This window comes from Cinclus cinclus, chromosome 6 (assembly GCF_963662255.1).
Source record: "Cinclus cinclus chromosome 6, bCinCin1.1, whole genome shotgun sequence".
NCBI classification, from domain to species: domain Eukaryota; kingdom Metazoa; phylum Chordata; class Aves; order Passeriformes; family Cinclidae; genus Cinclus; species Cinclus cinclus.
In genome coordinates this window covers 17,959,320-18,022,298 of record NC_085051.1, presented here as the reverse complement: position 1 = coordinate 18,022,298, position 62,979 = coordinate 17,959,320, and the positions used below count along the sequence as shown (strand labels likewise).

At 45.7% G+C, this 62,979-nt stretch overlaps 2 protein-coding genes across 2 annotated transcripts; one reads left to right on the top strand and one right to left on the bottom strand.

Moving 5' to 3' along the window:
* The first annotated feature begins 9,065 nt into the window (after window positions 1-9,065).
* CD151 (CD151 molecule (Raph blood group)) lies at window positions 9,066-27,411 on the top strand. Its single transcript, XM_062494456.1, has 8 exons — window positions 9,066-9,130; window positions 14,411-14,514; window positions 15,478-15,669; window positions 20,151-20,225; window positions 22,708-22,812; window positions 23,673-23,828; window positions 24,714-24,800; window positions 25,466-27,411. Exons 2-8 carry the CDS (start codon window positions 14,431-14,433, stop codon window positions 25,523-25,525), a joined length of 759 nt encoding a protein of 252 aa, XP_062350440.1. The 5' UTR covers window positions 9,066-9,130; window positions 14,411-14,430; the 3' UTR covers window positions 25,526-27,411.
* Window positions 27,412-42,241: 14,830 nt separating this feature from the next.
* Window positions 42,242-45,700, bottom strand: POLR2L (RNA polymerase II, I and III subunit L). The gene is made up of 3 exons (XM_062495101.1): window positions 45,635-45,700; window positions 45,335-45,442; window positions 42,242-42,706 (listed from the first exon to the last, which is right to left on the bottom strand). Exons 2-3 carry the CDS (start codon window positions 45,427-45,429, stop codon window positions 42,598-42,600), a joined length of 204 nt encoding a protein of 67 aa, XP_062351085.1. The 5' UTR covers window positions 45,430-45,442; window positions 45,635-45,700; the 3' UTR covers window positions 42,242-42,597.
* Between the last annotated feature and the right edge of the window lie 17,279 nt (window positions 45,701-62,979).

The window sequence follows — 62,979 nt, the reverse complement described above, 5'->3', positions numbered from 1 at the left end:
AAATTTGCAGCATGTTTCCCAGATGTCTTTGCCACTGTAGGAGAGGGACGGATATAAAGGAAGAAACACCTTTTGGAAATGCTGTGGGAGAAAGATCTGCTGTGCTGTACAAATGGATGAGGTGAAAACGTGTCTGATACCTTACCCTGGAACACTTCTGCTCCTATGGGGAAGAAGTGGACAGGAGAAACATCAAGCAGATGATTACTGTTTTGCACTATTGGCATTGCATGGCGGAATAACAGGTGTGTTTTGGAGTCTGGGCTGCATTTGGAGTTTGCTAATCTTGCTGGACTCTCGAGTCCCAGCCAGAAAAGTTCTGTACAGCTCAGTCGGTGCATCTCAGACAGGAGTGCAGTCAGCTCAACACAGACTGAAAGTAGTCCTTGGCAGCTCTTTCAGTACAAGCATATGACTTACCAGCATAGCTGGAGCATGAACAATGAATTCACTGGCTCCTTCACTAATGAAATCCAGTTAAAACTGGGACCAAGAGTGGTTTGAGGTAGGAATTACTGTGGGAGGTAGGAATTACTGTGGGAGAGGTTTCTGTTTTGTCTGGAGAGTGTTGCTGACCTGCTATCTGCTAGAGCAGCAGCCACAATGCCTCTGTGGTTTTTAGGGAGTACTCTGACCCTCACTGTCCACAGTGCTTCAACAATAAAGAAAATAAGGAGGAAGGATGGTTTTGGTCAAATTTATCTGCTGTCAGAGCCAAGTGGCAGATAGCAGCCATTTCTGGCATGCCAGCCAATGACCAGGACTTTTCTAGTGCCTGACAAGGCAGGCGAGAGTCATGTCAGTATTTCTTCTTAGCTTTGGTGGAATGCAGAAGGGAGGAATTAATATCCCACATCTCACCCCCACACTGTCCTGGGAACAGAGATGGCTGGCTTTTTTTCTCCATGGTCACTGTAAGCTCCATGCAGAGCTCCCAGGGAGATGATGTGAGCTGTGTGTGCCATCACAGGAGTGTACAGTGAGTGTAGAAGCCAGGCACGTGGACATGCGGGAGCAGGAAAGAGGCTCATGGTCAAGTGCTGTGTGCAAGGAATGTGTGGATGGGAAAGTGTTAGGCTTCATCCTTGTGGTTTTGGGTGTTGAAGCATAGAAAGGGTGAGTCCGGTCCTGTGTGAAAGTACCACTTGCTGAGGAATTGACCTGTGGTTGGTTTCAGGTTGCCCCTTGTTATGTGGAGTAGCCCTCTTCCATCTTTGCTTGGCTAGAGAGACTTGGCTAAAGGCAAGAGGTCTGCCAGAGGTGAGGAAACATTTGGTGTGGTCTCCAATGTACCTTGTCCACTTGGGGGGGGTTTAAAATAATATATTTCTTGTTATTGGGGCGACCTCTTCCTATATTTGGGGAGGAAGAACTGTCAGGCTGGTTCCTGCACCTTTGAGTCCCAGTTGTCTGGGTTTTTTCCTTCCCCTGAGCAGGGAAAGAGTGCAGGTGTCTGTCTGAGCTCATGTTTGAGGAATAAGGCTGTGCTCAGCCTCAGAAATGGTCTCTGGAGAGCGAAACAAAAGCCTGTTCTGTCCATTGTGCACTCCCCAGGGCTTACCTCTGGTGTATGCAGTGTGTGTGAGACAGGAATTAAAAGCCACTTAAAAACCACTGTGCTTAGACCGGGACAAAATACTGGTTGCTGACTTCATTGGGCTGTTTGCCCTCAGGCACTGTGGAAGTGTGGATCCTGACTCAACAGATGTGCTGCTAGAAGCCTGGGAGGAGGGAAAAGCAGACAGTTGCAGAGGGAAGCCTCTGTTTTCACTGGTATCAAGAGCTTTACTTGGGCCGCAGTTGTCTCCATGGGGAAGAGACCCCTGTTGTAGAAAAACAGATACTTCATTGGGAATTGTAACAATCTTTTAAGAAAAAAAAAAAAGGAGGGGAAAGCCAACTTAGATGAGAGCAGTGAGAGCATCCAAAATAAATTATTGTAGTTACATCAATGTGATTCTTATCAACAACAGATTTACAAGGGGATAAATGGGAAGCTGATTTCCCTTGATGCTGATAACCATGTGTGGCCAGCTCTGGTCCCCTCTCCCTTGATTATCCTGCTCTGGGCAGTCAGAGCTAGAACACTCTTTTGGCTGAGGTGAGTAATAGGAGGTGTATTTTCTGTGCTAGAATTGACCTGGTTATTTCCAGCATGGATTTTAGAGTTTTTTTTTTCTAAATTCTTCAAATGCAAGAGATAAGTTCTATTTTTTTGTCATCCTCTATCCTTGTCTATCCTAGAGGGGATCTAATTTTCACAGTGGGCGTTTGGTATTGAAGATAGTGACTCAGTTTCTTCAGAAACTTTTTACTGTATTGTTCCTGGATTTTCTCTTGGGTATGTTTTGCTTTTAATGCATAAGGACTTACTGGGAGTCTTAATCTACAAGTGAGCCATGCTGTGGACTGCTTTTCCCCTCCTGCTCACTAATGACATTGGGTGAATTGAAAGATGGATAATGAGTCTGCCTAGCGATGGAGAGCAAAGTGCTCTGCTGCTTTCTGCTGAGCTCAAAGAAGTCTGAATGCTGGGGATGTGCCAGATATGTTTTTAGAGGCTCCTGAGGGATCAAAGTGTGGTTTCTCCCATCTCCTGAAGTGTTCTTGAGACTTCCTGGTATTTGAGGGTTATCCCGGGGTAGAATGTGCTACTGTAGAATATAGAGTGAGCTACTTTTAGTCTTTAAATGTTAACCTTTAAAATAACAGGAGATCAGATGAGATGATAATGGTTCCTCCTGACTTGAAAATTGACTTCGAAGGTGGATGGGGTGGTTGTGGGGCGGATTAAGTTTCAAAGTAATTTTAGGCTTTCCTTTATTGAAGCTTCATCATAGAATGCTAAGTTAACAGGAGGGTGGTTTGGTGGAGAAATCCCCCGCAGCATTTTCCTGCTTCCTTTGAAGTCCAGCTGTTTTGTGCTGGTATCTGTTAGAACCATTTCCCACTTTCTTTTCCTTGCCAGTTCTAAATGAAGTGTATGATTACACTGTCATGGTTTAACCCCAGCCAGCAATTATGTACCGTGCAGCCACCCCTCCCTCATGCCCCTACCCTGGTGGGATCGGGCGGAGAGTCAGTAATATATTATAATTAAAAGTTATGGATTGAGATAAGGACAATTTATCAATTGAAGCAATGTAAAATATGATGATAATAGTAATCATTTTAACAGTAACAATAGTAATAATGAAAAGGAGAGCAAGAGAGGAATAAACCCCAAGAAACACAAATTATGCGCAGCACAACTCCATAACCTGTCCCCAGTGGTGATGGGCAGCTCCAGGCCAACTCCCCCCAGTGTATATCCTGAGCCTGACATTCTGTGGTATGGAACATCTCTCTGGCTAGTTTGGATCGGCTCTCCTTGCCATGCTCCTTCCCTTCTCATGCACCTGCTTAATGGCAGAGCGTGGGAAATGGACAAATCCTTGATCTAGAGTAAGCTCTACATAGCAACAACCAAAACTTGTCTGTTATCAACAATTCCTCATAGTAAATCCAAACCACAGCACTGTACCGGCTACTAAGGAGAACGCTAGCTCTGTGCCAGCCAGAACCAGGACGTGCACTGAGACAGACTTGCCAAAGTTGCTGCATTGATGATGGTTCTGTACCCTTCATGGAGAGCTGCCCTTTGCCTTTGCTTGACCAGAGCAAGCCCAGCTCCCCGTGCAGCCTGCGGAACAAGGTGTTCCAGGTAGGCCTTCTTGGCATGGGGCTGGGGGATTTCGTTGGAGCTTCCTGGTGTGTGTGCTTTGGAACCAGGGACTTCTTTGTATCTTGTGTCCTGGTGCCAGCCTGGTGAAGGGCCAGCAAGTAATTGCCTGGAGGCAGCCCTTGCCTCTGGATTGTTTATCCACATGCTGGTGCCTCCCGGTCAAGTTCGCAGGCTACTCCAGAAACAGCTGCGTAAATGGTTTTGGTGGAGTCATTAAAACGTGCTACACAAGGGCAGGGTGGAAGGGGGAGGAATGTTTTGTTTTTGGATGGGAGTTGTTCAGTTTTACTGTAAGAACGATCCTTTTCAAGGCAGCCTTATGCAGCGTGGACTGAGCATTGTTTCCAGCACTGCCCCTGTAGCAACAGGAGAGAGACAGCTCCTATGAACTTCGACTTACAGCTCTGGGAAATGAAATGCCATTTAATTGCCCTTGACTGTGCTTGATATTTGATCTGAGTCTAATAAAGTGCTTTTAGCTGTGGAGGGGAATATAATTCCTCAGATTGTTCAGTGACCGCTTCAGAGCACCTCCAGAGACAATGTTACTGGGAATATATAGGGACTGATGGTCAGAAGAGATTTCTTGGCCATTGCTGGTGCTGCTGTTAGCACAGTGGGTATTTCCAGGTGGAAGTGTTCCCACATGAGGATATTCTGGGTAGACAGTGAAGGTCCTGAAGTTGTCACTGACACCTGTGGCTGCCATGATGAGGTGAGAGCTGCTGTTGCCTCTTTCTGTGTCTGCATGATGTTCCCTTTTCTGTCTGTGTGTGCCAGGGCACTGCAAAGTGCATCACCCCCTTCCTGGTACTGTAGGTACCTGCTCCACTGCTGATACGTTCAGAGATTTTCTCTGGCATGGCTGGCAGCAGTCCTGAGCTAATCAGCAACAGGTCTGAAGCAGTAAGAATGTTAACCTTGGTTTCCACTGCCAAATCCCTTGTCAACTGCTTTTAAAATACGATTTTAGTGGTGTTCGCTTTGAGGCAGGCTGCCTGGGAAAGATGTGTGGGATAACTCCAGAGACTTACTTTGCTTGTTTACACCACAGAAAGTGAGAACAGGAACAACTCACTCAAAACAAAACAAGTTTTGTACAAAAGCTATAACTGGTGTGGGTTTTCGTGCACTTCTTGCTTTGTGCTGTTTTTAGTCAGGTGTCTTGGGCACAGGCAAGGCAGTGCTAACAAATAACTTGCAAACTTTGTGGTTTATAGCTTTGTGTTCTGCGTTGGTCTTCCAGCAGACAGGACAGCTTGGCTGTTGGAGGATGGATGTTGAGGAGGGCGAATTCACCCCTTCTCTCTGCTGGGAGAGACACCTAATCTCTCTGTGCTCCTATAACCTGCTCTCTTTTTTCTTTATTGGGATGCTTTGAGGAGGCAGAGGATCTTTGAGGCAGTGAGATTGTAGAACACTGGGTGACTGAGAAGCTAGAAATGTACCTTGTGGTGACACACTGATTGCCTGCCCTCTCTTCCAAAAACTGCTGCATATATTTTTGACAGCGGAATTTTAAGCCCCATGATTTGTTTGTGAGTTTGGGGCAGTGAAGATGACAGTCTGCCATGGGATATGCACCTGATACCGTGGGAAGGTAGAAAATTTACTGGCTTTTAGCTGAGCACCTTTTCAATGTACAGATTTGTAGGGAACAAAACTGCATTGAGAACTGCAGCCAAATTTTGAGTGTCTGTATAGTAGCGACAATGCAGCATGTGTTCTTTGGTTAGTCTTTGCCCTCAGCTCAAACCACTGTGTAAAAACTCAGCTCTTTGTAGAGAGTGAAAAAATGGTTATCATGGCTACATTATTTGGAGAGTGCTTTAAATTAGTGTACGGAGTTGCCTGAATAGGCTTTGTGGAGGCTGGGAGGATTTCTGTCTTCCCAGGACTTTTAGTGCTTGTTGACTTGGTTCTAGTACTGGCATGGCTACAGGGCAGGGAGGTTTTGTGAGCCCTCTCTGAAAACACTGAGAACCCAGGACTTCAATTCTGAGCACTGGGCTCAAAATGAATGGGATGAATAGGAAGATCATGAATAGGAAGGGATCAGGCAGAAAGCAGATTCGGCACAAAATGTTTTGTGTAGAAATGTGGTTTAATGCTACTGGTAAATTCTCCAGCACAGACAAAACCCTGCTTAAAAAAAAGAAAGAAAGAAAAAAAAAACCAACCAAACAAAAAGAACCCCATAATGCCTATGAAAAGAGTTGGGAAAATAGAATTTAAAATACCAATAGTAGGCTGCAGTGAAGAGTTTGCCTTGTCTGTTGGCTGACCCTGACCTATCTGAACTATTGCTCCTTGTTGTGTCAAACCCTCATTGCCATGAGCTCTCTGCAAACACAGCCAGGCACTGATTTCTGCTGCTTCCAGTGAGAGAAAAGAGAGGGTTATTGTTCCTCTCCTCAGTTCAATGACTAGTGAAGTGGTTCCTGTGTATAAATAGCGTAAAGTGCTTTGGGATCCTTCAGGATAAAGGAGGCCTTGTGGGATACAAGAGGATGTTGTTTGACGCAGAAGGAGTTTCCCTTGGTCACATAGTGTGTGCTGGTCACTGCCGCCTTCCCGCTCCTGATGGGGACTTGGTGCTTGGAGGGGCTGCTTGTTTCCCTGCTTACCCACTTCTAGGAGCAGGAGACGTGGGCTTTTTGCTCTCAGCTTGTGGCTGACTGTGAGTGTTTTGTCAGGGAAGGGTTTTTTGTTTGCTTTGTAGTGAAACAGTGCTAGGGTACAGACACACAGTCCCAGGCACGCTCAATCGCTCTTATCTTTCTCTCACATGCTTTCTTAGTGGTTATAAAATTGGTTTTATGCCAAGGTCCTTGTTACCCTCGAAGATCCCTCACCCAGTTTGGCTAACCCCCTCCTAAAACACTTAATTTGCAGGTATGTGGGTGGTGCTGAACATGTCAATCCTTGCTGAGTTTGAAATTTATGCTTATTGTTATTTATGCTTCAGTAAGTCCCTCCCCTGGGGAGTAAACAGTCTTGAAAATATGAGTGAGAGGGCTGAGCGCTCTTCTCTGGAGAGACAGCTCTTGTCTCAAAGAGCAGGTGACTGCTCAGGTGTATTAGGCATGCAGCTCCTCTCTCGATACCTGGCTTTCATCAAAATTAGCAGGAGTTTGGGAGCTATATCTCTCTTGAGGCAAAACACAGCCGCTTGAGCCAGGGCAGAAGAAAGGAGGGATTTGGCAAGCATCCTGAGGGGTTACAGCAGGGCTGTCATAAGTCCATGGAGATGTTGCCTAGACACAGAGTGTTGATATGGGATCCTCCCAGACTCCCAGGATGGGAAATTACTTACCCCCTCTCAGCTCTTTGGAAAAGTGCTCTCCCAGTCAAGAGGTAGGGTCAAGCAGGTAGGGTCTGCCAAAGATGTCAAGGAGGAAGGGTTTTGACCAAAATCGGTTCTGTGTGCCTGCCCCGCCCCCCCCCCCCCCCCCCCCAAAATTTAAATGACAGTTCCTTAGAAGAAGCTTTTCCTCTTGGTGGATGTCTGACTTGGGCTTTGCATTCTCCCCAGGCACAAGTACTTTGACTTGGCAGCATGTTCCAACATGCTGAGAAGGAAAGCAAAGCACTGAGCTTTGTGTCCTGGGTCAGCTTTCCCTTCTGAAAAGCCAGGAGCGTGGGAGCTGCGTGAAGCAGGTGATTAAAGGGCAGGGCTCTACAATTGGTGTTGGAGAATTTGGGCCCAGCCTCAGGAGGATGTTTAAGAACTATTGCTGTGCCTTTTCTCCTCTCCCTATTTCCTCACAAAGTTCCTTTATCTGACCTTGTTAATTGACGAACCCAGGAACTTTGGCCTGCTTTCCAGTGGCACAAGAAATGGAATTTTCACTTGTTTCTCTGAAGAGATGTCTTTGTGGTCTAGAGGCTGTGTAGTAATGTGAATCAACAAGTTTCTCTCTCTTAGTGGCATCATTTTTCATAGGGAATGGAAGAAAGGGTTAATCCAAGCCAGTTACAAATGAAGGTGTGTCATCCATACTGGGCTAGGTAAAGGCCTGCAGGAACCCCCTACTTGAACATAAAAGAAAGTTAAAATGGATAGGGATTGTTAAATTTGATCTGCTAATAAAAAGTACCTTTTTTTCCTTTTCCTAGGTGGTTTTCAAATGTTCCATTATCCCACCCAGACAAGTCAGGAAGTATTACTACTTCCATATCTCTCTTTGGGCAGTAGATAGGAGCTTAAGCCTCAGGCTTACTTTGTGAAGTAAGCGTGGTGTCCTGGTGTAGATCAAAGGATCAGTAATTCAGTATCCAAACAGGCTAAGTGGAAGACTTGTTATTCTCTTCCCCTTCCATCTTGCTGCCTGCAGTGCCAGTGAAAACATTGCAGGGACATTGAGACCTTCCTGCTGTAGGATGAGGGTGAGATGGATGAGGTTGTGGCAGTACAAGCGATTGCAAAACGTTTGGGACCCTCTGCCTTAGAAAAACAGGGAAAAGAGGGGATACTAGAGGCCAATTTTCAGTACAGCAGCTTTATGCAGCCTAGGTGCCTCCACAGAAATGACAAGCCTTGGGATGACACACCAAGGTTAGAGGGATAGAGCAAGGGCCCTGTTGCTCTGCCATGTGCTGGGTACACTGGAGGGTCTCTCTAAAAAGGTGTTGTGACTGACAGCCCAGGTGGAGTGTCTCTGCAGTGGTACACTCAGTGTGGGTAACAAATGGGAGGAGTTGGAAGCCACTGTGCTGCTAGAAAGCCACAACCTGCTTGCCCTGACTGAATCTGATGGGATGAATCCCATGACTGGAGTGTGGCTATCAGTGGCTACATGGCTTCATCAGAAGGGAGAGATGAGGAAGGAGAAAGGGTGGGGTTGCCCATGACCAGGTTGAAGACTTGATCACTTCAAGGCACTAACACCAAGAAGGGCTTTGCACTGCACAGAAAGATCATCCTGAGCTTTCTCATGGAGTTCCTTTCAGGCCTTTTGCACTAGAATGATCTGTCATTTTGTGTACACAGCCTTAACAGAATTGATAGCAGCATTAACAGGATGCAGCAGTTAATACAAACCTGTTCTGACAGCTTTCTACCAGCAGAAGATGTTCATGCTCCCCACTGCTGCAGTTTAGCTCTTCCCTGTTACCCAGTGCACGTTTTGCAGTTTAATCACATGCATTCACAAGGTGTATTCTGAAATTGTGTGCTCTCTACTTAAAGGACTTGCTGGCAAAGCATATGATCATCTATTGATTTCAGAATAGTCTTTGGCACAGTTCATGATTCTCTGCATCTCTCTTCTGTTTTCCTTCAGCTTTCTGCTTTGTTAAATCCAGCAGCAGACTAGAGGCAGCAAGAAGAGAGGGAGTGGAAAAAAGCCTTTGAAGAGGACTGAACATTTGCACTGGTGCTGTCACCTGCTTTGGTGGTGAAAGGTCAGTGTCAAGACTGCTGATCCATGTTGGCTATCAATTTGGGGTGGGTAACAGGCACATGGTGTGAATTTGAGCTCTTTTACCTGAAAGCTTTAGAATTCCTCTCCTGGGAAGGGTTTGCTTAAATTACTTTCAGCTGCTTCCTGGCAGGCGATAAGCAGCTGGAGGCCCTTTCTGAGGATGTTCACTGGGGTAGGTAAAGCATCAGTGGTAATGTTTTCATCTTACAGAGAAGGAACTCGAGAGAGGTCACGTTTCAAAGGCTAGAGTTTAGCCTTGACAAAGAATGTCTGTGAGTTTGCTGAAGATTAAAGTTATTGGCCCACACCTGCACTGCACATACCAAAAGAGGGACGTCTGCTTTGTTTGCTGATGGCTGCCAGGGTTATCTGGCCCAGCTCAGATAGTCTCCAGTGGAACATTTCCCTCCAGGCCAGCAGTATGCCCTGTGGTTGCACTTTTTGTTAGAGGTAGGTGCAGCGGGATTTCCTGGAGCAAGTCTTCTTTTTCTGCTTTGGCAAATATGTTAGAAGTTATGAAAGTTGTAGTGTATGAGTTATTTGTGGAAGAGTTGTCACTGATATGTTGGATCCCAGTTTGCTTGCTATCACTCAAAAACTGATACTTTCAAATAATGATACTTTTAATGGCCTGGGAGCTATTCATTTGCTTTGGCATTATTTCTTCCCCATCTGTCAGATGCTGCTTTAGGGCAGGTTGTGCAGAAAAAGCCTGCGGGCCTGGCTTTCTTTGCTGTTTAATTAAGTGCTGTTACTGTGCAAGTTGAGGCAAATGTACCAAGCAGTGTCTGGGATGACTAAATGAATGTCTATCCAGCAGGAGTGTGTGTGTGTGCATGGCACATGCTGTCTCAGCTGGGCTGTTTGTGCATGCCTATGTGTGCCTTTGGAAAAAAATACAGTGGTGTGGTGTAGAACACACAGAGCAAGTCCTGCCATTGAAATTGTAGGTTTCACAGTTGTCTGTGTAGTGCTTGTATTCCCAGATACTCAGCACCCAGAACTGCAGCCACACTGCTCAACTTCTGGTGAGTTCTTGTGGTCAGGTTTGTCCTAAGGGTTCAGTCACAGCAGGATGAGAGCCCAAGAAAATCTGACTGTGGAATGGTTTCATGTTTAACGTGATCCCAGCCTTGCCTGGCAGTCATTCACTGTACATTCTTACCCTCCTAGGAGGTTGTGGCTTGCAGTCACATAGGGCCGGATGAGCTCACTCTTCACCTTTTTTATCTTTTTGAGATGTTTGCATAAGTTCCTCCTTGCTTCACTGTTATTCCACTGTTATTCACTGTTAACTTGTATACTTCATTATTAGCATCTCTCGATCTCTGATGTATTTGAACCAGCAAGCCTCAAAAAATATTGCCAAAATTGTTTTACCAGGAATTCCTCTCATTATAAGTATATATTTTACTAATTATGAAAGAGGTTGTTCCAGTTCACTGGCTGAAAAAATCTTTGCTGGCAAAAGCACTTTAGAGTCTGTGGAATCATGTTGCTGTCGGCCTTTTGCCAATTTGTCAATCACCTGGAGCCTGTTATGCCTCTCAGCTGGCATTCCTCCATCAGCAGAGTTTCTCAGTGCAGATCCTCATAAAGTCACTGGGTTTAGAGAAAGATGAAGGTCTTGCACTGGGGAGGAAGAGAGAGGCAAGGGTCAGACTGAGGGACTTGCCCAAGTCTATGCACAAAGTCTGTATCAGAGTGGAAAGCTGGATTCAAGCTATTCAACTCCCAGTTTCTTGAATTAATCTTCAGACTGTTACTCCTCCCTTTCATCTTCACTTTCTGTCACTTGTTTTTTCCTCTCAGCTTAATGCATTTTGTTTTCTCTAGAGTATTATTTCTCTCTGTCATTTCTGTTGCAGTGTATGTGGGCATAGTAGGAACCTCTTGTTGATTCTTGTGACTTCCATAAAAATACTTCTTTCTATTGTTTGACTAAATTTCACAGCCTCTATTCCTTGATTGCTTGCTGAAATTTAACTTGCAGATGAAGCTTGTGTCTGGACTGGACAAGTAAACTTCATTATGGGAGTACTTTTAGTCTTCTAACCACTTTTTCAGTTATCAAAGTACTTCCCATTATGAAGCTCATGTTTAATTAATATGTTTTTATGTATTTGTAAATATAGCCCTGTGTAGAGTAGAGCTTGCCATTTCCTGTTCATCAGAGAGCTCATTTGTAATTACTGATAATGATTCAGAACAGGTTTTTGCCTCAGTGTCTAAAATAGAAGAGAATTATGTGTGTTAATCACTGTTGCTGCTTCTTGTCCGGATTCAAGAGTGATTCATAGCAGTTCTGAGGGTTTGTTATAAGGATGACTGAAGGCAAGGGACCTCGGTTATTTCATTGAATTCAGGATGAGGGCCCCATATTCATCCTGGAGCTGTGACACTGATCAAAACCTCTGTGCTTTTTGGGACCATGATGTTCAGAGCCTGAAGTGACCCTAAGCCTGGGAAGCAGATTGTAGTTCCCCCCCTCCCACTGCCGGGGCTCCTTGGGCAAAGCATTTCACTGTAGTCTCCTGACCTCACTTGCTTTCACAGAAGACCAGGAGAGCTCCCTGAATCCTGACCCTGTCTTTGCAGGTGATGGGAAGCAGCAGATCACCCTGTGTGAGGCAAGGAGCACAAACACGACTTCCAAAAAGAGGGTCTAGAGAGCTGCCTTTCCCTGAATAGTTGGCTAGGTGAGTCATTAAGCATGCAGAGGCAGCCAGTGCCATCAGCTCTGCTCCCGGCTGGGAAGGATAGATCAAACAGGAGACAGCCCTGATTACTTTCTGATTCATGGTCTGCCATCCCTGGTGATTCACTCTGCTTTATAAACCTGCAGCTGTTCCCTGCCAGCTTTCTGGAAACAGGCATATCCTCTCCTGCCAGCAGGAAAGCCAGGCTGCCTGAAAGGCCTGTACCCAGTGCTGGGTGGAACAGGACCTGCAGCCTTGGAGGATTTCAGACTGTCATCTGATGCAAGTGCAGTCTGCCCAGTCCCCACCCTGGACAAGATGGACCTGTGACTGGGATTTCTGAGCTCTTGGATCAGAAGGAGGGACAAGTTAGTATCCCTTGCTAGGGCCCAGCTCCTGTTCTATGGCAATATGTAGGGGAAGAAAGGAAGTTTCCTAAAATCATTGGGAGCAAGAGGGAAATCTAAGGAGAAGCCTAAGGACAGAAAGCATGGTTATCATCCCCTGGTCAGTCTCTGCAAGTCTGCAGTGCACATTCCTCTATGTACAGCCCTGATAGAAGAAGGGGTGGGCAGAAGACCTGTTACTGGAAGGCATCTCTCAGATCTGAGCTGAGGTGCCTGTTCTGAGTTGTACAGGCGTGTGTGGCTGCCTTGCTGCTGCCATTCTTGTTCTGTGGCTTAATGAAACCTCTGGAACTGTAAATCTGTCACCTTCCATGAATGTTGTGTTCTTGGGCGTCTTCTCATGGAGAATCTGCAAGCCTGGTCAGTGCATACAGCAGCGGCAGCACTCATTCCTTCCCAAAGCCCGGGGCCCTTTTGTGCTGCAATGTGGTAATTAGAGCATTGCTGGAGGTTCTGATCTCTTCTGGAGATAACCGTGAAGAGTTGTTCTTGATCTGTGCCACCATCTCAGAGCTGCTCCTTTTGCCAGTGAAGCAGCTTTCTGCTGCCAACTGCTGTTGCCAGATGTTATTCTGGAGAAAAATGTTTTCTTGTGAAATGGGGATGGGCATGGGTGGGACTGTTGGCATGTTCACGCTCTTGTTTTCCTCGTTAGCTTCATTTGTTAGTTTCTCAAGCACAGGCCTGGCTGGGGCTTTTGAGTGGGCTGGCATGAAGCACAAGGAAATAGTTTCCTGCAAATAAAATACAATTATGCTGCAGAATGGGCAGCTGCTGTTCCCAGCCTTGGTTCATCTGGCTCTAAAGGCAGGCATTAGAAGTGTAGTGACAAAGATAATGCTGATAGTTACCTGATGTGCAGCCTGGCTATGTGTACCTGTTTCTCACTTTCTTTGCTGTCAGGTGCTTTGCCAAGGTAGATGAGTCTGTACTGCATGGCTGAGTGCAGCTACAGTGGGTCCTTGGAGGGAGCTTGCATCACATGAACGAAGAAGTTCTGTAATTTAACTAAGCGTGAACTCCATGCCTTGGAAAAATGTAGAGGCTGTTTGCCTGCCTGCTTCCAGGGAAATTGCTGCTGTAGGAAAACATTGTACTCTGATGTTGGTGCACCATGTTTGCATCATTCCTTGCTGGCTGGTGTGGGAGGAAAGGGATGATTTTTTAATTGAATGCAAATGGTGAGGATGTGGTTGCACTTGCATCCTACTTCACACAGGTGATGCTGGCAGCAATACTCTGGGCAGTGCTTTTGTACTGTCTGCCTGGTCAGGCAGTGATGAGAATATTTTTCTGCGAAGTTCAGACTTTGAGGTCTGAACAACAGGCAATGAAGTAACATGGAGCTGTGCTTGCTGCAGACCCACTTCTGAGAAATGTGCTCCAGGTTGTAGCAGATCTGTAGCACTGCACTGGGACTGACTCACAACAAAACCCCATTCCTTACATATCTGTAGGGGCATTTTATGCTGTCAGATCATCTAAAGCCTAAAGGGTTGTATTTCTTCCTCTTAGTAGCTGGGACAATCTCTTAGTGCCCTGGGGGACAGCTAGCCAGTGAGAAGGGCCATGGATAGTAAGCAGTGAAGAAGAGAATTAATAACACCAGTGGACTGATGGGGTTCAAAAAGGATAGGACATCTGAACACACATAACAAGTGTGTTCCCAGTTAAAGTTGTAAAGATCAAAAATAACTCAAACTTAGCGAAGGATCTATTTAAGGCAGTTGTAACTAATGCCAGAGAGAAAATATTACTCTTTGGAGACAGATTATTCCATAAATGTCAGAGACCAAGGTTTCTGTTGCTGCCTTCAGAACAGCAGCTATAGGCTGTAATCAGGAGCCACACTGCGATTTTCTGGAGAACAGGCCTGGGATTATGCAAGATCTTGTGTGTAGGTCACCCAAATGGATATGAGAGGTCTTTATCTGAGCAAACACCGTCTTGTGTCCCTGAAGTCAGCTGACTAGCTTGTTCACCAGCTTACTTCAGCAAAAGATTGCAAGTGTTAGATGTTGCAGGAGGACAGTAGTAATGCTGGCCTTGTGGGAGAAGTGGTGTGATGACTTGATTCATTCAAGTTTTTCTGGTTTTTTTTTTTGGTTTGTTTGGTTTTTTTAATGTGGTTTTTTGTGTTTTTTTTTTTTTTAGGACCTTGGTGAACCAGAAAGATGCGTGAGTATACAGAAAAGAAGGAAACATGTGGGACCATCTGTCTGAAGTACCTTCTCTTCATCTTCAACTTCTTCTTCTGGGTAAGAAAACTCAGTCTGTGTCAGAAGCAATGAGATGACACTGCAATTTTAGTGTCAGGGGTGCAGAAATCTTGGTTGTGATGAAGTCTTTGGGAAGAAGTGGGACGAAATGCTGACGTCAGTAAGCCACAGCCTTCGTCCTGTTGGGTGAAGTGTCACCCCTTGGGCTTGGCTGGCCAGGCTGCAGAAGTTATGGTTTGACACTGTAGCATGTGGCTGTTTCTCGGTCATATTACCAAATATAGGACATTACAGGAAGCCTGAAAATAAGCCTTGATTTTTCACCTGGTTTACTTTTCTCAGGAGCCTGAGGGCTCCACTGTTTTGCCATTTGTCCTCTCAAAATGGCAGAGGGAGTGCTGGCAGATGATGCACACCTTCTTACAGCTGATCCACTTCACAGCTTCTCAGTCATATTTTCCACCAGGAAAGTTACTGATGCCAAAGGACTGTGTTTTACTTTGGTGCTTGGGACAGAGCAATGGAGTGTCCAGGTCAGATCTTTAAGGAAAACTGTCTGAGTTTACCAGAAACCACCTAAAACCCTCTGGAAGTTGAAGGCTTAGGAGAGAGGGAACTGCTAAAGATGTGGTTGGGTTCTCTGGGTTCACTTGCTACAGGGGTTAGAGGTTAGCCAGCCGGGTTGGTGATACAGATTTGACATGTTTTATTTGCCTAAAACCCAGTGTGGCTACATTTGGGAAGACTCTAGTCTGAATATGAACTGCTGTGCACAGGTAGATGGTTTAGATAGCTTCCATCTCAGGCTGCCTGGAGTGCTGAACTGAGTGCCTTGAAGCTCAGGACCTGCTCAGTCCCAGTGAGTACATCCTTTAATGTAGATCATCTTTGGCTAGCAGATGGAGCTGTGGTACATCCTGCTGTTCCTGCCCAGTTGCTCTGTGAGGTGAGGAAGTTCATGCCTCAGACACCCTTCAGTTGCTTTCTTCTCTTTCCCCCCAGCTGGCTGGTGGGGCTGTGATGGCAGTGGGCACCTGGACCCTGGCTGAGAAGAGTGACTACATCAGCCTGCTCTCCTCCAGCACATACTCAGCAACTGCTTATATCCTGGTGGTGGCTGGTGTGGTGGTCATGGTCACTGGCATCCTTGGGTGCTGTGCCACCTTCAAAGAGCGGCGGAATTTGCTAAGAGTGGTGAGTTTTGCTTGGTTGTTTTATTCGGGGGAAGCATCTTGGTTGTGTTGTGCACCAGCCCTATTTGTTTGTCCTAGAGCAAATATCACTAAGGTCTTCAGCTCCTGACAGCAGTGCTGTCCGTGTCCCAGGGGACAGGTTTTACTGCAGAGCATTTTCTTTCATCCACACAAAGAATATGCTGCATGGTTCAAGAGTAAAAAGTGGAGTTGTAATATCTATGCTTTGTATGAGAACATCTATTTGAAACTATTCAAAACAAAATCTTGTGGCTTTTGTCTCTTCCTTGCCCATTCTTATATTCTGGAAACTGGGAAGAGGAAGGAAAATATGAGAGACCTGTAATAACAGTAGCTTTTAATGACATTAGGTTCAAGCCAGATTAATATACTTTTTATCTCTCATGTCGAAGATAGAACATGTCCAGTATTTTCTTCAGTTGCAAAAAAATTACTTTAGTCTTGCTTCCACAAAAAAAGAGCCATACTGTTTTGATAATCTGCTGCTTTTACAGTTTTCTCTGTGTTACTTCCTGAGCTCCCTGCTCACCCACCTACACTGAAGTTTTTTACCAGCCCTGAGGTTTCTATTTTGCTTGCTCCCTCTCAAATCTGTCTTTCAGTCTGGAGTGTGGCAGCACTGTGTTTTAGTGTCTGGGCTGCAGTGGTGAGTGCAGTGATTGAAATAACAAATCAGTGGCTCTTAGCTTTCACAGGTACAGAAAAAGATATTTCAGCTGCCATCTCCTCCCTTTGCAAATCCTTGTTCACCTGACCGACCCCATTTCTCCTCTTTAGTTTGGATGGAGGAGCAGAAATAAGAGTTGTGAGCAAGCCTGATGCTTCACTGCTGTGCAGACCTGTTAATCCCTCTGAGAGACAAAGTAGGGCCAGGGAGGGAGAATAAATATAGAGGGAGACACAGTGAGTGTATTGCTGATTCTTCTTCAGTAGGCTCCTGGTCTATAGCAGTTGGTTTTGGCCTTGCTTCACTGACTCTGCATGCCAAAGAGATCTCCCTTTGTCTTTTTCCCCTCAGCCAGAAGCTATGTATGAAAATCCAGTAGGGTTTTCTTTGTTATTTTGCCATAGAAAACTAATAATTGTCTCTTGGGAATAAAAGGTCACTCTTGTCTCCTTACACCACGCGTCCTTTCGGAGTGGCTGGTTGTGACAGACCTATTGTCTCTTCTTGCTCGTGCTCTGCTTTGGTTGCCCTGAGTAATCTGAGACAGGGTTGTGCTTGCCAGGACTGGGTGAGCCTGGCTGGTGGCCTCTGCCAGCTCTGAGCTCAGACAGTAATCCTGACAGCTTCACAGTCACCCCAGGGGCTGTGCCAGCCGGTCCCACTTTCCCTCTGTACAAGAGACCCATGTAAATATGGGGGGAGCAGTATAAGCAGCACAGAGCTCTGCTCTCCTCAGTGCTGCCTTGATGCTTTTGAAAATTGATTACTGACAACTTTGGATGCTGTTTGTAAAATGCATATATGGTTTTTAGTTTGTTTTTATCTTGAGAAGCTGTGAACTTTTTTATTGCCTTGTATGTAACTGTGAGTTTTATGAGCCCAGTTCAAGGCTTTTCATAGTATTTTATTGCCCATCACTCACAACTGTGCTACTTTTTTGTCATTTCTTACTGGCCTTCCTTAACCATGTGCTCTGCTGAGGCCTGTGCAGCAGAGGTGGAGTCTCCCTGGCTCCATGAGCAGGCAAGACAGTGGGTCTGCAGCCTGGCTGGCTGTGATGCTGCAGTACAGCTCTTTACAAGGATACAGACCACTATTATATCATACTTCAGTCAAAATGCAGCAGGAGTCCCAGGGAAAGACCTGTCAAATAGAAGACCTTGCTTGTAAAGAGAGAAGGTGACTTTCTTCAGGTCTGACTCCTCATACACTGTCTTTTCTAGTCAGCTACCTTCGACACTGAGAAGGGAGCGCACATGGATTAGGATTTCTGTTCCTGCTGCATTTCAGCCTGGAGCCCTCCCACTAAAGTGAGGTTGCTGATTTAGGAGTATCATTGCTATCTATCTCTTTGGGTAGTAGAAAGATGTCTCCAGATAATTATTTGGCTTGTAGGGGGATTGAACCATTTTTGTGTTCTTCAGAGAAAACACACTTAACACTTAGTACCTCACTCAAAACTGGATGGAAGCAATTTGGACTCCCTAGGTCTTGAGGAGACACCCAATAGCCCTGACTCAGTCTTGGAGCCAGAGCCAGGGTAAATTTGTCTTAGAGCCCGCCCAGGTTCAGGCATGTGCTTGCTATAGAGCTTCTGGTGATCACACACTTTTGACTTGGGAAACAAATAGGGCATGTCCCTAGAGTTCCATGCCAGAGCTGGCCTACTCCTCTCATAGCAGACCTCTAAGAAAGCCCTGCAGCTACATCTGAAGAGCAGGGAGAGCAGCCCTGTGCTCTGTGTGTGTACAGAGTGAAAGCTGCTGTTCCCCTATGACAAGTGGCCCAGAGGGAACGATGAGAGTAAGATAAAGGTGGAGTGTATCAGCAGAGACAGGTTGGGTTCATGGGTGGTGGATGCACTAACCTTCCTCACAAGGTTTTACTTGTGACTCAGATTTGTTAAGGTCTGCTGGATACATGTTTGTTTCTCTCCACTGTAAGCCAGCGAGCAGAGAGCTTGTGGTGACATAACTTTAGCTCTACCTGAATGCATCTGACATCACACAGAGCAAGGAAAAATAAATAAGCTTTCCAGTCCATCGGTTGTTCTCAGCATCCTGCCATTCTCCTGCCTCTCCTTGGCAGAGAAACGATGTTAAGGTCAGTGAAGGCAGAACAGGGTCCCAGCAAAAGAGAGCCAGCCGTCCTGTCCAAGCCTGCCAACCCTTTCTTGCCCCTTTTCAACCTCCTGGGAGTGCTGGGAGCAGCCTTTAGCTATCCTGCACTCCAGTGGGTGACTCATTGCCCTGGGATGAATGGGTACCTTGTACACGCGGCTGCGGAGATGGTCGGGATCGCTGCGGGGGAGAGCCCGGGGCAGAGGAGTGAAAGGCCGAGATTGTGTGCTCAGATTAAAGCCCGGTCTGCAGATAAAACCCAGCTGTCCTTCCTTTGCAGCTGCTGAAGTCCAGCAGGGGTGAAAGAGGGAGCCTGAGTGTGTCATTTTACTCCTCCAGAAGGGGCAGGGAAATACCTAGTGAAAAGAGTGCACAGTGGGGGTGTAACCCTTGTGCATCCTTGCTGTGTCCAGATCTTCACTGTCCTTTTTTTGTGCAGGTTTCATGTCCGGTTAGATTTGTAGGGAGCCATTTGCTTTGTCCCTTAGTAACAGACCTTTCTTAAGGTTGAGGGTAAAACAGAAAATGGGAGATACTTTGTTTGTTCTGTCCTGGAGAAGCCAGCTCTTCCAGGAACTTAGCTTGAGGTCCTTGTTATGGCTGGAGCTGGGGTCTCTTCAGCTTTATCTACAGAAAGATTAATTTAATATCAGTCACAGAACAGCCTGGATCTGTAAAGAAACTGTTCATTGCTGACCATGAGCAAGGCAAGGGCTGCTTGTCAGGAGAGGGGTTCTCCCTGAAAAGCTGTTTTGGACTCTAAGCAGAAGTGGACACATCACCCTGGCTCTTCAGACCTGCCTAGTCCTTTCAGTCTACTGCACATATTCCTCATGGGTTTGGCTTGCTTTCTTGTTTGTGAATAGAACAGGGATCCCAAACAGTTTTCTGTATGGCCCATTTGATTCTCCTTGTGGTAAGCAGGGCTTACCCTTTTCACTTCAGTGCCACTAAGCTCTTTTTAAGAAATAGTCATGTTCTCCTGTTAGTCTTCTAAGAGTTGTTCTCACTTTGGTTTTGAGATGCTGAGCTTTTCCATCTAGATCCCAGTTCAGGAGCACATACTGTCCAGGTGCTGAGTGTGAATCAGTGCTGAAGTCCATTAATTTTAACGGTGCCCCTCAGCCTGTGGCTAAGCCCTGCAGAAGCCAGTGGGAGCTTTATGCTTAGCTGTTGTGCTGTATATTTGGTGAAACAGGCCTTCTGTGGCTTTATTGAATCATCTTTGTAACGTACATCGCTCCTTAGTAACATGGTGAAGTACCCTAAACAATGTCAAAACAAGCAAAAGTTTATTTTTTTTTGTATTGATGTCAGAATCAGATATTTTCCATGATACTGAGTGTAGTCATTAGGTTATCTAGCAACCACTTTCTTTTGTACAGTGATCTTATCTTGGTTTTCTGCACTTTTCCATTCTCTATATCCCTCTGGCTCTGTGAGTTAAACTCACACTTGCCGCTGCTTGTCTCCAGTTACTCCGTGGGGTTTTTTTATTAATCTGTGGGATTGTTCCTTCCCTACTCTATTACTTAATCCCAGCCTCTGTGTTTGAACACTGCTGCAGAAAACCATAGATGAAGACAGAGTCAGACAGTTTACCAGGTAAAGAAAAGCTGCCTCCTGGCATCTCCTTATGTTCTGTTCTAATGTCTTTTTCCCATTATTTTACAGTACTTCATATTGTTGCTATGCATCTTTCTCCTGGAGATCATTGCAGGAATCCTGGCCTATATCTACTACCAGCAGGTGAGTGGACATTACTCCTTGGAGACTCAGAAAAGGGAGAAAGAACAGCTCGTTATCATCCCATTTCTCCAGCCAAAATTTGGCCTGGATGCTTGGGACATAGGTCTATTTGTGGTTCACCTACTCACTCCCCTCCATATACAGAAGACCTCGGATTATTTACTGATTTTGACAAAGTGATGGTCGTTTCTCCAAGGGTATGCTCAGCCCTACTGCTCAGCTCCTTCCTGTGGTGCGCTTTGTGCCCTGTTTTTCTGCAGACCCTTGTAGAATATAGTTTTTGAGGCTGTGTAGTTCTAGGAACTCTCCTAACAGCCTCTAAGGCATAGTGCAAGCAACTGAAATCACAGTAGTGCTACTTTAGCATGTTCAGGACACAGGAACACTTCCTGCTGCATCCGGCAAAGGTGATGAATGGACCAGCTGAGAGGTCCTTTCAGGTCAAGAACTTTTTGAGAGCTTCAGTTAAGCAGCACAGCTGAGGGGCTGGAGAAACAGGACAGGCTCCCAACAGCTGCAGGTCTGGCTTGGCACTTCTTGCAGTTGCTGAGAGCAGAGCTTAATTCATCACTTTGCTTTCAAAGGGAGTTTAACCACCAAGGCACAAACAGCCTGCAAAGTTGCTCTGTGTCTGGAAATTGATTGGAAGTGGCAAATTAGGATCGTTATCAAATGGCTGTCTGAAAAGCAGCTGAACATCCCATCTTGTTGACTTCACTGCCAGGACTCCTTGCCATTCCATTTTCTCTTGGACCTTCTGTGCTTTGCCTTGGATGGGCACCGGTCGTTTGCTAGGAGCCAAAGAGCTGCACTAGCTCCTGCCAGGAGGGATCTGGGGTATGAATCTGCATATTTAACAGAAAAAGATCAATCCTGGCAGGCATGGCAGGAAGCCAGGATCTGTCCATCCATCTGTGCAAAGGCATGAGGTTGATATGTGACAGTGGATGAAGAGGAGCTGATCCCTGGGTTGAAATAAGGGACAGCATATTCAGAACTGTACCCTTGAGTGCTTTAGATCACTTGAGTGTTTCTCTGATCAACAACTGCACATCCTGTTGCCCTCTGGCTGGTAAATATTGCTTCTCTCTTGGTTGCAGGCTGCTTGCTCTGCTTGCCACTGTTTTTATTTCAGCCATTGCTTTGGTGTCTAAGGCTTGCATGTGTATCTACACTGGTTCTTTATTTCTGTTCCATGCTGCAGTTCTTCCCCGTGAGCTTTCAGGTAACTGCTTTTCTCCCAAGTAATAATTCTGCTAATGGACTCTCCTCTTCATTTGCCTCTGCCTTCCAGTTGGTGAACCTTTTCCTTTCTTTCTATTATGCTAAGTCCTTTGCATTTCCATAGAGCTTCCCAGCCCAAGATCTCAAAGCATTTTGCAAATATTAATGAATGATGCCTCATTTCATCTCTGTGAGGTATGTGTTGTCCCCATCTGACACATGGGATTGGAGAAAGCAGTGTTTTAAAGGGAGAATAAATTCCAGACTGTTTTGCACAGTTTAGCATAACCAAATGTTTGACCTCTCATTTACTACTTGCTATGTAGAATAAAAGGTAAATAAAGAGGTTACTTAGCTGTTGTTCCCCTTACCTAAAATGCGTGTTGGTGTTGTTTATTGGTATAGGAAACTTGGAATTTCAAAGGTGTTGGGCTGAAGCAGTATTGCTGCATGAACCACTATGACAAAAAAACAAAAAAGATATGCAGTGAGGATAACAAAAAAGGATGTGGCTCTTTGGCACTTGGCTGTCACCAAAGGGTGAGAAGAATTCAGCTACATTAAAAGAGTCTCCATAGGAATAAGTGTTTGAATCCAATCACTTGAACATGCCAGTGGTTTATGATGATACTTTCAGAAATTCTGCTCTTCCAAAATCAGACTTTGTCTCTCTAATATAAAAAAAGCCTTGCAGTGATTTTTGCAATCACACACTTAATTCCCTCCTGTGGCATCCTTTTTCAAGATGATACAAGAGCTCTTTGGTCTATGTGGCTTCAGTCCATCATGCTAAGGACTCTGATTTCTTCCTGCTCCTCAACAGAGTGATGTGTTTTTTTTACAAAAATAGAGTTTTTAGTATTTTTTTACAGGCTTTAGAAGGAGAAGACTGCACATGGTCACACAGGTATATTCATGTTTAACAGGCACACTTTTGTATTCCCTTTCATTGCAGGCATTTCTTGGCAATCTTGCATATTCAAGGTGAGAAGCCATGTGGGGATGTGTAACACAGGTTGAAATTTGATCCCAAAGCAGCTCCCTGCAGTTATTAAAAAGAGGTCTGGTCTGTATTCATTTGGAAATAAGCCTGTCCAGTCCAGCCTTGGAGGACAATCTTGAGGGAAGCTGTAGCTTCCACTCATTTCTCTGTCCTCTTCTTGGAGCAAAGGCAATGGAATGTATGCAGAGCATTGGGTCGTTCTGAGGAGTGACTTTTATCCCTTGTGATTTTATCCCACTTGTCTCTTCCATTCAGCTGAGCCTGGAGCTGAAGCAAAATTTGAAGAACACCATGACCCAGAAGTACCGGAGGGAGGGAGAAGAGAGTGTTACCAGTGCAGTGGACAAACTGCAGCAGGAGGTGGGTGTCTCTGAAAGCAAAGAGAATTAATGCAACTTCAGGGCATAAAACCAAGCACACAAAAGACAACTCTTGATGAAGAAATAACCTACAGGTATTTCTTCTCTAGGCTGAGTGTAAGTTCTGATTCAAGACAAAGTTGGGTGAGGTGCAGGGCCTGAGCCATGCAACTGGCAGAATTGCGTGCTGTGATCACTGAACTGGATGACCAGTAGCACTGGGGAAATGATATCTGAACTTGCTCCCAGTGAACTGGCTCTGCCAAGTTACTCTGACAGCTGCTTCTACTTTCCCAGTTCAAAGCTTTGGAGAAATTGCTGACATTTTTCATTAAGCTTTTCAGTACCCTAGAGAGCAAGATGTAATGAAAGAGGAGCTCTCCTGCCACTGTTCCTTGCTGTGCCTGGCTCAGGGGTGGTTCAGGTTAGGGCTGGCACAGTTCTGACAGGTTTTCCCACAGAAAAGGCCCTTGTGCATGGGCACTTTGAAAGCACAGGGACTACTCTTTGCATAGTGCCATAGCAGGTGCATTTGTGATGGTAAACTGGTAATTAAACTTATCCTGTTGCCATCGTTAACATGCAGTTATGAGCTGAGGCAGCTGCAGGTGCACTCTGGTTACAGTTTGTCCCAGCAGTAAACAAAAGTCACAGCTGCTGAAGGATGGATGAACTTGATATTTAAATGGCCATTTGGGGAAGTCTTAACACAAAAGTCACTAATAATTATGAAATAACCAAACCCGCGAGATAGCTGGAGTGTCTGCAAAGGAGGGTGAAGCCCAGGGCTTGATGTGGGAGGCTGGAGGGAGAAGAAGGTTGCAGTGCTACAGGCTCAGCCTTTGCTCTCTGTGTGTGCAGTTCAAGTGCTGTGGGAGCAACAACTACACGGACTGGGCCGACAGCCTGTGGATCAAATCTCCAGAAGCCAGTGGGAGGAAAGTCCCAGACAGCTGCTGTAAGACGATCACTGACCTGTGTGGCAGAAGAGACCATCCTTCCAACATCTACAAGGAGGTAAAGAGCAGAAGGGCTTCAGAGCCACCTGTCACTAAGTGTGTAAAGGAGGTGGGCAGGGAGTGATGGTGTTGGGTTATTACTGCAAACTCTCAATAGGCTTCAAAGTCAGTAGCATTCCTTGGAATGTAGAATTCACTTCTTTAGCTGAGTGTTCAGCTCTGTAGACTGTTACTTAATATGTAGATAGAGAGGAAAATAATGAATTATGTTTGTTACCACTGGGTACATTAATAATGGAAGGAAGTAGGAGAGGTTGGTTCTGGCAGGAGATTTGGATGCAAGTCCTACATTTGACACAGCTTCTTGTAGGTGGAATTACTCTGTGAGGTGCAGATGGAGATACTTCTGGTTCTTGATTGGCAGTTCAAAGGCAGAGATAGACAGAGCCTGGCTTTCCAGGTTCACACCAAAATGCACTGCTGTAATAAATAGTAGTGGGAAGAATTTACTGTTACAAGACTTCAGTTATGTTAGGGCTGTTGGTACTGGATGCACTTAGCAGCATTTCCTTGGCCTTTTGGCCTCGCAGGAATAAACATCCCCTCCAGGCAGGAGCTAGGCAGCGAGTGAGGGAATCTTTCTCCACCTACCTGAGAGAAAAAGGACACTGTGTGTGATGTGGTCGGTTCTTCTGCATTTCTCCTGCACTGCCAGCAGCCACCTTGCGTTTGTTCAGAAGTTCCTGAGCCAGCTGGTCCTGAGCAATACCAGGAATGATGCAGTTCACATCATCTTTTAGCTTTTCCAGAGATATCAGGGGAAGAGATTGCTCACAGATGCCACTTTTTAAAGTGCTGGTTTCAAGGGTCACAGACATCGGATTAAAGTGAACAAGAGGTTAAAGTGAAGCTGATTTTCCATGTCCCTTCTTTCACCCTGCAGAGTGGTTGCATTACCAAACTGGAAAACTTCATTCAAGAGCATCTGAAAATTATCGGGGCAGTGGGCATCAGCATTGCTTGTGTGCAGGTAAAAAGGGTTGAGGGGAGTTTTGGGGTAGAAGCTGAAGGTACTTCGGGGACTTAAGGATTCACCGAAGGTCCAAAGCAAAAGCCCTTGTGCCGTTCTGGTGAACTCCCTGCCGGTGACAGTGCGTATCCAGCAGGGCTGGGGCAGGAGTTGTGCTCCGGGGCTATGGGAGGCCGTGGCTCGGCAGCCCAAGGAAGCCCTCCTGTGGCTGTGTCCCGTAACTGCCTGCCCCGCAGCAGGGACCTTCCCACCCGCGATCCTAAGGATTACCTCCAGTTACCCAGAACTTTTCCTTCAGCTGGGTCGTGTTGAGGAACAGCCGATGAGTAAAGGTGTGGAATGTGAATGACTTGCACTCTCATTTTGAGAGAGGAGGGCACAGGATATTCTTTTTTTTTGTGATGCAGATGTGTCTGGGAGTTCCTCATCTTCCCCTTTATTCAGGCAAGCAGCCAAATTACACCCCAGGAAGCTACTTATTAATTACAAGGATTAGCACAGATTGTTTTTTTTCCTGCTGCCTATTGTAAGATGGAGTGTCTTATCTCCAGGCAGGAGCTGGCTGACACTCCAGAGTGGGTCTGAACTGTTAGTTTTCAAGTTGCTGACTCCACTGCATCCATTCTGTGGTTTTCATGTATTTCTTTCTTCCTTTTACCCTGTAGATCTTTGGGATGATTTTCACCTGCTGCTTGTACAAGAGTTTAAAGTCAGAACCATATTAATAGCTGTGAGAGCTCTGTTGCTCCCCCTCTGCTACTTCCCTTAGCACCTGCCAACCTGACCACTCTCCACCACCACCAAAAGTGTCTGTAACTTGAGGACTTGGCTCTGTAATTGAATGCCTTTGGAACCATGCACTGCCTTACCTGCCCCTCTGGGGAAAGTCACCCCCCTTGTGTACAAGGCAGCCAGGAGTTCAGTGGGTCCTCTTCAGTGTGAAGAAACAAAAGAGCTCTGGATCTTCTGCTAGGAGCTTAATCATGACAGTCCCTTGATATAACTACAAAGCAAGATTCATCCAAGGCCATTTCCCTTGAGGTTTCCTGAGCCAACATGAAGTTGCCAGGATGCTGCATAGGAATCAAGGTTTGCTCTCTTGAGAAGTGGCTCAGCAGTAATGGGCATTGACTGTGAGGACAGATGATGGTTCTGCACTGAGCTGGAGACACAGCTGAGCTTTCTCATACATGGAAGATTTCTCTCTCTCCCTCCTCCCAAGCGTGTACCACTGTCCTAATACAGCTGTTCTCCACCAGAGAGGATCCCTGCCTGATTACTGGGGGCAGGAGCTGCTTGCCCAGCTGACTGGGAGCACAACTTGTTGGAGCTGAAATCTAGTTGTGACACTCATGTTGCCAAGATGTTGATGCCTTAGGATTTCTCAGCAATTCTTTTTCCTCTTCCTTGAAGCTTCCTGTAACCGAGTGCCATTAGGAGCCACAAGAGGCCTTTTGCTTCCCAGCAGTTCTGGAGCAAAGATGATGGACTGCCTTTTTTTGGGTCTAGTCTGTTTTATTGACTGGTTTCCAGTATGAATGAGGAGTCTTGCTTCCACCTCCCTATCCCCTGATGAGGTTTGGTGAAGAACTGGTCTTTCAGTGCAGCTGCCTTATCTTACTGCCCTTTGGCCTGCTCAGTTAGTGGAAATACCTTTTTCATCTGTTACATGTTGAGAGGTTCCCTTGGTTTGATTTTTCTAACTAAAACTTCCAGGTTTGCCTCCCTTGACATGAAATGTACATACACCAGTGTTTTACAGCCTCCAAAGAGCTTGTTAATCAGCTGAGGGTTTTCTGGCTTTGTCTGGAAGCTCACTTTACTGGTTACTGCCAAGAAAGTCAGGAGAGTCAGTTTCACCAGTTGCCCCAGTGTACTTGGTAAATTGGTAGTGCTGGGTTAGCTGTTTGCTGCTGAGGAATAGGCTTTAATTAAATATTGTCTCTGCATTGGAATCCTGGATACATACAGGACTCAGATATTGTCATGGACTTGGTGCCCTCAGGATTGTAGCCTGAATTCACAGGATCTTGTGTTCCTCTCGTCTTGTTCCCTCCTTCCTGGTATGCCTGTTACACTCATGAAGCAGCAGAAAGGGCAGTTTGGTGTTTCTGAGCAGTGTAGACAAGCTCAGACCTTCATAAATAAATTTCTTCCCTCTTCTGTCCTTTTAGCAGTGCTGGCTGAGCCCTGTCCCCGGCAGCAGACAGCCAACATAAGCAGAATCATCCAGACCAGTAAAGGGTCTTGCAGTAAAGGGGTTTTGGTTCACAGAGCAGAAATCGTGGACTGCAGCTAAAGGGCGACGCATTAAAATTCAGAGCAGGTCAATCTGAAACTCCTCCATTATCAGTCCGATGAAATAATCCTCAGCTAATGCAGAAAGAGAGGTGTAGGAACTGAGGTGTATCCTTGGTTCCACAACAGTAAGAAAGAGAAGAAAGAAATCTAAATTATTCTGTAATGATCTAAAGGAGAAATCTCTAAATTATTTCTTGTTTTATAGTAAAGTTCCTTAACAAGTATTGACTACTAACTAAGAGGAAAATACTGAGCATGTTGCTTGAAGCAATATTTCTGATTTCTTAAGCATATCTTCATAGCTGCCTTTGCCCATTCCCTTCAAACACATTGTACAGGGTTGGGAGAGGCCAGGAAGAACGAGACATGAACAGTAAGTTGGCTTGTGTCCGCTGAGCTGTTTTATACTTTTTCTCTATGTAACAATATTCATTGCTTTTGGTTTTTTTTAACCCAGTTTAAGTTGCTGGCCAATAGAAAAATAAAGCTTAAGACTCTACTGACTGTGTGTGGCACAACTGAAGGGCTACCCACAATTGAAGAGCCAGGTGAGTTCTCTGGCTTGCTCAGATCCTGCTGCTGAGGAGCCAGCTCCTTGAGGAGAAAATGAATGGAGGGAGGGACCAGGGAAGGAAGGAAGCTCAGGGAGAGTCTGCTTCACATCCCTGCCCCTGTCAGCCTGGTTACGATGTGCTGCTGTGGGGTGCTGCAGGCTGCTCCCCCTGAGAGTTCAGGGTGCAGAACCTCATGGGTTCTTGAGGTCCCAGGGGTTACATAAAGTCATTTGGGGTTACCTGAGGTCATGGAGTCCCTGAGAGGGGTGATTTGGATCATTTGCGCTTACCTGAGGTCATTGGAGTCGCTGGTAGGGGTAAGTTGAGGGCATTTGAGGCTCTGATAATTGATGAAGGGGGTCAAGTGAGAGCACAGGTTAATTATGAGCTCGGGCCTAATGAGAAGGGGCAGTTTGGTGTAATGGATCAAAACCTGCCTGTGCAATCCAGGGGAGCCCAAGGCCTCATGGTCACCCAGTGGCCTGCAGTGTCAGCCATCATTTGCCCTCTGTCTGTCAGGGTAGTGACGGGAGTGGCTATTAGTTTTATTAATATTATCAATTTGTAGTATTAGTTTATTTTATTAGAGTTTATTATAATCTCCTGTAAGCATTAGCATTTATAGTATCGGTATTAGCTATTAATACAACAACTAAAAATCTATTACATTCTATTTACAATATTATGTTTTAGGATCCAGTAGTATGATCACTTATTTCAGCCTAAAGCTATGATTATTTATTAGAATGTCTAGCAGGTTTGTTAGTATTGGTAGTTATTAGTGCAGCCTCAGGGGTATCAGTGTGTCCTGTTGGAGCCTCCGTGGGATTTTGACCTGAGCAGGGGCAGGTGAAAGGCGGGAGCAGACCGATGCCGGTTTCCATCCTCGCCCGTCGGGACGCAGGGTGGGAATGCCCGGGGACACGCTCCGCAGTGCGGGGCGCGGCCGCGCGGTGGCGATGGGGACACGGCCGTGTCCCGGCGCCGGGAATCCCGCACGGCAGGGCAGCGCCGCGCCTTCCAGCCCCAGCAGCCCGCCCCGTTCTCGGGCTGACAGCTTGACCTGGCCTGCTCTCGGCTCTGAGCAGAGATTTGTGCCAAACACACCCGCGAGCGTGTTTGCCTGTGCAGGGGACACGGACCCGGCTGGCTCGGGAGTGGCGGGGTGAGCCAGTGCCCCGCTGCAGGACTGCCCTGCATTCCTGGGATGCGTTGGGTAAGACAGGAATGCGACTGCGTACATTTATGAGACCTCCCAGGCCCCGTTTCCAGGAGAAGTGGGTTGAAGGTGGAGCACAAACCGAGAAGGACGGGCTGTCCTGTTCCCCTCTGTGTCCTTAAGAGTGCGGTGTAGCCACAGCCACCCTTTCCCACCCCCAGAGGGAAATTAGCAGCCTTTCTGCAATACTGCCCTGGGGTGGTGTCTGTGACGTCTGGAGCACAGTAGTTCTAAGCATGAAGCTATTGCTTTAAAGCGATTTCCCTTTCCCTTTGGAAGGGCTTCTGCAGGGTTTGTGATCAAGGTGCAGCTGCCACCTTACAGCATCCCGACAGCCCCAGGTCTCTTGGGTGCTTCCCACTCTCTGAGACAGGAGAACAGGTTTGTCTCACTTTGGACCTGGGGATTTCAGCCGTGCTAATTGTCCTTTGCAGCAGTTAGCTCAGCCCAGGGTCTGTACTCCTGGGGTGCCCAGGTGGTCAGCACAGTTGGCTCAGTAATGGAAGGGAAAACAGCTGTAGTGGTAAGCAGCTTCTGCAAGGGTCCAGCTTTGGGCAGTCACTCTGTTCCTGCCATTTCAAACAAGATGAGTGTTTTATGCTCCCCTACAAGGCTGCTTCTAACCCCGAACCAGTTCACAGACGTGCCTTTTCTTCTTCTGCCGTTTTACTGGGGGGAATTTTCCCCCTAGGGAGGTCTTGGTGCCTCTTTCTTTTGCCATTTATGAAGCCTCCCTTCAGCGGTGATTGTAATGTCCTTGTTTTCCTGATGGGCTGGGACTGAGCACAGCTGCAGCAGTGGAAAGTCAAGGCTCAGGCAGTGATACTCTCCTCCCTGGTGAGGTAGGACAAATACAGCCTGCTTGGAAAATGGCAAAGGGGAATGGTCTTTCCTTTCCCAGCAGGCCACGGAGGCAATGGAGAGCAGATCCATGTGGTGCCTTCAAAGATGACAAATTCCTTGTGGGGAGGGAGCGCAATGCTCTCAAAGGAGCTGTAATCACACGAGCAGCAAGGATGCTGATGCCCCCTCAAATGAATTCAGTGACTCATTCCATCATCATTCCAAGTGCCCTATCATGGGGTTCTGAATTCCTCTTAACACAACTCAAAGGACACTGCTCCTCCTGCATTAACAGAAAGGAAGCTCCTCCTGCACGGGCCAAGGCTATCAGAATCAGCAGCTTTTCCTCTTTTGATTAGGGCTTCTCTCTGCAAAAATGAGCTGCTGAGCATAAGGCATTTCCAGGCTTCATTTTTCTGTGTAGTGAACTGTGTTGCTGAAGAGAAGAGCACTTTCTACCCACACGGAGTATAGAGACAGCCCTGTGCCCTGGCAGGGCCTGATCCTGCCCCTGGCTGCTCCCCACACTGGGGGAGAGCAGCAGCCAGCCCTGCCCCCCTGCAGTCCCAGATGTGACTTTGACAGCTGTCACATGTGTCCCTGGCAGCCACGGGGAGAGCGTGAGGGTCACACTGAGCACCCCTGGGGTCAGAGACAACCAAAGCAGGCACTGACACCGGTGTGCAGGGGTGTGGGGTAACACTTCATAGCTTTGACCTTATGTGTGTGTATGTGCATCTGTAGATCTCCTGCTGTGCTGAAGGATTTCCACTGCCCACAGAACCCCTTACAGGTGAGGTTTGTATTTCTTACTTTGCTCAGAAAGGCTGGAACCCCTTTATGACAGAAGTCTGACTCCAGAAAAATGTGCTTGATCCTTCCAGTCGTGATTCCTCTCTCCCTCCTCCCCAGTTCCTGGGAGACCTTCCTGTTTAAACACCTTTTTACCCTCCCAAGCAGTCTTTAGTGACTAGTTGCTTTCCCATGTTGTTTTACATGCTTTGATTCCTTGCTGCCCATTTTGCAATGCAGAATTAATCAATGATGACCTGAAATGTGATGCACCAGGCTTGGGTTTTCGACTTCAGCTGCTATCTTCACTCCTGGAAGATGCCAGCTCAGTTCCCTCCAGACTGAAATAACATCTAATGTCACTACAAAATGACATCTGAGGGCATGTTCCTCCACATCCAGCTTTTCTGGTTCTTCTCTTACATGTTATTCCTCTGTTATATACTGAGCATCATCGGGACCTATTTTATATTCGACTAAATTAATTTTTGTCCCATTTAAACGTGCCCAAGTGTCTAAGATGTCCCAGGCTAATTCACATTTTGTCCTTGTGTTTTCCATACTTCTTTCATCATCATTCTACAACCATGATCAACATTATAATTTATTTCCTTTTCCTCCTTCCTCCCTCTCCCACCGCCCTTTTCCAGGTTTTTAATAGCAACCAGTTAAAGGCTGACGTGCTCTTTCCTCTGTTGAATGCCTTGTGCTCTGCGGATGGGCTCATGAATGATTCAGTTGTTTAGGCTCTAGCTGGCAGTTGTGGCAGGATTACTCAAAAGAAACATTTGAGGTTTGTCTACAGTTCCAGATTGAAAAATCCTGAACCCCAAAACAGGGAGCATAGCCCTAAATCATGAAACAGTAAAGGAGGTTGCATATGTATTAAATACATTTTTCACGTGTATTTTACAGTTTATTTTCAACAGGTAATGTCATGGGATCAGGCTATTAAAAGCACAGTTCCAACAAATGTGGGCTCTTGGTCCCCTTTACACCAAAAATCCAACTCTGCCTCCAGGGAGTGAACTGAATTTAAACAAACGTGGGCGAGAAGAGGCAGCATTTCACAAGCAGAGCAGTGGGTTGGCGGGAATGTGGTTACGGTTCTGACTGGAATACAGGAGTTGTGTCCCCAGCCTGCCTGGAGGTTTGAGGACACCTCTTGTACCAGGGTTTTTGGCAGAGCTCATGACCCCTTTGGTGAAATGAGCAGCTATTCAGATTTTACTGGTGCCAGTGCTGATGCTGGAAGGGAGTGGAGGAGCAGACAGCAGTGCAGGACAAGTCCATCCTGCACCTGAGTGAGACCTGAGCTCCTTCTCACCTTTGAGCCCCCCACCAGGGCCTGCTCAGCACGATGGACAAATTAATTCCTAGCAGTGTTTCCTTTTTCTTATCTTCTTAGATTGAAAACTTCCTTTTAGTGCCTGTTCAAGCTGTGCCAAGCTCCACAGAGCCCCAGTCGCAGCTGCACCTTTTGAGCTCTGCCTGTAATGTAAGTAACAATAAAAATACTGCTCCAAGGGAGTTATGACCCCACATAACTGCCAAACACTGGTGGCACTCCTCTTCTAAAACCATTCTGGTTTAGAATCACTCTTTGTTTTTTTTTTCTAGTTTCACATAGCCCTGAGCTTTGACTAAACTTGATTCTGCTCTTTCAGGCAGAGGTTTCTGGAATGTGGATGCAAGTAGCTTCTTCTCTCCATGCACTGCTACTCTTATTTCACTGCTTTAGGATTCAGAGTCTTTCGCAGAGATGGGGTCCAAGGATGCTGCTTGTCTCCCTAGGTAGGACCAGGTGCTGCCAGCCTGTGGGTTAACTGTTAGCAGGAACTAGGGTGGAGCAGAGAGGGATTTGGGGAGAGGGAGACAGTTCCTGTTTCATCTGCTTAGAGCTAGGTCAGGGGAGCAAGTTCGCCATTCCGGTCCAGTTTTTAATACCACTTTTCCCCAGAAACAGGTCTTGGAGGAGGCAGCAATCCACAGCCTCCTCAGGTGCTTCCGCCTGCCCCACACACAGACCCTGCAGGTAGGGTCTGGCTGACATCACCTTCTGGGCAGTGGTCAGGAGCAATGGGCTGTAATTAAGGCAATTATGTTTTTAATAAGGCATAAATCCGTAAATTTTTTTTCTAGTCTGTATCCTAGATAACCTAAAAACCAAGTTCTAAGCTAGTTTTGGGGCTTGTAGGAGACAAACATTCACCTTTGTTTCCTCCAGCTAATTAATTCTGTCCCCAGTCCTGCTAGAGGTGGCAGAAGATGCCCCTGGTTGCTCCTAATGAAGTTGGTTGGTGCCTGAGGGTTATTTGAAGGCTTGAAGTTGCTCCCCAGCATCTCTTTGCAGGGCTGGGTCTTCACTCCTGCTCCTCTAGTCCAGGAGAGGGGCTCTGGTACCAACCATGTGGTGGGAGATGGGGAACCACCATCCTTCCCAGCCACTGGGGTCCTGTCCCTTGGGCTGGCCAGCAGGACGAGCTCTGTGCTGATAGAGGCCAGGAAGCCAGGAGGGCTTAATTTGGGGCTGCTGTTTGCAGCACTGACAAAGCTGAGGCTGGGGAATCAGCTGCAAGTGAAGTCAACCTTGGACTTGGTAGTCCCAACTCTTGAGTTCTTTGTGGTGGCCCAGATCTTGATGGGAATGCTTCTTCCCACTGGGAAGCTGGCAGCCTCCTCCCTCTCCCACAAGCCTCCTTGCACCAGTTGCAGGGGCAGCTTGGTGGTGACCCTCTGGAAGGGGGCACCTGCCAGAGGCTGGGGACGAGCAGCAGAGCCAGGAGCAGGCAGGTGGCACATGGCCCAGCACTCTGTTCCCGTGCTGTCTGAGCTGTCCCTGATGGTTTCAGAGGAGCACTGCAGCCACACTGTCCTGCCCTTGCAGGCAGCTGGCAAAAGCATCTCAGCCCTTTCTAGACATCCAGCCCCAGTCATCTGGTGGGATTAAATTCAGCCTGTATTACATCTGCCTAAAAGTTTCCTGGGGACCTGGGCTCAGCTGCTCCCTGGAGCAGCATCTTACGGTGTGTCTGTAACTCAGGTACCAACATGACTTTAATACAACTTTTTAAAGTATGCATTTGTATCTTGTAAGCCCTTGAGTACAGCAGAGTCCCTTTTATATTGAAATTCAGGATTCTCAATAATATTTTATTATGAGGATTGCTATTTTTGGAATTGCTGTTACTCTGTTATGAGCAAGGCACCTAACATCCTTCAATATGAAATCATTAAGGGCACAGCAGAGTTCATTACAGGGGCATTTCTCTGGATTAAGAACAAATCAATACCACACACTAATATCACAGCCTGCTACCTGACTTTGGTTGCAAATAGCACATCCAGAGGCAGATGCTCTTCTTTTGGCCTCTTGTGCTCTTCTTCCAATATCTTATTTACTGTTTTCCCCCAAGCTGTTGTGATGGATTTATGAGCAGACAAAATCCAAAGGTTGTTTTTCCTTGAGCTGCCTGAATATTGTATCTTTTAAAATAAAGAAGAAAGAAATAACCAGCTTAAGTTGGTGATATTGCAGTAACCTCATATGCAATATGACTTCCCTGCTTCTGGAGCTTGGCTGAGAGAGCTGGGGTTGTTTTGCCTGGAGAAAAGGAGGCTCAGGGGTGACCTTAACACTCTCCACAACTGCCTGAAAGGAGGTGGTGGCCAGGTGGGGGTTGGTCTCCTCCCAGGCAACCTGTGACAGACGAGGACATAGTCTAAAGCTGTGCCTGGGGAGATTCATGTGGGACATAGGGAGGAATTTCTTCATAGAAGGTGATTAGACACTGGATTGGGCTGCCCAGGGAGGTGGTGGAGTCACTGTCCCTGGAGGTGTTTAAGGAGATACTGGATGTGGCAGTCAGTGCCATGATCTTGTTGACATGGGATGTTCAGTCACAGGTTGGACTTCATTCTCCTCACAGGTCTTCCAACCTAATTGATTCTGTGAACCCCCCTGGAAGTGGATGTATAGAAGGGAGTGAAGGCCTGAAGTTCTCTCTGGTTATGTTTAGTTGATCACATTTAGAGTTTAGAATAAGCTTCAGGTGGTTTGAGTTAGGAATGTGCCTGCAGAAGGTGGGATCAGAGGGAAAAAGGATAATAATTTATAAGGAGTCTCCAACAGAAGGAAGAATTCTGCTGTCTAGGTATCCCCTGCAGAATTTCCTTCTTTTGTGGAGATGTGCCCTGGTTGAGATGTGGAAGCAGTAGGAGTTTGTTGGCCTCCTGGGCATGCTGCCCTGGCTGGGGGTAGGGGTGAAGGTAAACACAACTGTGGTGAGTCTGGACCAGTTCAATCAGGCAGTGCATGACCACCTTGATCCTGGGTTCAGGCTCCAGCTTTGTTCTGGCCAGCACAGGTCCCAGTCCTGGACCTGTCCCAAACCAAGCTTGCCCATTGGTGGTTTGAGACAAAAGCAGAATAAAAGGGGTTTAACTGTGGGGATGCCAGGCTGGCAGGAACCACAGGCTGCCCTGGCTGTTGCTCAAATACCAGGAATAAGATCCCAAGATGTCTCTGGCTGTAGCTGAAATGGGAATTTCTTGCAGCACCAGCTCTTGCAGTACCACATTCATTTGGTTCAGTAGCAGCTCAGGTCACTGACATGAAATCTGCCAAGGCCAATGGCATCTGTTTCTCTTTATTTATTAGAAGCAATTTTTCACCAGTGGAATTTAATTATTAGTTTTTTGCTTTTAAAAATGTTGCTTAATAGAAGAAAGCAGCCATTTGTCTAGTCTGCATTTAATGCTGAGTGGATCCAAAGGGGCTTTTCTTTAATCTATTTTGACAATAATATTTTAAAAAAATCAAGTTCGTGAAGTGTGGAGCTGTAGGCCATCTCTGTAATGATCTGAAGCACTCAAGCCCTTATTAACTTAATGCTTTCGTTTACTAGCTCATTCCTGAAGGAAGACCTCCTAGTCAAACTGCTATTGCTTTTTAAAAAAACCTGACTTTTTAAAGTCAGTAATTGCTTCAGCTGCACATCTCATTACAAGGAAAGGCCTACAGCAGCACTCATCTGATTTTTTGTTTTGAATTTTCTGGCAGAATTTCAGCAAAACCTCTTGTTATACCTCCAGCCCAAGCGTTAGCTATTGCATTGCTGCCTATAAATTTATAAACTCAACTATAAAAGTTCTGAATTCCCACTCTCTGTGGAAATGGGAGGCTTGACGGCTTGGCTGTACCCATTGTGGTATTGGTGAGGAGCTGGGCAGAGCCCATCAGCTGGTGGGTAGGAGCTGCTCAGGGTTGGGAGGAGTATATCCTGTTTCATCAGGACACCCTTTAGCCCTGAGTAGGTGCCACGGCTCTCATTACCCTTTACCCCCTTGTTCCATTAAGTGGATATTTCTCCCTTCTCCCTCCTACCACTGCCTGGGAAGGAGCACACTTTTACACACACTGCTGGAAAGAAGACTTCATTAAAAACGAAAGAAAAAAGTGGGGAGGCACTTTAAGGCAGCTCTCAGTAAATAGCTGGGGATAATTGGGCTTTAGCTGTGTTCTTATAAACTTTCTGGATTGCTGGGTACAGTGATGCTGCTGATCTCTAAATTGCTGCAAAAGCTCAGGGCAGCAGCTTTCCATCAGCAGTTCCCACACTGCACTTTGCTTAGTGTTACAAAGTTATTTTTTAAAATCTAGTTAAAATATTCTATCAGGATTTGAGGAGATATGATAGGGGTTGCTGATAAGAAGGATGCAAGAAGATACCAGGGGTTGGGTGAGGTTAGGCTACTCCTTGTTGCTCATCTCTGATTCTGTTTCTGAAGTGTGGGATGTGCCATCCTGGAGGTTCTGAAAGGGAAGCTGAGGCATTGCACTGGTTGCCCAAGGCCTGCAGTAACTAGCCTATATGTTCTTGTAAAGGCCTGTCCCTAAACACACACCATGAGCTGAAACCTTTTTCTGTCTTTGAAAGACACGAGAAGTGATGTTACATGGAGATGGGCAAAGGGAGTCTGCTGCTGCTGTGGACCAGCCTGGAGAATGCAAAGAGAGAGCAGGATAGGACGGACCCAAAGTATTACAGGAAAGATTCCTGCTATATTGGAGGAATACACTTGGAGCAGGTCGCTGGAGAGATGTTGGCAAGGAAAGTGACATTTAGGTAATCTCTGAAGAAATTCAGACTTGTAGGTACAGCTGTGGTGAACCACTAGAAAATGTGGAAAGCAGCAGCTCACAAAAGGTCAGTATCTAAAAGTGGGTGCTGATCACAGCTGTCCTACTCTTGGCACTGATTTATTTGAAGTTTTTTTAGAAGTAATTCACTTCTTTAAGTTCTCCAAGTAGACTTTCTTTTAAAAGGAGATCTGATTCCCAATGAGAATGTATTCAGTATTTATTCTTCCTAGTTCTATATCCAGCCTGTGGGATGGGCAGTGTTAATTCAAAATCATTTGTGCCTACAGAAAGGCTTGACCACAACCTTTTCCACTTGCTTTGTTAACTGCCAGTGTTCTTGAGCTCCCTAAAGTCTCTGGGCTTTTAGCTTTTTGTCAGCTGTTCCATGCCTTTCTTTGATCTTGAGTTGTTCATCTCCTAAAGAGCAGGAAATAATGAACCCATTTTATTAAAACACTTGCATCGTATTTGGGAGGGATAAGTGAAGGGCTTTCCTAATAAATGAAGGGCTTCCCTGCATGAATTTTCTGGCTTGGCTGCTACAAGACTCACTGTTGAACACAGGAGCAGATGTATCCTGAAAGTAATTGTGGGGAAACTCAAGTGATGCTTGAGATCTCGGTGGCTTCCCCCCTACTACCTGTGCCCTACAGCACAAGACAAGGAGTAGCTTACCACAAAGGCTGACTGACAGAGTCTGGAAGATGTGTCTTCATGGAAGATGTGTCTTCATGGAGAAGGAGAAATTAGGTTAGGGGTGCAAACCCTAACATTTTCTGCATGACTTGGCTCTACATTACCTATATATTTCTGTAAGGGAGTGTGAAGGAGAAAGCAATGAGGGTTTAAACAAGACCTACTCCCATGTAAAATACTGTGTTGCTTCCAAACACCAGCTGGAATAAAAGCCTTGCAGCTGCCCCTGAGTGGCAGGAGTTACTGCAGCCAAAGGTAACTTCTTACCTTTTATTTTCTTCTATGGCCTTACGTGCTAGAGGTATACATGGTTAAAGTCTGCAGCAAGATCTGAAAGTTCTTTGAGTGCCTAAGGCTTGGGCACCTCAAACAGCTTTTCTTAGCAGAACTTAACAAAATGAATTCATCCTAGGCACCTGAGTGGTGTAGGACACCACAGGCTACCAGGTCATTTAAGTCACACTGAAGTTAATGAAAAGACTCCCACAGACTTCAGTAGGCAACACATGAAACCATCCAGCATGGCAGAGCCAAAGGCTTGGCCATGTGCTCTCTGTCCTGGGTTTTCAAACATCTTCATTGTGCTGTCCCCACTGAGCAATTAAAAATGCTTTCTCACTGGCAGGAGGAACTGAATAAAAATTGGAGCTGAAAGCAAAGCCACAGTGTAAATCGTGGTGCATGTGCACTGAAGGAGAAAGCAAATCTATGTTTGTATTCTGGGCAGTCAGAGCCAGGTGGAAGCAACATTATCTTGGAGATGTCTCAATTGAGAAGTTTCAGTAATAAGAAAATCAAATCTTGCTGGCCAATTGAGTTTAACTGGATGTGCATGGGTCTGCTCTGGGAGGAGTCAAAGTACAGATGCTATTTTCTTACTAGGATCCATACAGAAGTTAGAAACTATTTGGAATGAAACTGATTTTTGGTCAGGGCAAGGATTGATTTTTCTTGTAGGGCCATTTTCAGGGGAAGAGGCAGCTCCTGTTCTGGATTCTCACAGATTATTGTCAGTGAAATGTAGCTTTGTAGGCACAGGGCTAGTTAGAAATCTTGATGGAAATACACTGCTAGAGGGGTTTGTATAATGGTTTTAATTGGGATTTTGAGAGTTTTCATATTATTTTGTATAGACAAGAAACATATACAAGAAGTCAGACTTTAGTATCTAATTCCAGACTGCATTTAGGGAAAAGCCATGGGAAGAACAAAAGCCCAGCATACATCTCTCAGTAAATCACCCTGGGGCAAGACCCTCACAAGAGGTGGTTTTTCAGAGCAAATTTCCTTTTGAGATATAAAACCTGAGGCTCATTACAGATCAGCACAAAAGCATTTCACTTCCTTCCTGCAGATGGACCCAGAATTATGATCAAGAGTTGTTTTTGTTTTTTTTTTCTTAAAATTGTCATTTTAAGAAACGTAAAACCTTCCAAGTACACACAGCTTGGTGCTGGTGCTCGAGGTTGAAGCGGGCCACTGAGCTCCAGAAGCAGGTTCCTCTGTACTTTCATGACCTCAGCTCCCACTGTGTGTCTACTACTTCATTATTTTGATATCATTGTGGTGTGTGAAGGGAGGCTGTGGCTTGGATGACACAGGGTCTTCTGTCACACTTCTGATTGTGACTGCTTGCTCTCCCAATACCAGGTGTGCTGCCTTTGGCTGGGTCAGAGCTAATTCTATTCACAGTGGCTAGTATGGGGGTGTGTTTTGGATTTGTGCTGAGCACAAGGTTGATAACACAGAGATGTTTTCTTGTTGCTGAGCAGGGCTCACACAGAGCCAAAACCTTTTCTGCTTTTGGTACTGCCATGCTGGGGAGGAGGCTGGGGATGCATGGGAGGTGAGAGGAGACACAGCCAGGACAGGTGACACCAACTGACCAAAGGGATATTATGGACCAAATTTTATCCGTATGTAAAGTGAGAGGGAAGAAGGAGGAAGGAGGAAACATTTGGAGTGATGCCATTTGTCTTCCCAAGAAACCATTACACCTGATGGGGTCCTGCTCTCCTGGAGATGGCTGACCACCTGCCTGCCCATGGGAAGCAGTGAATTAATTCCTTGGTTTGCTTTGCTTGTGTGCACTGTTTTTGCTTTCCCTATTAAACTGCCTTTATCTCCACCCACGAATTTCCAGCTTTTACCCTTCTGATTCTCTCCCCAGAGATAGTCATTTCCGCTGGTGGGAAATGGGAGTGGCTGTGTAGGGGCTTGGTTGCTGCCTGGGGTTAAACCAAGACCTGGGTTAGTGGGAACCCTGCAGTAGCTCTTCAAGACAGACTTGAAAAATTTCCAAAATGTTTTTCATGTAAAGTGAGTAAGTGACTGCAGAGGAGTGGTGGGATTTTTGTATTTTTCAGAAACCTTCCAACTGACAAAATTCTTCATGTCATTAAAGACTGCATGTTCAATACCATTTATCTTTTTTTTTTCCACTGCTACCTATCTGTTGATTTTGTTAAGGGCTTCTTTTTCTGGTTGAGAGAAAACTGAGGCTTTTTTTATTTCTTTTGTGTATACACATCTTTTACATTGTCTTGAAAAAATGTGGTTGTTGTGAGCATATTTAATAGCTCTTTCCAAAGACATCTGGCAGCTTAGAAAGCAGGTCCAATACTCTTAGGTTATTAACTGCTGCAGAAGGTAGCACAGGGGAAGTGACAGCAGAAAGGGAATTACTTTCCTGGTTACCAATGAGCAGGGGTGAAGGATGGGATTTATAGAAATCCATTGAAAGTTTCAGACTCTTTCTGCCACAGATTTAAGCTCTGCTTCTGCTCCCAACCCTCCCAAGGACAAAACTCTTGAGATAACTTTTCACATGAGCACAATAAGCTCTTTGCTTTGCCATGTTACAGAAATGGCTTTTTTTGGGTTAATGCTGCATTTTCAGGCTCCTGAGGAAAAGCTGTGATGCACACAGGGTGTCAAAGGCTACATGAGCTAGTATTAGTGCCTGCTGTGACTTAGTCTTGCTGCTCAGGTGTTTTTGTGGCTCCATGGGTAACATCTGTCTGAGGGAGTGATACCAGACTGCCATTGGCTTTCACTGCACCCTGGTTTTGAGAATAGTAATGAGTGCAACCAAGGTGGGTTTTTCTTTTTCCTTCACATTTTTTGAATGAGGCCTGCTGTGTTTTTGCAAATTGCGTTTTCATTATTAAGTATTTAGGACCCATAACTTTTTATATGAGACAACTTGGCACCCGCTTTGAAAAGAAACACGTTTTCTGTTCTAAAGCAGAAAGCGAGATTAGAAATTTGCTTTTGCAGATAGAAACCAAGTCCTGTCAGCTCGTCTAATCCAGTTCCTTGGCAGTGATGCAGGCCAGCTTTCTGCACGGCATTCCTGCACGGCTGCCTCTGCCAGACGTTCCCGTCTGGGCTGCTGCGCTCCCAGCGCAGCTCACGGAGTGAGCGCGGGGCCCGCTGATGGATCTGTGAACAGGCTGGCACGCAGGGCTGTGTCACACCCCGCTGACAGGGAAGAGCATCCTACACGAGTGCACTAGGGAAAGGCCATCCTCTAGTTCACAAGTGTCCCTTTTACAAAATAGCCTGAGAGAGAAGTGAAGGGCTTTTTTCGGTTTGTTTTTATAAAGTGCATTTGGTTTGCTAATACAGCAGGCATGCAGAACATAAGATACCCAACCAACTATGAAACAAATGCTAGAATTAATTGCTTAATTCTTTTTGCATTAGGTTTTAAGATGTCTTCAGTGAAGAATTGCTGAATATGAGAAACATCTACTACTGCCTTGTAGTAAATTGAAAAGCAAGTTCAAGTGTAAAGATTAGTGGGGTGATAGCCAAAGGCAAGCAGTAGTCCCGCCTCTTGTTTTTTGAGACAATCTAGTTTTAAGCTTTGTGGGTACAAGTTTGATCCAGTAAGCACATTAAATAATTACTATTTCTGTAAACCCAGGGTTTGTTCAAATCAGATTCTTTGTACTACAGAAAAGAATCTACAGAGATACTTTTTACCCTGCAGCTGATACACGTGTGCCAAAAGTTTAACTGCACCAAGGAGAAACAGACTGCATCCCAAGGAATTTATCATCTTTTCCAGCCCATTCTCTACTAGGCTGCAGTAATGAACTAATGCTGCATTTGCACAGAATCCCAAACACGCACAGGTGTAGGAATGGCCTCCTTCACTTTCTAAGATGGGTGTGTCTGCCTGTGCACACACCGTGTGCAACGATGCATGTCACAGAACAGAGTGAAAACATGATCCAACTTGCAAGCTGATTGTGCAAGAGAAAGGCGAGACCCTGGGGCAGGGTCGGTGCCTGTCTGGGTATAGGTGACCTTCCCCAGCCCTGCAGCTCCAGCTGCCCTCTCCATTTCATCCCCTCTGTTGGGCCAGGCAGCACCGCAGCACACGTGCAGTGCAACGTGAAGTCACTGCAGTGGCGAGCGGGGGAAAGCGTCTGTACCAGCCACACAGGGGTGCAGGTGCTTGGCAGCAGCAGCACTTTGATCCTGTTCACACCAGCACGCCTCAGTTCTCACATCCAGTGCTCGCCGTGGAGACACTCAGACATGTTTTGCTTAAATGAAGGCACTGCACCATCTGAATCGCTGTTTTTGTGATACAGCAGCCCCAGTGTTTGCTAAGGATTGGGGTAGAGAACACAAGTTGACTTTAACTGTGCTGGGAAGTGTTCTCTGTGGGCTCCAGCAGCTTTCTGGAGCAGTGCCTCACAACCTTACCTACTTCCATGTCACTGGAAGCACAGTTCAGTCCTGTGCTTCTAACCCTTGCCTGCCTAGTGCAGGACACTGGACTTGGTACTCAGTTTGAGGTAGTCAGCAGTACCTCAAACTGTAAGGTAACCAGCAAGATCCAAGCATACACTTTATCCAGAAACTGCAGGAAAGCTACAACAGAAGAACCTCCTTTATTTCAACATTTTAATGAAATATAATAGTTTTTCTACATGAACAAACATTTGGTTTTACTGGCAGAAGAAGCATCTAGAAGTAGTTCACAACTCCAAACAACAGATTTAAGAAGCATCCAAACTTTTAATCTCCAAATCTTGGTTAAGTGGACTTCATCATTCCTATATTTCCTTGAAAGAGGTTAGTGGCTTGGGGCAGTATTTTATCCAGAAGATAAATATCTCTTGATGGTTGCACTACAGTTGGCTTTCATCCTTTAGTGCCTGAAGTCCAGTTTCAAGTTTAAATTAGAGATACGTTCCACATGGCTTGCAGCACAGTGCTTTTTCCATCTCATTTCTCCAGGGGTGCGTAATTCAAAAGCTTCTCAATCAGATCCACATGGGCGAGGAGCATTCTGCGGCAGCAGTATCTCTTCAAGCCAAGGGCATCCAGGGCATCTCTATTAACGAACAACAATTAAAAAACGTAACGGATGAAGTGAGTCAGAACCACTTGGAAGCGTTTCCTAAGCAACACACTGATTACTTTGAGCTCAGTCATAGAGGAAAATTTGTTTGCAGTTCAAAGATAGACAGAAATGCAGCATGTGCTGTTAGTGCCCTTTTCTACTCAGTGCTGTTGGGTGTGTTTGCCCATTCTCCAGCCAGCCAGAGCACAGGATCTGCTGCTGAGAAGGGTGCCCAGCTTTGAGAGGGCACTTTTTAAACATGCTTGTGTAAACTGATGATGGTTCTTGCCTATTTCACAAGCTAAATTTAAGATCTGAGCCACGCTAAAAAGGTGAGATATACAGAAACTAAAATAACTTGGAACGCAACCTCCCCCACACACGGATGCTAATTCGGAGGATAGCTACAATCCTTCCCAGTTCCCATTAGAGAAGGCACTCAGTTATACAACCTGCCCTCCACATTTATACAAGTATGCACAGACTGGTCAGAAATCAGTGTTTTACAGTCTTTCCACTGAATTCCTTCAGACTGACTGGTCCAGATTGTTATGTTTGGGTAGAGGATGAGTCATGCCAGCCTAAACCACTGCACGTGTCTTCCATGGCTGTGGCATTCAGACCTCTTAAGGATCATGATACTACCAAGATCTTTAGCTCCAACCTATGGAACCATAAAGCCAGTCTGATACTCCTTCAGAATGTGACATTCATGACTGATCTCAGGTCTTTAGACTGATATAATGCAGTGCAGGAAAGCGTTTGCCCAAAACAAACTTAATTTCCTGGAACCTGGAATTCTCCTGTAGGAATAAGCCAGTGGACACTTTTCTAAAATACAGATGACTGAAAGCAAGCCTCTGCCTAAGCTGGACCATGGTAAAAGGTTGTTTGGCTTCAAGCAGTACAGTCTAACTGCAGAAGCCAACTTCCAGCAGCTTCTCTGATGTCACTCAGTCCTTGCAACTGTTGATAGTGCAGCAGGGCTCCTCATTCTAGGACAGCACCTGCAAAACTTGTTTTAGAGAAGTACAAGAACACTGTGGGGCATTTTAAAGAATATTTATAAATAACATCACACGATGCCTCAATTTTCCAAAACACTTGAGAACAAAAGCATCTGATATCTTTTGATAGGTAAATTTTAAGAATAAAAGCATCTGATGTCTATTGATAGGTAAATTTTAAGAATAAAAGCATCTGATGTCTTTTGATAGGTAAATTTTAAGAGCTAGCTGGAGAGTTCTGAACTCTCATATGCAGTCATCAGAGATGCAAAATACTAACACTAATCACAATTTCCAAAGTCATGCTATGTACTTTAAGACAACTTTAGTTGTATTTGCCTTTTCCTCCAGCTTCCAAGGACTTGTGCAAAAAGAGCACTTTTAAGGGACAAGCAGAAAGGTGTGGGTGTGTTTTCCAAATGGTGATTCTTTAGACAAGTTTTTGCATTTTATCCATCCATTTCTTAAGCCACCATTAACAGCAATTCCAGTACTGCACTGTAAGATTTTAGCTGTTTGATATTTGTAAACTCTACTTCTTACAACACCATAACTGCATTAGTTTGAACAAGCACCTCAGAATCAAGCCAGTGACCACAATTGTTTTCAAGTGAGCATTTGTCAATGACAACACAAAACTCCTATACAAAAACAGAGGAATAATGAAGACGGGGAAAATATTAAAATATAATGCCAGGATGTAGGAGTGAAAAAAAACAACCCCTGGTATTATAATGCTTTTAACTCCATATATGAAATAAATGTACCTGTAAAAACAATTAGGATCCCCTACCACTTGAATGCAAACCTATTTTCTGCAAAACTATTTTCTTTCTACTTAAAATCTACTTTTTACTTCAACATCACTTAAATTTCTAACTTCTTTTTCACTCCTCTGAATTGCTAGCACCTGCAGATTTTTTTGGTTTTTTTGTTTCATACTTAAACTTGATGGAAATATAAGTATTTCTCAAGTTTTCTTCTCAAAGCTTCTGAGGCAGCATCACCATAGTTACATTCTCCTTGAACTGTTAGCAGAAACTCTGGCTATGCAAAGGATGCACAGACTTCTTAACTCTGAGCTGTTAGGACTATCATTGGGGTATCTAAAACAGTTAAAAGTCCTCCTTTCTCTAGCAAACCAGTACTTAAAAATAAGGTTAAAATACTTTTAAAAAGCTCCCAAAACACTACACACTTCTTAAACTTGTTATTTTTCCTTCTGTCCCTTTAAAAAACTGATCACGCTGGTGTCAAAGTTGGTTACATGGAAGGGGAAGCAAAGAAACAAGCAGATGTGTACAGAGTTACATATTTGGGAACGTTTTGGGTACAAGGGTCACGACCTGGCAACTTCTATACGGCTGCCCTCAAAGATTCAGTGGAGAAACAAGTACTTTGTTGACCCTTCGGAATGTACCTGTGGTTTTTAGCCTCTCTATGTGCCTTTCGTGAAGTCACGACCCTGCACTTGTGCCCCTGGCCCTGCCTCGGCAGGGAGGTTGGACGGGCTGATCTCCAGAGCTCCCTTCCAACCCCAGCAGGTCTGGGATCTTATGCACTGTGTCTCTCACCTAAGGCGTAACTCGAAGAACACAGAAATAAGACCCACCCTTCCGTGTACTCCGCCTGCAGAAGCCCAAGGTATGCTTCCCACTTGTTCCCCACTATCTTGCCGCACGTGAAGCACCTGACCGGGATGATCATTTCTGCGCTGTGGCTGCAACGACACAAACATCGCGTCAACACCCTGCGAGGCGCCGGGACACCGTGCGCTCAGGGCTGCGCTGCCCCGCGCCGGCACGCACCGGCCTGGCGGCGGCTGTGCAGCGCGGGAGCCCGGTCCCGTGGGCTCCTTGGATGCGAGCGCCCGGCCCCGATCCCGCCCTTGCCCCCGGCTCCCGCCCGGCACCTCCGCGGCCCCGCGAGCGGCTCCCACCGCGCGGCTCCTCCGCTGCCGATGGCCGACGGCCGCCACCACCGCGCCCGGCCGGGGGAAACCGCGCCGCCGCCGGCCGGTCCGACACGGCGGGCGGGCGGGTTGAGCGACTATACTCCCCCCCCCTCCCGTGGTACTTGATGGTAGCGGCCCGCGGTACGGCGTCCCCGGTGGTCCAATAAGCTCGCGCGCGCGCGTATGTGGGGAGGGAAGGGGGGGGGGGGGGCGGGCTCGCGGCGGTGCTGGGCGCGCGGCGCGGTGAGTGGCAGCCGGGGCGCCCCGAGCGCTGAGCGGCTGCACCGTGACCGCCCCCGCGCCGCCTCCTCCCGCCGCGCCCGGGCGGGCACTTGTTGCATTGCGAGAGGGCTTCGGCAGCGAGCGGACTTCTCATCCCGTCCTGCCTGAGGTACCGCAGCGGGAAGCGCAACTGGTGGCTGCGGCGAGGCAGCCGCCCGCCCGGTCCGGCGGAGGGGTGAAGGGTGGGCATGCCGGCGGGCAGGGCTGAGGGGAGAGCCGGGGCGCCCCGCGGCAGCTCCGCGCTCCGCTGCGCCGCGGGCACGGCCGCCGGCGCGGTGTGTCCTTCGCTCCTCCGGGGCAGGGGAACGGAGGGCGGTGGGACCCGCCGCTGTCGCCGTGTCCCGAGCCTGCTAAGGCAGCATCGCGGCGCCGCTCGGGGCTGTTTAGCCGCGGTTCGGCGGCTCCTTCGGGCGGGAGGCGGCGGCACAGTCCGCTCCCGGCGCTGCGGGGCTGTTCCGCGGCTCCGCACAGCCCGGACGGGCGATGTCTCTCTGGTGGCACTCGCCCTCGAGCCCCGGCCAAGTTGCGGACGCTGCGGTGGCTGCGGGTTTGCCGAGAGTTTCCAAACTCCGGGGCCAGCTGGGATGCGGCGCCGTCCCGTTAACTCGCGGTGCCGCTCCGCCCTGCTGTGACCTGTGCGGGGCTGAGCTCCCGGAGGTGTGCGCTGCCCCGGTACTGCCCGCGGCGCTGCCCGCAGCCGGAGGAGCCTTTCGGATGAGGCCGGGGCCGCTCCCCCGGCTCGGTGACACTCAGTGTCCGCCTGCGGCAGCGCGGCCGGTCCCGCTGGTAACCCGTGCCGGGGAGGTCTGGTGGCAGAGGATAATGCATCTTGGAACTGCTTTACTCGTATTTCATTAATCTAAGGATTGGGAAGCATTAGGCACGGGCTGTGTGTGTTTAGCAGTGGGAAGCGTGCTGTGATGGGTACAAACTTTGGGGACAGGCACCGCTGTTCTGGAGACTCTAGGATGAAGCATTAGTCTGTCAGTCCTTATTGCTCTCTCGTTTCACCGTTAGCGTTATGCTAATTGTCCTTGGGAGAGCAGAAATTCTCCCAAAGTGTTGTTATTTTCCTGCTAAAGTATCTGCGAGTTGATACAGTGAGCAGCGTAGAGCCATTACTGTCAGGCATATAAATAATTGTGTCTTAATGCACAGCTTATGTTAATACGTCTTTCGTGACTATTTTTTGAACGACTGGATTATTGACCCTCTGCATAGAAATGCCAGACCTAACACGAGCCGTAAAAGAGCAAATAGTTTTGTCTTAATAAATAAGGGCTTGAGGTTGAAAGCATTTTTACAATTCTATTGCTACTGCAAAGACAGTAATTTTTGCAGTCCTAGGAATAATTATGCACTGTTGTGAATGGAGTGAATTGACTTGGCATGGAGGGTAGACGAACCTCCTGTGATCTCTAGATTATGATCATTATTGTTATTGTAGGCCAGCGGGAGCCAAACTGTGTCTTTCCTCTTTATCCTTTGATTTCTTTCTTTTTTTGGGAGCTGGAGGTGGTGGGGAGTTGAGAATTTGAAGATTGTGCTTTGATGCATTTTCAGCACCAGGGCTCCAAAGTAATTTTCTTACTGAACTGTGTGGTAAAAGGCATTTGTGTTTGGAGATGGAAATTTGCAACTGAGAGTGAGAAAGAGGGGCTGGAGCTGGGCTTCGTAGTTAAGCCACATCATTAGATACAGATTAGCATTTTATAGCTGCCTTGTAGAAATGTGCTCGATTATTTCTTAAAAACAAAACTGAACTTTAACTTTCGGACCTAGCTCACATTATCTGACTTTGCTTAGCATCTTTTTTTTTTTTTTTTCAAAGAAAAATGTACTTGGCTTGTTTGCATACCATTACTTTAACTTTGTCATGTCTTTTCTGGGTAACCTGCTTTGGCTGGGTGATGGACCTAATGAACTAATAGGTCTGTCATGGCTGTAGCTGCTTTGATCCTGGAAATTGTCAAGTTTTTTATAAACTATGACCCAGAGAGACGGCTACATACCAAAAACATTCTGTGCTTAACTTCATATATCCTCTGCTTAATCTGATCATTTGCCAAACTGCAGAAGTCTGTTTAGAAGAGCTGTGGGGGAATGTGCACACATGTGACTGTTTGGGAATTAGTCAGTGTTTTATGGGCTGTAGCTCACACTCATTAGAACTGCAGCTTGAGCCATTTGTTGCATTTCTACTCATGTTCAGGTGAGGTGGGTACTGATGACACTCAGCTGTTAGTGTTCAGTCAAATTTTCTCTCTTCAACCATCGTTTTGAAGAGGGTGGAAAGAATTCAAGAATTGGTTCTCTTTAAGCACCCTTTGCAGAAGAATTGTGAGAACTGAAGTCCCAGCTCCTAGAACTAGGAGTGCAACTCTTTCTCACAGTAAGTTCTTACCACATTTCTGGTCTCTTGCCACCTTCAATAAGCAGCGGTCCTCAAACTGCTGATTCTTTGGGCCTTCAGGCAGCCTGCTGGTCAGAAAACCCGTTGGAGCCCTCATCAGCATTAAGCAGAAGAGTCTGCCCTAGCATTAATTGAGTTGAAGAAAGCTTGAGAACTATGGGCTGTTTTCTTGATGTGCATCTGGACCAGCTTCTGTCATGTGTGATTTGTTGTGAGGCAGTGCAGATAATACACCTGCCTTCTTCCTGTGATCTGAACAACTTCTGAAAGCAGACAGTGTTCTGACCCACTGTCTCTGTTGGGGTGAGGCTCCCTGATGACATTTTTTGGTGTATTTAGATCTATAAAATGCAGCTAGGCATCACTGCTCCATGGCAGTGTTAGTATTGTGCACTGAAATCCTAGGCTGGTGATTAAGGAGTAGATCCTGCTTCCTGCTTTCCCGTGCACAAAATTCAAGGGAAAATATTGCTGCTTGTTTAAAAAGCAAACAGAAATGAAGTCAGTTAAGTGACCTGAGTGACTGAACTACGCCTAAAATACTTCTATAGCTAGAGTGGCCATATGACCTCCTGCAGTTCATGCTGGCAGATTGTGTATTTTCTGACCTTGTCTCTGTAATTAGGGCTGGAGGAAAGACTTTGTGAGATCTCTGCACTGGTAGCATGAGATACTAGTAGCTAAAAGGTATTTTTTACTTTGATGGCTGCAATAGGTCAGGTTTAGGTGTGCACCCTCAAGAGTCTGGAAAATTTTGACCTTTCACCACTTTTCACCTCCTGTTGTTGTTCTCCTTCTTCTGACTTTGCTTGTTCTGTATACATGTAGATAATGACCCGAACTGAAGACATGGGTCTTTTAAGATCTGACTTACCAGTTGTATTTAAGGGTAGTGAATTGTTATTTAAATATAGGACTTTTTAGGGGAACTTTTCAGTGAAGGATTGTTTTAGTACTATTGCTCATGATGCAGACTTCTATAAAGCTGTGGGTAGCCCTGTTGGCCCTGCTTGGAGTTAAAAGCTCTTTTCTCTGTTGCTCCCTCTAGTCATTTAGAGAAAGAACGTTACCAATTTTCTCTCCATCTCCAAGTAACACTATGAATCTTGTGCATGATGGCAGAGGTACCATATTCAAGGTTTTACTCCTCAGATCCCAACGAGGTCAGAGAGGGAAGACTCCAAAGAGGAAGAGACTGACGTGAATTGTGAAATGAGTGGTTAAACAAGACATTAGTCAGGAACTGAAATGTGACATGGAAAGTTTAATGTATATAAATAATTTACATAGCAGTAGAGAGTCAGAGCAAGAGGGAAAGATACAAAGATAAACAAACATGCAGGATGAAGCTTGGCTGTTATTTTTTCCACGAACATTTTCCACTCCAGGTTTGCTAAATCCTGCGGACATACTCTTGAGATTTCTCTAGTCCTGGTTAACTACTCAGAAGTGTGTCATTCATCGTGTTCCACAGAAGGTGAAGGAAAGTTGCTCCCTCTGGAGCTAGCTAGGGTGTCTTTGGAAGTCCTCCTTTCCCCTCTAAAGCATGAAGGCTTAAGGAGCGAGGGGTGAGACAGAATATAGATTTGTTTTCCCCTTGAGTTTTTTCGGTTTTGTTTTGTATTTTTTTAGTGAGTGACTTTCTTTCCCCAGCTCCACAGTGCAGCTGGGTGTAGTGATGTGATGGTAGGGAGGTGGAGAAGGCCAAGGAGAGGCAGGGATGATGGAAGCAGGAAAGACTTGTCTGCTGTGTAGAGTTTTGTGTTGTTAGTTACCCCACACACTGTTTAAGAGCTGCTCAGGTCCCTGGATTTAGAGAAACAAATATCCAAGCTGCTAAGCAAGGAGAAATGAGGAGAAATCTCTCTAAGCTGGGGATGTGACTGCAGCTCTACTGTAATACCACACAAGCCTGATGCTGCTGATTTCATTAAAAGCAGCATTCAGGGCCTCAAAGCAGGTTTTAATACTTGCTATATGTTTTTTTTAAATATGCTGACCTTATCTGGTAAGCCTGTAATATTTGTTGCAATGAAGAACAGCTGCTGCATAAATACATATATATTATCAGTTGCCAATTCTGTAAGCTGTGCTGAGACTGTGACTTGTTTGAAGTGGGGTTGCTATTAGAAGGCAGGTGGCAAGATGTTTATTTTGCACCTTGTTAATTGCTTGTTTTTCCTGCTGTAATTGGCTTCCTAATGGGGGCAGAATGCACTTGGTTTTGCACACAAAGCTTCATTAGTGACAGCTGATGGAAAGGATTCAGAGGGTGGGATTTAGATGAAATATATATATATATATATATATATATAGAGTAACAGATGTCTCTGCTAAATAGAGTATATGAGGAAGCCCTGTAGATGCATTCAAAAATGCAAATGTTTTCCCATAAAATGATTTAAGATGTTCTACTGTTAGGTATAAAGATTGCTGCCTATTACTTGAGAAGGAGGCAGAGATGTTGTTATTTGTTACTTTTGTGGGGCAGAGATTTTGTTCTGCTTCACTGGACAGGAATTAGGATGATAGGATGGTGCTCTTTGCTCAGGACTCTCAGCATTCAGGTATTCATAAAGGTATGTTTGAGGATCTCTGTGGCATGTTTAGAGATTGCTCCTGCCAGCAAACTGGGAGATGGTGAGGAGTGGTGGAATTCTGTAACTTTCTAAGATTTATGGAGCCATCCTTACCTCTTGTGTTCAAGAGTGGTTCCACTGTACTGTTGGAGGCAGGACATGGCTATGGAGAAGCATAGATGGACCATCCATGATCCTGGCTGTGCTTACAAGTGAGAGCTGAGGTGGTTAGGGGATGATGCTCCACAAAGACAGTTCTTGTTTCAATAATGACTTTTTTCTATGTGGTGTAAGAGGGTGGTCTGAGAGTCATCGGGGTGGTCGTCTGACACCATTGTGCCTGAGGCCATGGACAGATTTTTGTGCTGTTCAGTTTAATATGCTCTTGTACCTGTAGAGGTTTCTGTGGGTAAAAGGTGAGTATACTTGTGTGTACGTATGCATGTGAATATAAAATTAATAATAAAAGGATAACATAGCTCTTCATGGAAATGAAGCCCTCCTGCCTCCTCCTTTGCTTTTTTTAAAGCACTGTGATTGGATTGAAAAATAGACCTGTCTATTCCTTACTTTTCTGCTTCCTCAGATGCCAGTATTTAACTAGTTTAAGACTGGATTTATCTGTCATGTTTCTTCTTAGTAAGGTGACTTCAAGGCAAAAGTATTGCCAGTCTTGGATTGACATATTATATAAGAAATAGTCTTTATTACATGAATATATCACAGCCTAATTGACTGTTTCATGTTGGAGGGGGAGAGTAATATCCTGAGGCAGCATTTTAATCAGAAAGATCACAAGACTGCCCATCAGCTCTACTCTTCCATGTAAGTGTCCTCAGATGACAAAATAATCCCCTTTCTTGGGATATTGCTTTTAATTTCTGCAGAATCTTTTTTCCCCAGAGTGAAGAATGGACTGTGTAGTTGGGGTGAGGGCAGGACTTGTCAATTATTAATGCTCGAAGGGGAAAGCCCCGAGGTGGTGTTCTTCCATGGTGAGAGGACTGTGTATTCCTGCTGAGCTCATGGATGTGCTTTTGTCTCTGATGTGCTTCCTGCTGTTGGCTGGGAACCTTTTTCTCTGGGTGCATAGACAGGCCCCCTCCCACCAGGGAGTGTCTTTATCTCTAAAGTACACTGTAGGAAGCTGTCCCTCTGTAGTACTTTACCATGGCATGTATGAGTTTCTGAACTCCAGTGAAAAGGAATAGGGGGCAGATGTTCTAACTTATTTTTAGTCTTATCTCAGAGGTTCTCATAAGTGGTGATGGATGTATTTGGAGCACAGGATTAAAGAGCAGGCTCTGCTGAAGGCTATCCTTTAGGCCTTTGGGGGATGCTTATGTCTGTATTCAAACTTGGTCAGACTTTTTCTTCCATTTGTCTTCTGGCCATTCTTGCACCTTGCAAGCCTTCATGGGAGTGGGAGTAGAAAGTAATTGCTATAAGTAGGAGCACAAATCCATCTTGCTGAGTACCTTATCTCTTTGACAGTGGCCAATAGTGACTGCTTAAGGAAGCAGATAAACTTAAAGGAAGTGTGTGGTAGTAATGAAGTGGGATGCTTGCATTTTGTGTTTCGTGTCAGTCTGTGTCTGTAATCTTGTTCCAGAACTGGGTAAATAGGGAAGAAAATGTATTTTTTTTCTGATTAAAGTAACTTCTTCAGCTTGGGCATGTCAGCCTGTTGTGTCCAGATTAAGGTGCTGGGTGAAAGCTGGATGTTTTAAACCAATTTCAAGGCTGCCTCTGCTAGGCACTGTATTCTGGTGAAAGAGAACTATTTCTGAAAAAGTCCCTGGTGGCGTGCAGAGCCTGAGACCTCCCAGTGTATGGGCCTTCCAGCATGGACTTGGGGAGGAGGGCAGACTTGATGCATTGGGTACGATGTTATCACTCAGCAGAGTGGGCTGCTGTGCACCTATCATAGTGCCATCCACAGGGAATCCTCCACTGCTTTGTTTATTGAGCTGCTGTTTTTAAAATTAAAAACAGCCAAATGTTTCATAAAATATTAAGAGGTGCTGCTTTAGTGCCTCTCATCAGATTAAGTATGTCACTTTCTGTGTCCTTAGGGTGATGAAGCCCATCAGCTTGGTTGTTCTCTCACCTTAAGCATGCATTAAGGTGACATGCTTCATCTCACAAGGGACGCTGAACCTATCACAATGCAGAACTGGGAACCGTAGGGGTCCTGCACTTTAGCTGTGGATTCTCAAATGAAATTTTGCAGAAGTAATACAGTTTGCTTTGTACGAGTGAATTCCTTTTTGTTAGGGAAGTGCTTTTTTGAGCAAAAATATTGAGGTAATACAGTGGTAGACACATGCACAGTGACTGCGCTGCAGGAAAGAAAGAAATTGCGGCATGTTTTATATAAAAGACCAAGGACTGTTGTGTTTCAATGGGTAGAGGAGAGAGGCCTCTACATTCCTCAAACACTTTTTATGAATATGGATTTTGAAGCTGTTTTGCTTGCAGGTGAATTTCCTTTTTATTCAAGATCCAGTTCTAGCATTTTAATCATAACACGGTGGTGCTGGTGTAGCAGAACATTGGGAAGCTGTGGGGTGTGGTAGCCCCTGGACTGAGGGAGGGTCTCCAGCTTGCTGCAGAGAAGCCCTGAGGGCTGCACAGTGTGATGAAGCACAGCGTGGTGGAGCTGGCACGGAGCCATGGGGGGCTTGTTTTCACTGAGTTTTCCATCATCTCTCGCCTCTCCCCAGCAGTTCAGGACTGCTTGGCATTTGTATAGTGTTTGGGTATGCTGCACCATTACCGGGTTAAATAGTCTAGAAGTTGTAATAAATTCGGGATACGAGACCAACGTGACTTCTGAATTTCCTGGGTTTGAGTTGCTTTGCCTGTTTAAACTCAGCCAGTCATGGCACACGTGGTGTGGTTACTCCGGTGTCCCTGCTGTGCACAGCCAAATCACACCCGTGTGCACATCAGGGAGCACTTCTTTACTCAGGAGCCTGCTCTGAAGGGCAGCAGCTCCTTTGTCTGATCTGATACCACTGCTGCTGCTTTGCCTGGTCGTGGTGTGAGGGAATAATAAAGTACAGCCTTCAATCATACGACCTGATCAGAGGGGGTTGTCTGTGGTGATTGATAAGTCCTCCTGGAACAATAGGCTGCTTGAGCTGTGCCCAGGGACTGCTGGCTTTGGTTGGGGTTTTGCATTATTTTTTGGCCTAAATAAAAAGAACTGTGCGATCAAGGTTGCAGTTTTTGTTTGCAGCTCACCTTCCAACTCAAAAATCTGGTCTGATCTAAAAGGGTACTTGACTGTATGTTTCTTTGCTCTCCCCAAAACTATCTGTGGTGCACTTTTCCCTTCTCCTTTAGGATATGCTGAGTATTTTGGGTGCCTCCAAATTATTTGATTCCTTAAGTTTGCTCCCTTCAAAATAGGCATGAACAAAGACACCTTTTCATATTTCACCCTTGTATCCACCTGGCCTGATGAGCGACGTGCTGAGAGCATGGACATGGATTCTTTACCCTGGGATTCCCACCAGCCATGTCTTTTTCCTAAAAGCCCCCTGTATGACCTTGTCAAGGTGTTTTGCTTCTTTTCCTGATTTATTGCATTTGCCATTCTCAGTAGAGAAGCAAAAAAGCTTAATATTAAGAAAGTGCCTGTATCGTGTGAAAGATAGCTTTTTCTGTTGGTATTGAGAAGCCTTGGAAGATGAATGCGTGTATAAAAATTCTGTTTAGCTCTGATATAATAACTGAGTTGTGCAGCAGTTTATCTGCAGTGTGGGTAAATCTTAGCCATGGGCAGTGTTACACAAAGGATGCCACCTGTCTGCAGTGGGGCCAGGGGGGTGTTTGGTTGTATTTGCATTTCTGCAAAGAAGATGTGTTTTTCTGCTTCTTGATTAAGTAACATCCTCAGTAACATCCAGTGTGTGGGGTCAGTTTAAAGCAGAAATGGTTGGTCTTCTTGTAATACTTGCTGAACAAGTATATTTTTCTTTCTGTTCTGCAAAACAAAATGATATGTGGGTGAAAGAATGGCTTTTCCCCCAGCACATATGCAGCCACTTTATGGATCGAAGAGCAGTCTTTGGAGCACGGAAGAGCTATTGCTGCTGTAGAGAAGTACCAGCATGGTGCCCTATTTCTAGCATTCTTAACTTCAGTTGTGGTGGTAGTGGGCTGGAGCTGTGCTGCAGTGGCTCTGCTTTGTACTGCTGCTGTTGTTTGGGTGTCCTGCCTTTGTTTGGAATCAGGACATCTGGAGGAAAGGGATTCTGGGAAGACTAGTAGGACTTCTTTGTCACACGCAAGAGAATTTCTTACTTGGAGAATGAATAGCAGAATGCCTTTATAGCAGAAAGCAAGAACTGCCCAGAACATCCTGGTCCCCTGCTAGGGATGAGGACACAGAGTTATGCTCAGAAGCAGAAGAGAAGCTTTCTTCATCTAGATGCAGTGTAAGGCTTTCTAAAATTTTTCTGTGATCTCTTACTGTTCTATTGAGGTTTTATGTTTCTTTGCTTTCTCTGTCAGTAAATGACCATTTCATTTTGGCAGTGCCCTACAGTTCAAATTATCGTTGGGGCCAGTTTATTGTGGGTCTGTTTAGCTTCAGTTTTATTGCATGCCTACATTCCTGCTCTGCTGTGGGATTGTCATTGCAGTGCCTTTTGGGTATCCTCTTTTTGCTGTCACTGGCCTGACTCCTAGGGCTTGAAAAGCTGTTTGAGGATTCCTCTGGGAGCCTAAGGGCCTTACTGGAAAGAAGTCAAATTCTCATAAGTTCCTGAGAAAGCTGTCATAAGCCTTGTGGCTGCTGGGTTATTGCCAAGGCCTTAATTCATAGGACACACGATGAGCTATTGCTAGACAATATTGGTTTCAGGTTCTTTTGTACTGTATTATGAAAGGAGAACCAGTTCTGGGCCATTGTTTTAGCCAGTGTAAGAACACACAAGTTTTTCTGTAAGGAAGTATTTACAGTTTATTAAGCAGTGTTTTCTGGCTTTTTTCTTTCCCTTGCTGGAGTTCTTTCTCTGTGCACCCAATTCACCTCTGCAGGTTTCAGTCCTAGCAAGGACTCATCTGAAGTCAGATTGCTTTTGCACTTTCTGGCTTTTGGCAATGGAAGCCCCACTGACCATGCGTGGGAGTCATTCTGAAGGGAAGAGCTGCTGTGGGTGAGCCAGCTGTCCTTTACTGCTGTCCAAGCTGTTGGTTGCAGTGAGGAAAATGGTTTTGATGCCCCCTACTTGTAGTATTTCCTTGTAGGTATGTAGTTTGTTCTTTTGGCAGGCTTTTGGTTAAGTTGCAGTTGCTCTGGCCCTTCTTATTTGCTCCACATTCTCAAGGCATTTGGTAGCTAGTTGTCCCCTTATCTGCTTCTGCAATGAGAGAATGAAAATCAAAACTACCTTACTTGCCTCACGGAGTGTCCTTTAGCTGCTGACTCATGCCTGTGTCCTGCTCGTGGTGGATAGTATTTGGTACAACTAAATTTTGAATAGCTAGTGATAAAGTTTTATTTTCCCATGGGCCAACACTACTACACCCAAATAGCTTGCATTCTGTCCTGCTGCAGTTTTCTGCTTTTAGTTAGACCCACTGCTCTACACTCTACCCATGGGGTGAGAAATGGGTGGATTGAAAAGTTATCCGGAAGAGTACTGAAATGTCATGAATGTTCATTCAAAGTAATTTCAAATACCTAAATTCAAAATGAAATGTGTCAGTGTGTTGAAATTGTTTGATACATCTCTCTGTTTGGGACTGAGCTGGGATGGAATCCAAACCAAGCCATGAAAGATCCCTGGAGGGAAAAGTGCAATGCAAATTGGAGGTAGAAAAGTCAGTCTGAGCTTTGGTTTGGCTTTGTCTTTGTAGTCTCTGAATGTGTGCCAGCTATGGATGAACAGCAGTAGGACAAATATTTAGGTGCTGCTGTACAGCCTATGGAAGTTTTATTCACTGGCATGCATTACCAGACCTGAAAAATTGTGTTTCCGTCACAACCCACGCCACTTAATTTCAGCACAGTGTTCTGCCAGCCCTGAAACGTGTCTGTATTTGCTTCTAGAGAGCTTGCTCAGATGCAGGGCTTGGTTCCATCTATTTCTCTGTTTTCTTGGCTTGCCGTCTGCAGATAAGATAGTAGTAATAACAAAAACCCAGAAAAGTCCTCTCCAAAGTGCTGCCATTGCAGCTGATACATTGATGGTTTTAGCAGTCATTTAAGTTGTTTGCTTGGAGTTATTTTTCTTTTTTTTTTTTTTAAATTTTTTTATTTTGAGTCTCTTGTTTTGATTTGCCATGTGTGAGGATTTACATATGATGGTGCTACCGTAGAGCTATGCATTTGGTGAGCTGCATGGATGTTGTGGCAAACAGGACCTGATTCTGAGCCACAGTTTGAAAGAGCTGGTGTGTAAGGGACTCACTGAAAGCTGGAAGTATTGAAAGAAAGAAGGTTTCCTGAAATCCAGTGTGCCAAGCTGCCTGAGTGTTAAGTCTTAAGGGTCAGAGTGGACACAACAGATCTGAGGGACTGGGAAGCAAAGAAGGTGAGGTTGCAAAAAGCCTGGTGGGTGTTTTGTACTTGTGAGTGCAAGTGCATGCTTGTGTGCAGATGATGAGAGCAGAGTGTGGCTGTTGGTATTTCTAGATTTACTGTGGAAGAGTTTGAATTGCCACAGATGCACAGAAAGTTGTCGCTCACTAGTCTGGCCTTGATTTGTCACCAAGGGTGGATGGATGGGGATGAATCTGTTGGGTTCTACCCAGCACACAGCCTACAGCTTGTCTGACTGGCGTGGACTGGACAGGGTGTGTAACAAGGAGGAAATTATGTCAACGGGGTGGGAAAATCCTCCTGTGACTTTATAGGGCAGACTGCTGTGGAAATGTAAGAGAATGTGTAGATGATAGCCATGAAGGGAGTCAAAGCAGGCTTTTACATTGATGTAACAGCACATGGATGATGAGTATGGAAGGTTGAAAATTCTGACTGTAGATGCCTTGGTTCATCTTCTGAAGACAAAGGTCTCTGTTGAATGGTTTTGTTCAGGAGGGACAGGGTGTGTGCAATGGCTGTATGAGGTGTATAAGTGTGTTATGACTGTGTGAGGTAGATGTGCAAAATTACCTTTCACAGTGTCCTCCTGCTGCAGGGTGGATCAGACTGGCTCTCCTTCTCTGCTCATGCCAATGAAAATAAATTGCCCCATCATAACTTGTGAGGAAAGCAGCGTTCTGTCATCCTGTGTATAAGGCCACCAGCCAGCAGTGTCGGAAACAAAGCCAGCCTTTCCCGTGGTTTTGGACACTGCCTGTAGGCAGGTCAGAGAGCCAGCTGGGCAGGGAGGTAGCAAAGCTGTCACTTCTGCAATCTTCTTTCTCATGGCTGCTGAAAGGAGCTCTTCTCTGAACAGTGGGCAGTATGTGTTTTTCCTGACCCTTTTCTCTCCCTCCATCCCCTGATTACGTAAGAGAGCCTTGTTGCTCCTTCCAGAGAAGGTGCTGTTTACTTTTGCAGCTCATGGAAGAGAAGAGGCATTGCACATATGGTGTTTTGTACCAGACACCTTTTGCACCCCTCCCATTTAATTTCATTTCTGTCTTCTCTTTAAAGCTTCACAGAGGAAACAATGATGCTTTAATGACACAGGAGGAGGGAGAAGGAGCCTTCTTTCTTATTTTTTTGTTGTGTATGTGTGTCACTGATGAAGTAGAGTGTGAGTGTCAGTGTCTCTCTGCACAGTGGTGTGGAACAAGTGCCTCAAATCTGAGTTATATGGGGGGTAGCTGGGGGGCGGAGGGTCGGGTCATGGGCAGGGCTGAAGAGAAGCAAATACTGAAAGCTGGAGCTGGGAGAAGAGGGCTGCAGCTGGCCTGGTTCTGTCCCCTGCCTGTTTGTTCTTACCTTTTTTTTGCCAGTTCAATAGCAGAGCACAGGAGCAGATACTGAGTTTGATTTAAGGAGGCTAGCTGCCTTCTGCTTGCAAGAGGACCTCAAGCCTCCCGGGCTTGTTTGTGCTCTCATTTCATGCTAGTCATGCTGTTCTCAGTGATCAGCCTTGCCTGCCCCTGTTTTCTCAGGTTTATACAGCTGCTCTGTCTCGAGTTTTCCTGCATTGCTGGAGATGTTTCCCTCACTTCTTCTCTGTGTGTTTAGGGCTAGGAATGTTGGAACATAAAATCTCCCCGTGCTGTTTTCTTTGTCGTTGGTATGCCACGATCAGCTTGTGTTCCAAGAACACCTATGGTTATCAGTAATGTTCATGAGTAGGTCAAACACCTCTTCTAAAAGAGGGCTTATTTTATGAGATGGAAGGAGCGAGGCAGAAAGTGAGGTGCCAGCATTTCAGTGTAAGGAGCTGTGGCTTGAGTCCAGGTTGTGCTGCCATATTGCATCTGCTTGGCTGGCCTGTGTCCTGTTTGATGCCTTTGTTGTTTCCCCTGAGCATCTGAGTTGATTGAACGTGAGTGAGTCACCATAGTGTTTCTGGGTTACTAGTGCTGCTGCATTTCTGAGCTTTCTGCCAGGGAATGGAACTGTTCTGAAGTCCCTTAGGTTGAATGATCACAGTAAGGTCACTCACTCATGCCCTTGACCTGTTAGTTTTCCTTTGGTATGATATTGTTGCTGTTTCTGAAAAGCACTGTTTTCTTAGAAAAATCACAGTTCAACTCTGTAAATTAAAAAAAAAAAAGTTGTCTTTGCTGAAAATTGGCATTTGGGTGAAGGTTGCATTTGTCCTTGTGCATGTGGTATGGGTTATAAGCAAAGCTTTTCCTGCTGTTTTCCAGAAGGAGCCACAAAGTAGTTTAAAGCATGGATTTCTGTGTCTCTCTGCGGAGTACATTTATTTTTATCCAAATTAAGCATTGCTACTCAGATTTAACAATAGTGCAGGCAAAATAAGGGAGCATAATATTAATACTGTCTAGTTGACCCTGTCTAGTTCATGCATGTAGTTGACCCTGTTTGTAGTACATGCCACTGAGTTGATAGGCCTAAAATAATAGGTTCAGAGATGCTAATGTCTAGATGATTTCTATCTTGTTGGTAAGAGATGTCCATCCTTCTCCATTTCCATTAGAAAAAGCTGTCTGTGGTGATCTATTTAACTTGGCTATTTCATGAGTGCCTAAAGCTGGGTTGGATGGAATCAAACCTAGTGTTGGAGAGCAGTGCATGGGAGGCCCATAGTGTGTGTCACTTTCTGCAGCTCTGCTGCTGCTTGGGTTAAAGAAGACTCTGCTTATATTTTTGTAGAGCTACTAAAAGCTGTTTTCTTGGGTTGGATCTATTTATCTTTATTTTCTAGTTGAGAGCCTGGTCCTATGCTGCTAGTGGTATGAATGGGGATGCCTTTTGCTTTGCATGTATACCTTGAAGGGTTGTTCTTGGGCCATTAAATCTCCTTTAAGTCAGGAAACATAGGTGGTGGCAATGTTAGCGGCTCAACAAGCAGCATTTAGATGTCATTTTACCCTCAGTGTGGCATAGCACTTGCCTCTGTCTCAGAATGCAGGTGATGATTACCCAAACTCAGCCAGAGACCTCAAACAAGGCAAAGCCTTGAGCAGAGGAACTTGGCTTATGAAAGGCCAGAGGATGTCGGTAACATCTACAGCTGAAAGACAATGCACATGTGAAACCTTGCCAATTCCTCCTTTCCCTGCACTTTCCTGCTGTTTGTCACTTGTTCAGAATCAGGTCTCTCCTAGACCTTCTTACCTATTCCACACCGGGTCTGAGAGCTGGAGATGAGCAGAGAAGCATCGTGTCAGCCCAGGTTGTGCTAAATAAACGAACTGAGGGGATGCTTTCCTTAACCCTTCCACTCATTACACGTGCTTGTGATGTACCAGTCAACCACTGGGTGTCTCCGGGCCATGCACAGCTCCAGGCAACATCTAGTCCCTGGAAAGCTGGCACTGGTTACGCTTGCTTTGGCTTGTGGCTGCAGTTTTTGTTCTTGTTTTGAAGGGCATTGTGTTCCTTTCTAGGTTGCCCACCCAGAATGTGTCTTCCCCATTCCTGACCATGGAGCAGGCTGTGGTCAGGCAGCACCTGGGATTGCCAGTACTTCCTGCTCAGAGGACAGCAAATTCTCCCTGATTTTGCTCTGTTGCTGTTTCTGAACACCGTAACTCTTACTGCACTGGGCTGTGTGGATGTCTAGAAAAAGAGAATGTTAGCACAGCAGCTTTGCTACCTTTCCCTTTTCCCCTTAGTTGTGACAAGTTTACTCTTGCATGCACACCCAAGTACATAAATAATCTGTCTCTCAATAGGGCTCTGCTGGCCACAGAGTTTTCTTCAATTCCATGGAACGAGTTAGTTTTTCATTATGATGCGGAAAGGTAAAAGGCAGCCTATTCTCTACTTTAAAATGCAGTGATAGAAGGTAAAGCTTTCATTAAACATGCCTCGCTGAATTTATATGCATAAGTGTCTGCACTGTAGCTAATATCTTTTGAAAGACAAGGGAGGAACAAAGCTTTGTAATATCCAGCATTTTGTGTTTGGATGGTTAATCAGCAGTACAGAAAAATAGTTGAATTAATTATTTCATAGACTTAGTCCAGGAAAAAAATTCCAAAATATTAATGTCTGTTGCTGTAGGGTAGTTCTCTTTTTACCATCTTCCAGCCATCTAGGATTGACATCTCTGTGGTTTGCAGGTGATGGTATCCATGTTGCAGCTTTCTTTGCTGGTGTAACAGCTGACCTGTACCAGGAGCTCTTTCCTTCTGACTTGGCTTTGGGTTGGTACCTGGTTATGCTTAATGGTGCTTTGTCAATAAATGGATAAATTCACCAGCAGCAGGATGCATTGTTTGGTGCCAGCATTTGCTTATGTGCTCTTTGCATAAATGGTGAGATAGGGTTTTGCTGGTCTCAAGCTGGGATTTGAGCCTACCTGAGGTGGGTGTTGGTAAGTTTTGAGGGTAGTCTAGATATTACTCAGTGTTTTGCTGTGGGATGTTTGGCAGAACAAGTGCTGGACCTGGGATTAACTGATTTTATAGATTTCAAGCAGTGATTGAAGTAAGATAAGCAAAGGTGGACACATTGTGTTCAAAACTGAATCATAGGAGTAATATTTTTTTTTCTGAATTGGCTTGATGGCAGCACTCAAGTACTGCGGTGGATAGAAAAAACACACTGCACATAAGCTGCTGGTAATAACTTGCTATAGCGTTCAGAGCAACATGCTTTACAGTTGTATGGGAGCTGAAACTTCTCACTGTACAGACAAAAAGTAATTCTGGTCAGCTGCTTGTGTACAGGGCTTAGCCTTGCAGCAGCGTAAACTAGAGCTGTCCATAAATTAAGCACTTAGCTGCCAAAGATTCATTACCATCTTGGTTACAAGCTGCTGTGCAGAGACAGCCATAGTGTTTGGCTTGGATAAACACCCTGCTTCTGGATATGTGAAGGGGTGGTTCTGTGCTTGCCCAGATCATTTGGATAGCGGTTCATAGTCTGTGGCAAAAGACCAGGAATTGGGAATCCAGACAGTGCTGTTGTTTCCATACTGTGGAGTCAAAAGAGGATGTCTGACCAAATAGGATGGGGTACCCAGGACTTTGGGAACAGTCAGGGTGGAAAACCATAAATCCAGTAATTATATTGCAATTTTATAAAATGTTTATAAATCTGCCCGTTGTCTTGCCTTGGAAGCTGTCAATGCTCAACCATGTGCAGGCACAAGTACAAGTTACAAGACCTGACACTGGTTTCTGTTTATTTCACCTCTGTTTTCAGTCTATAGAAGTTATTTTACTTCCATGGAGGCAGAAGTTTGTGTTTTATTGGCACCAATCCATGTGGCTGTGTGCAGCTGTATTTGGGAATGAAGGGTCATGCTGCCGTATTTTCCTGTCACCAGCGTGTCTCAAAGAAAGGACCAGTTCACTTTTGGAAGGTGCTACATGAGCTTTTTTGCTTAAATAGCTGAAAATGCCATATAGTGAGAAAGAATGTTTATCACAAAAACAAAATATTCCTTGTATCACTTGCCAAACAC

What these genes read in the sequence shown, in the direction of transcription:
- CD151 (XM_062494456.1), top strand. Translation starts at nt 14,431, where the DNA reads ATGCGTGAGTATACAGAAAAGAAGGAAACATGTGGGACCATCTGTCTG. An exon ending in GGCGGAATTTGCTAAGAGTG is followed by an intron (nt 15,670 to 20,150) that starts GTGAGTTTTGCT and finishes ATTATTTTACAG; the next exon opens with TACTTCATATTGTTGCTATG. An exon ending in TGGACAAACTGCAGCAGGAG is followed by an intron (nt 22,813 to 23,672) that starts GTGGGTGTCTCT and finishes CTGTGTGTGCAG; the next exon opens with TTCAAGTGCTGTGGGAGCAA.
- POLR2L (XM_062495101.1), bottom strand. Translation starts at nt 45,429, where the DNA reads ATGATCATCCCGGTCAGGTGCTTCACGTGCGGCAAGATAGTGGGGAAC. An exon ending in CAGGCGGAGTACACGGAAGG is followed by an intron (nt 42,707 to 45,334) that starts GTGGGTCTTATT and finishes GTTCGTTAATAG; the next exon opens with AGATGCCCTGGATGCCCTTG.